General features: G+C 36.9%; 2 protein-coding genes across 9 annotated transcripts; one reads left to right on the top strand and one right to left on the bottom strand.

Moving 5' to 3' along the window:
• Nucleotides 1–6141: 6141 nt before the first annotated feature.
• Nucleotides 6142–37098, bottom strand: LOC110796339 (uncharacterized). 3 transcript variants are annotated; one of them, XR_008930418.1, is made up of 8 exons: nucleotides 36584–37098; nucleotides 20766–20825; nucleotides 20255–20503; nucleotides 18611–18687; nucleotides 11970–12046; nucleotides 7044–7176; nucleotides 6752–6957; nucleotides 6142–6633 (listed from the first exon to the last, which is right to left on the bottom strand). XR_008930418.1 is itself a non-coding variant. In XM_056840248.1 (7 exons), the coding sequence occupies exons 1-7, from the start codon at nucleotides 37029–37031 to the stop codon at nucleotides 6802–6804; spliced, it is 1200 nt and encodes a 399-aa protein (XP_056696226.1). In that variant the 5' UTR covers nucleotides 37032–37098; the 3' UTR covers nucleotides 6142–6801. The 3 variants fall into 3 exon arrangements, 1 of the variants encoding a protein (XP_056696226.1); XR_008930417.1 differs by having other exon boundaries at nucleotides 6142–6641; nucleotides 36584–37097; XM_056840248.1 differs by having other exon boundaries at nucleotides 6142–6957.
• A 17029-nt stretch (nucleotides 37099–54127) lies between these two features.
• LOC130470312 (uncharacterized) lies at nucleotides 54128–58984 on the top strand. 6 transcript variants are annotated; one of them, XR_008930415.1, is made up of 5 exons: nucleotides 54129–54406; nucleotides 55568–55737; nucleotides 56232–56297; nucleotides 57178–57227; nucleotides 58235–58984. XR_008930415.1 is itself a non-coding variant. In XM_056840246.1 (3 exons), exons 1-3 carry the CDS (start codon nucleotides 54384–54386, stop codon nucleotides 58476–58478), a joined length of 333 nt encoding a protein of 110 aa, XP_056696224.1. In that variant the 5' UTR covers nucleotides 54140–54383; the 3' UTR covers nucleotides 58479–58984. The 6 variants fall into 6 exon arrangements, 2 of the variants coding, with proteins under 2 accessions (XP_056696225.1, XP_056696224.1); XR_008930414.1 differs by lacking the exon at nucleotides 57178–57227 and having other exon boundaries at nucleotides 54128–54406; nucleotides 55509–55737; XR_008930416.1 differs by lacking the exon at nucleotides 57178–57227 and having other exon boundaries at nucleotides 55573–55737.
• The last annotated feature ends 1964 nt before the right edge of the window (nucleotides 58985–60948 follow it).

Below are 60948 nucleotides of genomic sequence, written 5' to 3'. Positions count from 1 at the left end.
CATTTTTTAACAACTCATTTAAGTATACTTTAAGGGACTTAACTCTTCTGATTATGATGAGTAGTTTGGTTGTTAATGTTAATTCTAGAGCTGACAACATTGGCCCGGACCAAAAATTACCGGGTTTTGGGCAACATATTTCGACCCGAACTTTTTTCTAAAAAATACGGGCTTTGGGCAACGTAAAACTACAATTTTAGTTATAAATTTGGCCGGCCCGAAAAGCCCGATATTTTTGGCCCGCAACAGTGGGTTTTGGGCACAAAAAATTGGCCCGAAGTTTGGCCCGACCCGACATAATGGGCAGATTTTTATGTAATCGGCCCGGCCCGGCCCGCCTTTTGATCTGGTCTAGTTAATTCCCCTTGCTTAAAAGGGTTACAAACACTTCATTATCAAAGATTAACTCTATTGATGATAGTCATTGAACTCCTTTGAGCCTCTTGGCTTCCTTCGGTTGTTTACTCCACTAAATTCTATATATATGTACTCTTCCGGCTTTGCACGACCCACCATTGTTATCTCTTCCTCTCATTTTCTATTCTCTTTTGGGCATAAGTTCTAGTGACTCTATCTTACACCACATAGTGTCATTGTGTGGTGAGAGTTGTGTTAACCTTAGGGAACAAATCGGTAAAGAAAAGAAAAATATATCATAATGTTTCTGGTAATGAAATCTTATCTCAAATTTTATGTTTTTGTTTGTAAATTTGCATTTTCTCCCAATATCAGTCCCCAAATATAAATGATGCTAAAGAAAATTTATGAAGAAAAAAATATACTTCCTCCATTTTTTTTTATTGCACCATCTCAGATTTCATGCTTTCCAATGCACTATTATCTCTCGTTATACATTTAAAAAAATATAAAAGTTTAATAATTTGAAAGTCGAGATGAATCTAACAAGATCACAATGAATATATTTTTCCTTACATATAAAACACAAAAAATAACTATATAAGAATATGACAGCTAAAACCCAGATGGTGTAATTATTAAAAAATAGAGGAAGTATAATTTTGGTTGAACTACCGATATGATGGCAATATATTGATTTTTCTACAAACATACATATTCATTCTCATTGACACCAATTATAAACGCCTACCAAACCTGTCAATAGAGTCATACGAAAGTATAGTTATCAAACAGTCAAACAATTAACTTGCATTTCTTGAAATTGATCAACCATTCATCCTTACCTCAATGTTTAGAACCGGGTTTTCTAAGACTTTTCGCTAGTCACATGATTCACCTCTCACACCCTAACACCACTTTATTCCAAACCCACCCTCCCCAACTACTCTTGATTCTATCTTCTAACCCCCTCCCCTCACCCCCTAGACAACCTGGTTCACCCTCAGTCCCTCACCCACCGAAATCCATCTCTGCCACCCACTTTCTACAATAATTACAGATGCTAGTGTCATTGTCTGGACCGATTTAAAAACAAATCTCGAGATTTGAATCATTGCCTGTATCGATTTAAAAATAAATCTCGAGATTGGAATCAGTGTAGTATGACACAATCAAGTTAAGAAAGAATAAGTGCAGATAAGTTAAAATAAATTGAAGCATGAATAAATAAGGGCCAAAGGCAATCATTTATGTTAAGGTCAATTAATGAGCAAATGAACAAAACGAGCATGTCAGTCAAAGTTTATTTTTTAATTTTAGCATAGAGCCTCTGTATATTTCAGGCCGGACTTGCTTACCATCCACAGTTTCATACAACTGATTTGATAAACCCTTTATAAGTCATTTGTTACAAAAGATTCATAACACTTGAAAATGTACAATAACCAAATTTAACCAAACATGTCACAACAAAGAAAACTTCTCTGATAGGATAATACATGTTGGTGAATCTAAAATAGAACATATTTCTTAGCTAATTATAAGCTAATACAAAGGTTTTCTAGTAGTCATACTTATAAATACATTCTTTAATAGAACATTCTCATGGGTACCCCTTGATTTATTATAATTATTTTTGGCCAGCCACAAAAGTTCTCATCATTGCTAGTAATGACCTAATATTATGTGACTTTAGAAACAAAATTCATTTAGAAAACAGTTAAGTTTTTATTATTAATAAAAATGAAAAATACAAATAGAACATTTTGATACGGAGTTTCAGGTGAGGGAAGGTAATAGAATCTCTTGATTTCCTTTCGTAGTGATAGTTGATATTTTTAATCTTCCTTTCTCATTTTCTCTCAAGTCTTCCACAATTTTAATAGTTGGAAGAGTGAAACCATGATTGTTAAGGCCATGCGTCAGTGCATTGCCTCTCCATCAATGTCATTAAGACAACAACTTCATCCAACACACCCCAATTAGCCTCCGCTAAAAATAAATTAAACACATGATCTAGAGGATAATCGGGGTTTCCTTTCTTTTGTTATCATGATACTAGTGCAAACTAAGGACATAACAAAATTAAATCATTAATGTCACACAATATAGATATACAACTACACAAGACCATTTATGATAAATAAAGGAATTCTTTTTGTTGGAAAAACAAAGGGTTGCTGTAGACACCTAAATCGTGTCTCCCCTATGGGATGATGACGATACTATTATCATTGTTAGGTGGTTGGTACAACTCCGTGCAGAAGTCCCGATTGCTAAAACACATTCCAAAGTCCAAGATCCAAAGTCCAATTCCCGAGACGATTCCCATTACGGAACTCAGTACAAAATTCAATTTCCAAAAATCAATTTCAAAATCCAAACACAATCTCACCCAATGGACCTCTCCATTGGCTTTACAAGGCCTTTTCCTATCAAAATGACACTAAGCAATCCGAATTCGGGCGCCGACCCACAAAACCGAGCAAGCCGGGCCTCGTCCCGTAAAACGGAATTTGAAAACCCAAAAACGGCTAGTTTTTAGTCGCAAAATCAAATCCTTAATCATTAAGCAAATGCTACGTGCCAAAGTTCGTACTTTTCGTACAAAGGTACATTCACATAAGACAAATGCAAGGACGGCGTCGTCGTCCTTGCGTTGGCGTTTCCTGTGCCACGTCAGCGGCGCCAGATGCAGGCCTCTGCGCTGGGCGCTGCTGGCATTTGGCGTTTAGCCATCTAATTTTCTATTTAAACCCTGATTTTCAAGCATTTTAGGGCACCAAATCAGAATCAGAACGTCGTAATTTCGAAATTCAATCTCAAAATCAAAATATAAAAATCAACTTTCAATCCTCAAATTCCTATACAATTTCAAGTGTTCAAGCAATTGGGAGCTCTAAAAGGAATTCCAACCTAACCCTAACTAGGTAATTTCGAATCCCTACTCAAATCTACAATGTTTTCTATTCTTCTACCTTTCTAATACAAAAATCCAATGATGTTACCATTTAGGGTTCATGCCTTTTGGTAACTAGGAAAATCATACAAAGGTGTCATCTTTGCGGAGGTTTCATACTTGAAACCCTCTCCAAATGATTGTCCAAAAACACCATTTCCATTATGCCATACAAGATTCAATTTTTCTTCCAAAACGATTAGTAAAGTTGACACTTTTGCTCTCAAAAGTGTCACTTACAATAATCACATATTTTTACAAAAATCAAGACTTTCTATGATTCAAGTACAAAGTTATGGATTCCATGATGTTTAAGGTTGTTTGTAATCACTTCATTTAACTAGAATCATTTTCAAGTTATGGAGCACATCAAAGGTGAAACCTTTTTAACATTAAAAGGTCTAATTTTTGAGATTCAAGACTCCTAAGTTCAATATTCAAGTTCAATATACAAGATTCAATATCTCAAGTTCAACTTCTATAACCCAAAATCTAAGACACTTTTGGATGAGCAACTTTTCCTAAAGTTGAGATTTTAGACTTGAATCCGTGTCGGACGCACTTATTATTAAGTAGTCGTTTGGCGTTCGGATCTCAAATACAATAGTACAGTTTCAATATCGCAATTTCAATATCGTCATTTCAATATCGCACCTTTCAATAACGCGTTTCAATATCACACCTAGAGCTGTCAAAAATCGACCCGACCCGAAAACCGACCCGAACCCGACCCGAAAATACTGGGTCCTGAACAAGATATTGTGACCCGTAACCCGATTTTATCCGAACCCGAGCAACCCGAAAAGGAATGGGTCAAAACCCGACCGAACCCGTTTTGGACCCGACCGATTGAAAATCTTTGTATTTATAGTAATAAATGAGATTATGAGAAAATTTAAGCATAAAAAACACGCTATTTTTACTATTGTTCTGTGTAATATGATTTTAATTTGAATTATACGCCATTTTATGGTTGAATTTGACAAAATATAAACTTTCGTAGGAAAATTTGTTAATTTGTGCCAATATTTTGTATATTTTTCACCTAAATTAATGAAAATATAATGCGCGTTCTAAAATCTCTTAACCCGTTGGGTCAACCCGAACCCGAAAGTTCTGGGTCTTGAACAAGCATTTGTAAACCCGAACCCGAAAGTGACCGACCCGATTCAACCCGAACCCGAAAGTAATTTTTCACAACCCGACCCGACCGACCCGTTTGACAGGTCTAATCACACCTTTCAATAACACATTTCAGTATCGCACCTTTCAATAACGTAGTTCAATATCGCACCTTTCAATAACGCATTTCAGTATCGCACCTTTCAATATCGCATTTCAATATTGCACCTTTATTCTTGCTATTCCAATTCCGCACTCTTTACTCACCTTTTTTCAAGGTGATGTGGTTTTGTACGCACTTTCAATAATTCATTTACTTATTGTGATGTTGCTTTACTTGTTTATTGCTTTCATCACCTCACATGCTAAATCCAACAAAATACAAAGTTATATCACGCTTAACAAAGATAATTTCTTGGACAAACCGGCCTTAGGTTCCCTCAAATTAACTTTAAAGCGAAGTGGTCACAATACAAGTAGAAATTCTATATGCTAAATTCAAAGTTCAAACCCACATAGTGTCATGACTAGGGTTATTCGAAAATGCTCTTTGCATGTACTCGAATACAATTTTTAAAGCTCGTGGAATAAGCATTTCGTTCCCTTGCTCGGATCTCACCCATCCGTTTCTAAGATTCAATGCCTTATCTACTAAAGAGTCAACTTTGGTCTTTCCAAACGGGACCCTTAAAATTGTTTGGTGGCGACTCCTTCGAAATCCAAAAACATACAAAGCCTTTCGTAGGGGAAAATATAAAAAGGAAAGTACGAAAAAACCCCCTACATTTACCGATGAGAATTTTTCTCATTTTGTTTGAAAATGGAGAGAAGAGATAAGGAATGTGTTAGAATTGTTCTACGAGAGAGAGGGAGGTGGACGAGTAGGTGAAAGGAGGTGAGATCTGGAAATGCATGAATAGTTGGGCAAGGGAGGGGACATGGTGGTGGGTTGCACATGAAAGTGGAAGAGGATTGGTTAGGTAGAGGAGAGGCAGAACTGCATAATATAGAGAGAGAGAGTAGCAAAATAAAACTTAGAGAGTGGTGCGTAAGAATTTTCATCTATTCAAGAAGGTTTCATCAAAGGAAATTACAATCAACTAACTTGATTCCCTTCCTAGTTGTTTGTTAAACCAATTAGTCATTCCTTTTAGCCCAAGGATTCTCTATCCCCCTCCGTAAGAAAAACTTCCTAACCCCAAACTCCTCTTCACCCAACCAACTCAATTACCAATTCAATCATCATTGACTGTCCCATTATACTACAAAATCACGCAACCAACAGCTACCCAACCACCATGGCGCCCCATCAAACCCCTCCAAAACCACCAACTACTACCAAAAAATGCCATCCTCCTTAAAGCCACCCAAGCACCGCTGGAATATTACCCAACCTCCTCAAATCACTCTTTCCTACTGTAAACCTACCCAAACCTCTTCAAAATCACCGTCCCACCACCAAAATTACTCTCCCAACCCCTCCTAGTTCCCTAACCACCTAAAAAACAAAGTTTAATCTCGTCAAAAAATCACACCACCACTACAAAACAACGCTAATCACTTAAAAATCACACTACCTACGCTAAAAACAATAACAACCACAAAAGGAAAATTTGGAAGAAAAAAAAAAAAAAATTTATGGATGAAAGATGGAGGTGACACTTGTCATATAATAATCAATAAGATGGAGGTGACACTTGTCATATAATAATCAGTGGTTATCCTTTTTAAATACTAGGTATAGATTTCTCCATGTTAATATCAAAATCGGCGGTTCACTCTAATTAGGAATACAATTTAGAACTATCCGTATACACTAGCAGACATGCTCTAAAGAAAATACTTCGTATATCTCAGATACATTAACCCCGTAGAGCAAGCAAAACATCGAAGCAAGTACATTGTCGGAGAAATGACCGATAAAATTCACGAAATCTACAAAAGTCCAACTATTGCGAAAATGGAGACGGTCAACACACACTTCTTTGTACTGTGTTGAGAGAGTGAAAACAATGATCATTCAGCCACAATTGAACCGAGAGAAAGCCAAATACAATAACTTGAATGAAAACTCGATCCCTGTGAAACCTGAAGGGAGGTTTCCGGTGGGCTTCCAGGAGAAAGCGCAAAAATCTTAATGTGAGGCTTACATATATTCGACACGATATCACGACAATAACTGGAATTCTCATTAACTGCACACCTAAAATTGCAAAGGAAGTATCTCTAAGAGGTGAACAAAAAATTGTATTGACTAGAAATGAGACATTTTAGGTTTGATTCTGAACATATAAATTAAAGATTTAAACACACCTTTCATCAGTAGACGATGAAAATGTCATACAACAACAAGAAGTCAACAATCATCCCTCTGAAGACAATGCATCCTCAATGCTCCTTATTACACTGCTAAGGCTGCCACCACTCTCAAGAGCTTTAACAGCTTCCTTGTGAGCCTCTTTATGCCATTTCAGCAAATTATAAGACTGCAAAACTGCCCATCTAGCTTGATTTGACATCTGCAGAAGATTAACGGCATGAGTAGTTAATTATATTTATTTGTTCATTTTCTCTGTGGTCTCAATGATTACTAATAAATTACAACCTGTGGAACACTTAAAGGAGGCTGCAGAAGTATACATATACTCCTGAACAGATTCTCATCATTTTCTCCACCCTCAGCTTCACCATAGACTAGAGCTTCTGCTGCAATACCAGCAAAAAGCACCATGCAGTACCTGAACATCGAAGTGTCAGAATCCAGTCACTAAAACTGACAGAACCATTAATAATTTTCTTTCACTTGAAGCATGTATTAGGTCTTCTTCACTAATCAGTTCATTTGATTATAGTATTTCAGTCAAGATTGCATCAAATTATAGTTGTCGATTGTTCTATCATAATTGTTTTTTTTAATTTTGGAAATTCTACACAGTTCAAGTTTTGAGAAGTCTAAATAAATGGCAGACTATTTTCAAAATTTATATGGGACCCCTTTAATTTTCGCCCATTTTATGCAGTAACATTTTAATAAATGTATGTTAATGGTTGTTTCTTTATTTATGTTAGAAGAACACTCAAAGACTTATAGTGAAGCTATAAAACCATAGATGTCGGTTTTTGGAAAGAGGCCATTAAAAGTGAATTAGATTCAATCATGTCTAATCATACTGGGGACTTATGAGATTTGCCTAAAGGGTCTATGCCCATAAGTTGTAAATGGATCTTTACTAAAAAGAAGAAACCCGATGGCTCTATTGATAAGTTTAAGGTTAGACTTGTTATTAGAGGTTTCACTTAAAAAGAGGGAATTGACTTTTTTGATACCTACCCACCCGTGACTAAGATTACTACCATTAAGACTTTGGTTGCTTTAGCAGAAATTCAAGACTTCGTAGTGTTAGATAATGCCTTGAATCGGCCAAGCCCCTTACTGCAACGCCCCAGCACGAGGATCTACTTTACGGTATCTGTTATTCTGGACTAGGGTTATCTGTTTTGGGCCTATTTTCTGGGCTTTTCCGCATCTGTCTAGGGAGTACTATATAAACTCTCTAGGTCATAACCTAGTTGTATTCTGTAATCTGTACTCTTCAAGATCAATAAAACTTTCCTCCCCTCTGCCTGTGGACGTAGCTAACACATTGTTAGTGAACCACGTTAAATTCTCTGCGTTCTTTATTACGTTATTTAATTTTTCTTTGCATCCGTTATAACACGTAGTTTAAAAAATAGATGTTAAAACGACTTTTCTTATTGGTGACCTTGATGAAGAAATTTACAAAACCTCAACTGGAAGGTTTTGTAGTTAAAGGTAAAAAACATAAGGTGCGTAGACTCAAAAAGTTTTTGTATAGTTTAAAGCAAGTTCCTAAGCAATGACATGAAAAATTTGATAGTACCCTTAAGGTGATGGCTTTGTGACTAATTCTTCGAACTCTTGTGTGTATTTACAAGTGTTTGATTCCTCTTTTGTTATTATTTGTCTCTACGTTGACGACATGCTTATTATTGATAGTAACCTTGAGCTTATGAATTACACAAAAGATTTTTGTCTAATAAGTTTGAAATGAAGTTCTTAGGTGAAGCTGACGTGATCCTTGGTATTCGATTGATCAAGTCCAAGGATGAGTTCTCCATGAGTCAAGCTCACTATGTGGAGAAAATCTTGAAGAAATTCGATGGTTATAATGTTGAGCCATGTAAGACCCCATATGATGCAAATATAAAACTTACAAAGAATAAAGGTCCAAGTGTATCTCAAGAGCAGTATACAAGGTAATAGGGAGTGTGATATTTTTGATGAATTTCACAGGACTCGATGCTGCCTATGCGGTAAGTATACTAAGTCGATATACTCAAAATCCTAGTCGTGAGAATTAGGAATGGCAACGGGTCGGACTCGGATCGGACCCTATAAAATCCATATCCGATCCGAATAATAAACGGACCCAAATATTAGGTACATATCCGAGTCCGACTCCGAATGGACATACTCCGAATCCGAGTCCGCGAGACTCTTTGGACATCCGGATCCGAGTCCGAATCCGATTTAAATCGGACCTCCGCATCGAAATTTCAGCCTCAACTTCAACAAGCAAATGGAAATGTAAAATAAACTACTGCAATCTTCTGTAGATCTCATACCCAAAAAATATACGAAGTGAAGTAAATCAAGTAATAAAAAGTAAAAGCTTTTATTAATGATAAAGAAACAAATCCTAATTTGGATGGAGCTTATTCAGTAATACAAATCACTGATTCTACTTGATTATTTGTATTGAGTTGAACAAGTATTGTAAAAACTATAATATTTTATTAAGTAATACAAAATTGTGAAGAGCTTTGAATCTGAAATCAAAACAGAACAACAAACCCTCCGGACCGATTAAATATGAACAACAAAACCACCGCCACCGCTTCTCATCTTGAATCGATCTGCACTTCTACATGTACAACTTATTTATATCATATTGTGATCTGGAAGGACGCGCGGGTCGGAGTCGGGTCGGATGTTCTCCAGGCTCCGAATCCGATTCGACTCCTATTCGGATTCAGAGTTTTTTAATCGGATTCGGACTCGGATTTTCTTTATTCGGACTTGGATCGGACTTGGATCGGATCGGACTCGGATCAGACTCGGATTGAATTGCCATCCCTAGTGAGAACTGGAATACATTTCATCCATTGCTTAAGTACCTAAGTGCTCCCATGAAAGTATGTTTGCATTTCAAAGTTATGTGTTTATGTTGGGTGGAAGTGTTATATTATTGAAGTCTTCAAAGCAACCATCTCTAGCTCGCTCCACCATGAAATCTAAATTTATTGCTCTTGAGTTGGCAGGTCAAGAAGCGGATTGACTAAAGAGTGTTCTTGCCAATACTCTATTTTAGGATCTTCCCCGGTGTCTTTGCATTGTGACTCACAAGTTGCGATTGTAGTGGCTAATAGAGGCAACTATAATAGCAAGAAGAGACACACACACCTTACAACTCAAGAATGGAGTGAGTGCATAGAACTTTATCAGATCCAAAGTAAATTTGGCGGATCCGTTGTCTAGATGATTGATAAGAGATCAGGTTCTTGACTCGTCGAGGGGGATGGGGCTTAAGCATGTGAAATGAATATGATGAGCATTACTAGTACTTCCATCCTTATGGTACTATGTGATTGTAATGCTTGATGTAGGTTGAATTCGTTTGAGTTCTTAATTGATTCATACTTACGTGGTAGGTACTCTAGCTTAGCATTTGTGAAAGTCACCGTTGTAATTTATTTGAATGTTTGAGTGTATTTTAACTCTTAATGAATCCTAAGTGTTGTTTTGTGCTATTGAAAAGCCAACGGATTCACCTATGCGGTTTCCTAGAGCTTCCATGAGAACTAAGTGTGATGCTTAGGTTTATAATTTGCGCACACTTTGCGGAGTTCACTTGATCGTTCGAGTAAGGATCAGATATGTATAGTGGGGGCTTGGCTTAAATCTTAGATTTTCTAGGTTAATCCACTCTTTCATCAAAGCTTGAGGGTTTCAGGATTTGTCCACCCTTGGGTTTGTAAGTCATAGTTCCACACTTCCACTTCACTAAACACTGTGATACCAATTGTTATGTATTAAGCTCCTCTTATGCCAAGAAATACCAATTGTTATGTATTAAGCTCCTCTTATGCCAGGATATTTCTCTCTCGTTTCTTTGTTCTCATCTTGAGTGGGGGGATTGTTGGAAGTAAAGCTGGAAAATGACTTCGTCAGATGGGACCCGACGGTGTCGGCCAATCGCACGCAACTTCAAAGTGAAAACTAGAAAGTGAATTCGCCCTACCGGGCAAATATAATTAGTGGTTTTATTGTTGCATTCGCGCCCGATGGGGCGAATTAAATGACCTTTTGGGTTGGTGGAATTCGCGCCGAACAGGGTAAGCTCCCCCCCAACCGGTGGAGAACCAAAAAAGTTGTCGGTTATCCGGTTTTGGTTTTGCTTTGCTTCCGTGTGATTCATTTTTTAACAACTCATTTAAGTATACTTTAAGGGACTTAACTCTTCTGATTATGATGAGTAGTTTGGTTGTTAATGTTAATTCTAGAGCTGACAACATTGGCCCGGACCAAAAATTACCGGGTTTTGGGCAACATATTTCGACCCGAACTTTTTTCTAAAAAATACGGGCTTTGGGCAACGTAAAACTACAATTTTAGTTATAAATTTGGCCGGCCCGAAAAGCCCGATATTTTTGGCCCGCAACAGTGGGTTTTGGGCACAAAAAATTGGCCCGAAGTTTGGCCCGACCCGACATAATGGGCAGATTTTTATGTAATCGGCCCGGCCCGGCCCGCCTTTTGATCTGGTCTAGTTAATTCCCCTTGCTTAAAAGGGTTACAAACACTTCATTATCAAAGATTAACTCTATTGATGATAGTCATTGAACTCCTTTGAGCCTCTTGGCTTCCTTCGGTTGTTTACTCCACTAAATTCTATATATATGTACTCTTCCGGCTTTGCACGACCCACCATTGTTATCTCTTCCTCTCATTTTCTATTCTCTTTTGGGCATAAGTTCTAGTGACTCTATCTTACACCACATAGTGTCATTGTGTGGTGAGAGTTGTGTTAACCTTAGGGAACAAATCGGTAAAGACAATTGAGCACTCCGTTTGTACTCAATCTCGTTTTCAAGGAATTGGTTTTATTACGACGACACGACAATGTTTTTAAGATCATTTAACTTCTTGTTCTGCATTTTAGCCTTGAAAACCTTTATTTACAACAACGCGTATTCCACATAAGCCATCCACTGAGAAATTAACAGGAATCTATGAGAAAGTTACGATGTTAAATGTATTAAATTAAAGGGTACCATATGAATTTAAATATTTTCAGTCCTCATATATGACTGAAAACTAGAAGAGTGCCGCGTAGAATTCCCCTTGTTTTTTTTAACTTTACCCTTTCAAGTCCCTTTCACGTTGTTACACTTATTGTTGTGCATTCAGAGACGGGAAAAATGACATAGCTGCAGTCTCAACTGTTACCTGTCAAAAGCTGTACTGCTAAGTCGTCCTCCAGCAAGCTCATTCTCCAATTTCTCATCCCAAAATTGGGTCCCTGCCTACAGTAGAAAAACAACTCTTCTCACATTTGGAACTCTTTAGAATTTGTTGTCAAATAAATGCAAATGCAGAGTGGAGAAAAAGGAAAACTATGATTAGACTACACAGTGAAATTGGATTCGAGGATAAATGTTATACCTTTAAAGTAGAAGGTGAGGGTTTAAAGGTGCAGCAGTAAATAATGGAAACAAAGAGTTGGGATATGTTTCAGAAACATAAATCCATGTAACCAGCTAGTGTCATCCACACCAGCAAAACTCTAGTGAGACAACACAGTAAAATTGATTGTATCTTCTTTTATAATTCACTGTATGAGTTATAATTTACGGATTTTTCATGAAATGACCCCGAGGTTTGCGTTAATACACCAAATACCCCTAATGTTTCCAGAATGCACCAAATACCCCCGAGGTTTAAAACAATAACACAAAATGCCCCTAATGAGCATTTTCCGTCTATTCCGTTAAGTCTCCGTTAGCGTGTTGCCCTTACACAACCATTTTCACTCCTAATCCTAATATTAACACTTAATTATATTAATTAAACCCCAAAAAAATAATTAACTATTATTATTTTTAAAAAAAACCCAAATTTTAACAACAAAAAAAAAAAAAAGCCAATCATTTTTCTTCTTCCTTATACTACGCTGCTTCTTCTTCTTCCTTATACTACCTCCTTCTTCTTCTTCACCATTAAAACTCAAACTTTCTCTCTCATCTTCCTCACCATCATATTAATATAATATAACATTTAATTATATTAATCAAACCCCCAAAAATTAATTGCCTCAATTTAAAAAAAAAACCCAAAACTTTTTTTTTTGGGATTTCTTCATAGATCTGAATTTTTAGGAGATGCGAAAATCGCAGGCTAAGACAAACACATTCGGAAGGGTTTTCCAATGGGTGGATCTCTCCCCAGAAAATGTGTTAACAGAAGTGGAATGCTTTCTTTAGTTGAGTACTGTTGCAGGAAGATCTGTGAACCTGAGATTTTTGGTTGCTGACTTCCATATGGTACTAGTTAGGAATGATTTCATACTTTGCTATTGCTGTGCCTGTATAAAATAATTTTGCTTCGGCGACAAAGAGATATTTGAGAGGAGGTGGTAGAGGAGAGAGAGGGAGGAGCCTGCGATGGTGGTGGTGGAGCCTGCTATGTAATTTCCTCAATTGCAGTGGTGGAGCTTGCGAAGGTGGTGGAGCAACTTCACCCTCGATCTTCGATTGAAAAGACCCACCATATCTGATTTATTGGATGCATTTTTTGGGTTAAAGAAAGAAAAGAAGAAGAAGAAGAGGTGGTTGCAGGTTTTTTTGTGGCGATTATTGCGACGAGCAGCTTCACCCATTATTGGTTGCAAATTGAAATCCCCCAATATTGCTGATTTGGGGATCAATTTTTTTGTTAAGGTTTGTGAATTTTGAGGAGATGCGAAAATCAAATGTGTTTTCCTTAGTTTGAGTTGATCTGAATCTTTGAAAGGGGAGGCATTGGGGGTGGGGATTTTCAAAAAGCTCAAGGAATGTGAAGGTGAAATAATGGGTTAACCATGGAGATTGAAAAAAGAAAGAGAAAGAGACAGAGAAAGATAAAGGAAAACAAACAAACAAACAAAAAAAATTAACGGAGACTTAACGGAATGGACGGAAAATGCTCATTATGGGCACTTTGTGTTATTGTTTTAAACCTCGGAGGTATTTGGTGCATTCTGGAAACATTAGGGGTATTTGGTGCATTAACGCAAACCTCGGGGTCATTTCATGAAAAATCCGTATAATTTACAATTGCTAAGTTAAGGATTATATTCAGGAGAAACATATACAGCAACCAGGGTGTAAAAATGAGGTCGCGGTTGCGGTCTCGGTTGCAGTATAGGATTGGTTTGTTTAAACATTAAATTGTAATCTACTCCCTGCATTCCTAAATGTTCTTCCCGTTTCTATTTCGGGCGTTCCTATATGTTCTTCCCGTTTCTATTTTTGGACATGACTTTTCACCATAAATTTCCCCACCATTCCTTATTTAATTCATTCACATTTCCCTATTCACCAACCCAACCCCACTTTTATGATTTTTTATTACTTTATCAAAAATATCTTCTCTCTCCTTCATTTCTTTATTACTTTCCTTTACTACTTTATTACTTTCTCTTACATTCAATCATTACTCTTACACCCAATCATTACAAGATTCCATTTTCTTAATTCCCACACCATTTCCCAACCGGGAAGAACAAAAAGGAACAGAGGGAGTAATTTTTATACTTAATTTTTAATTATAATTTTAAAAATTAAATTTAGATTTAACCTTCCTATTTTGTGTACTAAATGAGAAAATAAGAAAAGAAAAGAAAAGGGGCCACGTGGTACAATGATGGGTAAATAAAATATAAAAAAACAGAGAGAAAAAAGATGATTAGTAAAATAAGACTCACAACCAAACATAAATAATATAAAAATGGTGTATTGGAATGCAAGTGTACAGACAATCTGTCCAGTTAAAAATAAATCTATCTAATAAGTTCAATTTCCCTTTGATAGCAATACCCATCTGTCCAATTTTTAATTCAATATTGGTGCGCAAATTTTGAGGGATTGACAATGGGAGGGAAATTATGTTAGTCGAGGGGAAGTTGTAGCAGTTGGGTCCAATCTAATAAACGCACTTTTGTACCTCAGTGGTATGTTCCAGGGAAACCGCGAAACATGCAATTCACGCCATTTCGATTGAGCAATAATTCTTACACCTTTGACTTTAGGAAGAAGATTAATAACCTCTATATGCACAATATATCCTTCTACGTGGAGTTCCCGATACTAAGTATATTGCTTTTCATTCCCATACTTGAGAATAATTTGTATTTTTCCTTTACCTACAACTTGTAGTTTGGATATATCTCCTAAACTTACATTACCTTAGATATTATTCTCAAGATCGATAAAATTTTCTTTTCTGCCACACAAGTGGTTACTAGCTAAAGAATCCAAAAACCACGTAATCTTCTTGATTATTAGCTTCTTGATTTGCTAGCAACAATGTAGGTCTATCCTCATTATTTTATGATGATTTAACAACACTCAAAGGATTTCTTTGATCCTTTTGTTTGCTCCAACAATCTGATGCATAATGCCCATATTTTTTGGCATTAACATTGAACGTCTTTTGCCTTCCCACGTTCGTTGAATATCTTTTATCCTCTTCTTGATCCTCTTCCATGGTCAGTTTTTTATTCTCATTATTTTGGTTATTTTTTCTCATTGTTTTGGTTACAAAATTGGTAATTACCACAACCTCTACCACGTCCCAGAAAACTGCCTCTCCGGTGATTACCTCTTTTTTTCGTTTAGATCCAACTTTGATTCAAATGCCTTCTCTATCATAGCAAGTCATCATTCTTCCGAATCCTTTGTTCATGCACTTGAAGCGATCCAAGAAGCAGTTCTATTGATAATTTAACAATATCTTTGGATTCTTCAACTGCAGTTAATTCATGATTAAATTTCTTATTGCATGATCGAATTACTTTCAACGACCTTGTAATCTTCAATCCTTTAATCTTTTCTCCATTTTATTTCTGCTTGTTAACATTTACGGGTTTTTCCAGTTAATGCCCCCGAGATTTCACAAAATTCGCCAAACACCTGCACAGTTTCACAAATACACCAAATACCCCTATTTTTTCAAAATACAAAAAATTCCCTGCCTTCCAACGAAAATCTAACACCATTAGCAATTAGTCTTTAGTTAACCTAATTAACCACTAAACATTAACCCCTAACTAAATAATACAATTATAACCTAATTAACCCTTATTAATTAAGGAGAAACAAATACTCCCTCCTTTTTTGAATGTTAGTCCCTTTTGGAATGTAACGCAATCCAACATTAATACACTTGTCACATGAATCTCAATGATTTTAACCCATGGAAATAAAAAAAGTTACTTGAGAGTAAACAAGTGGGCCATTTGGATATTTATAAGGGTATAAATGGGATAAAATTGGACAAATAAGGAAAGATTCCAAAAGGGACTAATAAGAAAAAAACTCAATAAGGAAAGGGGACTAACATTCAAGAACGGACGGAGTATGGGTTACAACCAAAATCAAATGAATATAATTATCTCACCTACATCCCTCTTATGCTTTTCTTCTTATTTACACTGAAAGTAAAACTCCACAATTATAACTTTTGTTTTGCCAAACATGGAGGATGAAAGTCCTCATTTCCAACCACTCACTAATGTTTATCAAATGTTAATAAAAGTAAATTAATAATAGTATTCCTAAATTAAAGTTTGACTTGCAACAATTACTCCCAAAAAAACTGGGTTGAAAAGATCTTACTCGATGAAACCCAACCTATTTTCAGAAATCAGTAGTACCAACAGTTTATGCTTGCAATTAGTTGACTATTTCCTTCATTTGAAAACAAACAAATCTTGTTTTAGGATTAAGAAAAATAATTCAGAAATTATTACAAGGAATGGCCGGGACTACCTTGCTAGAATTTCGTTAGAAAAATATAAACTTAATAACTGATGTTGAGGAGTGGAATATAGTTAACAGGGATTAATTTGAATTTTTCCTTAAAAAAATTCAATATTCATTTTGAAAAGAGGAAAATATGTACAATCCAATATGTACAATCTGAAGAGAACATGGCCATCCAGAAGGTTGTTCAGGGCTTTTGTTGTAGAGGAAAAAAACGAACTGAATGCACTCTACAATTCTGGTTTTCGTTGAAATCAACTCTTGAGGATCAGCCATGTCTATGGCTTCTACGTTTCTTTCCTTCCCGTCATTTTTTTTTAATTTCTGTTGAGGGTGCCTTGGTAGGGTGCCTTGGTGGACTGGTGGGCCTTTTCATCTTTTGCATCTTTTTCTTTTCTTTTCTTTTTTGACCTTTTTAAATTAGGGTTGTGGGAAGTGGGGACAAACACACGTGCCTGAATAATATGTACCCTCCTCGATTCAATTTTTTAATATTTTTATGTTCTGTGACCTTTGAACATTTGAGTGGTTTTTTAATTTTTTATGTTTGAGAAATTTCTGCAGACTATCTATTTTATGTTTAAGTTGTTAAATTTTGCATTTGAATATGTTGAGTAACTTTTATAATATTTTAATCTTTTGTTTTTTAATTTAACAACTTTTATTTTTATTTTTATAAGAAGTGTCGTTTTATTATCGGACACTTTATATGGGAGCCGTGTCTAAAACACAAGTCAAGACACTCCTTTGACTGTCTCGGAGTGTCTCGGAGTGTCAGATAGTGTCTGAGTAACATAGCACTAGTCTACTCCAAAGATTTGTTGATGAACAGCAAATCAAAAAAACAAGAGGGGTAAAAGACAGTTTAATTTTGTATCGGCCTTATTCTCTTTATTCCCCTCTTTATTCCCCTCTTTCCTTTCCTAAAGAAGATATAAAAGCATTGCAAAGATACAAGTGAAGAAACAATCATCTTCTTGACTAAAATAATTCACCGGTCTTACAGAGTAGACCAGTTTGGAGCTTAGAAAAGAGTCTAAAGAATGGAACAAAATCAAAACACGTAAGTTCCATTCTCGGACCAAAAAGAATAGGAAAGTTTTTTACTAGACCTCACCTTGTATGTCTATGGATTACCAACTTTTGACACAAACCATGTAGGTAGAAATTGGGTGAATGTAAAAAATGAAGAAACTTGATTCCCTAACATCTTTGTTCTCTACTTGGTTACATAGCAAGTGTTCACTTTAGCAGATTTAACTTATCTTTTCTTGAACTTATCTAAACTTGTGAGCTCAGAACATAAACTAAACTTATTAGTCCCGTTCTCCTTCGACTTATTTTATCTAAATTTATTAGCCCTGAACTTATGATTTTGAAGTGAACTTATTGGCCCTAAATGTATTTAAAGTTACTAGTTCTGAACTTCCTTAAACTTGTTTGAACTTACTAGCTATGAACTTATCTTATCTGATGAACTTATATAAACTTACCAGCCGCGAACATATTTTATCTTATCTGAACTTATAAGACCTAAATAAGCAAAATAAGGTGGGAAGAACAAAGTCTTAACTATCTTACGGTTTGGTGATGCAAACCACCGACAAGGATAAATTTTGTTGTATTTCAAAGACTGGTTTGGATAATTTTACAAGTCTTTAGAACAACACGTTTTGCATGCATCAAAGATTACATCCTAACTAGCCCCATTGTATAGGAAACCCAACAATTGCTTCCAAAGAAAAACAGAATTAAGCGGAGACTCCTTTATGTACAATGTAAACTAATGATTAGCGAAGCTCCTTAATCGTAATAAATAGAGCTAAGTAAGAGTAGAACAACAAAGGATTTATTCTGACTTTTCCATGAGAACATTTTCCATCTCTATTCACAACAATATATGATACCAAAATTATTGCAAACATGTCAATTTTTATCAAACCTAAGCATGTTTATGAACAAGATATTTTCTTATATCATATACACATAGGAATGAGGATTGAAGGGTGAGGATCGGGTAGTAAGTCACATTCAAACAAGACTAGAAAATGGAGTATGGAAAGATACCTGCCCTTGAATGCCCATCTGCATTGCCACAATTGGGTCTAAAATGACTCCACGTATGGGGCAGCCCATAAGATACGCTGCAAATGCATCCAACAAAAACATAAGAATTTTGGCACAGAAGCATTGCAATTGTATCCAACACAGACTAATCTATTGTCGGACACACTCATGTTAATATAAAATGACAGTGACACAGATCCTGAAACAAATCTGGGTGTAACTCTTAAGTTAATGCTGCACAGGACAGTGAATTAGTGAGATAGAAGGAACGGAGTGGAAGTGCAATAAAGATGTGAAGTAGTTCAAAATAATACTCCCTCCTTTTCTTTTTGTTCTTTACGTTTGGCCTTTTGCACGTTTATTAACGACTAATTAATGTGCATTGAGATTCCTCTATTTTTTTTATTTAAACAAGGAAAACTACGTTTATTTATAATGTTTTCACTCTTATCAAAATTCTGATATTGGGAAAATGAGAAAAATTTAATGTCCCAATAGAAAAGTGTGAGAGATTAAATGACCCAATGAATTTAATTCGTTAAAATAATCATTAGACACAAATTTTGATAGAATATTAAACATTTATGAGATAATATAAAAGGAAATGTAAAGAACATTATGAAGCACCCAAAAAGGAAAACGTAAAGAACAAACATAGGGAGTATTTCTCTACCCCTAAAGACGTGAACAGAGTGGATGAAGAGTGAAGAAGTAATATAAAAATGTCCGGAAAATACCATTACAAAGATGATGGAAAATCGTTTAAGATGGTTTGGACATGTAAGCAGAAGATCAAGTGATGCCCCGGTTAGGAGAATAGAAGGGTGGCAAAGTGATAGAATTGCAAGGGGTAGGGGAAGACCTAAGAAAACTTGAAGGAAGGTGATTGAGCACGATATGAGCTTTCTTGGGTTTGAGGAAAATATGGCGTTGGATAGGACAGAGTGGAGGGAGAGAATATACATTGACGACTTCATTTGATTTATACAGCTTCCATGTTTCTGTTTCTTTCTATTTTTTATTTTGTTTTTAAAATTCTTTTAATTTTTTTTAATTTTACATGCTATTTTGAAATGTACTTATTTTACTTATTCATTTATTTATCTCTTACAATATTTCTTCTATAATATATATATATATATATATATATATATATATATATATATACATTTTTCTCTTATCTTACTGTCATTAATTCCACTTTCTCTTCCTTGTTTTTTCTTTTTTACTTCCTGCTCCTTTCTGGTTTGATTGGTGACAATGACGATCTCCTACGACGATTCATGTTAGCCGACCCCAAATCATTTTGGAACTAAGGCTTTGTTGTTGTTGTTGTTGTAAAGTACCATTACAAAGCAGCAGCATTAGCCGGATGTCTAGTTAATAGTTTGACCTAGGTCAGGTGGCAACTAAAACGAGAAAAGGTTCTCTAGATGCTAGGTAAAAGGAAGGGGTTGTGAATATTTGGTGGAAACCAAGGATCAGACACAGGTATTTGAGGTAAAATGAAGAGTTTGGGTAGCGTATGTTGCAATCTAACCCCACCATCAGTGCACAATCCTGAACAACTTGATAACTCAAAGTAGCTTTCTAGCATCAAATAGTTCAACACTTGTTATGATTCAAAGAACTACAACAACTTACCAGTCAACAAATGCCCTGCTTCATGAACAAGGATGCGACGCTTAAACGGAGGCCAATAACTTGAAATTTGAGCAAGACATGAACCACCAAGAAAAATAGAGTCTACTGCAGCTAATCCCAAAATAGCTGCTAAATTGGGCCTCAAGTCTATTCCGCGGGAGAGCAGAAAAGACACGCCACCAAGAAAGGAAAACAGAGCAGCACCGGAAGCTCCAGTGAGACCCCACTTTTTTGGAGAGAGTTTGGACACTGCAAGATAAACACAATGACGAGACATATATTAAACAAAAATATAGACATACAATTATTTGATGCTTGGAAATGTACTCATTTTTTAAAATATGCCACATAGAGCTAAATGATGTTTGTGAAATTCTAAATGAAGCATAGAGCCTCAGTTGCATTTCCTGGAAAGAAAACAAATAAAAGAGTAACTAATATCATAAGCAGATATTCTTTTATCATAGATCAAGTTTGTGCGAGGTAGGAAAGCTGAGTCTACAACACAAACCTTCTAAGCCAGTTGAAGACTTCATAATTGTTGGTGTTACGTCTCGTGGTCCGTCCAATACTGGATATATATATCAAGAAACAATGATGTTAAGTGATTTACAATTAGCAAATAAAATTAGCTAAATATTTTCTCATTAGAGTTTGAGAGACTATATTATGACGTGCAGAACAAGTAAGTTGAAAAAAATAAAATATGATACTTTCAAGCTTTTAGCAAAACCCTTTTTGATCAATGTTAACTCAGAACTCAGAAGAAATGGAAACTATATCCAGTCATCTTTTGACCAAGGAGAACAAGGCAAAATCAGCATGATTATAGCTCAAAAACCATATAACTTGGGACTAGTCAATAATCATAATTTAGATCAGCACCACACTTTGTAAACTATGACAAGATCAAACTACAGTCGTACCTTTTATCTAATTTCTCAGATTTAAGAAACAAAATAACATATTTGGGGAAGCTCCACATGTCTGTGTAATGTGATGAAAAGCACATTTGTTTCAGCTGCCCTAATTTCAGTTAGTTTTGGCACTCAAGTCAAAATGGCATTCCCTGTTTGATTACGAGGCAGACAAATGTCGTCAGAAAACTCTTCCAACCTCCAGCAGAAAAAATAATCAGCTAGATACATAGATTGAGCCCTAATTTGCTTCCCTAGCAGCTTCGGATCTTCCACCCATCGCAAGAACCAGTGAAACTCGGGAGCAACAATGTCAATTTTCTTAGACAAACTAATCATCATACTCCGTACCACTTATAAGTAAATACCCACATTACTTGCTTGGTTTATAGATATATTCCACATTGTATCAATAAAACACTAAGTTTAAAATAAATAAACACACACACACACACATATACAAGATAGTTACGTATTAAATATTTATAACACACAAACACTTGCTATGCTATTATACATGTGAGATAATCCGGATGAAACATGTCAAGATGGAAACTAGTCACATCAGGAGGAAAAAGCAACCAGGTTGCCTAAATACAGCCAAAAAAATTCTTCTCAATTAATAGATGTCCATAATTCTGGGCCAACAGTCAGTCTTCCGTACCTCAGAACTGTTCTCCAGCAGACAACATACTCGGCATATGAGTTAACAGCATGAATGTCAAGGACAGAGGAGAAGCAGTGGGATGTTCAGCCATACTTCATTTACCTCCCAGAAAAAATAAACATGAATTGCAATGTCCTTCAATCCCCAGCTTGTCCATTTAATGACACTTTTTGTTGAAGATTGTGGCTTAAAACAACAAAACCATATTCTGCACTTCTGCAGAATATACCAAACTCTGTAACGAACCCAAATCAGATGAGAATCAGGCCAGCTGTACGTTTCACATATTCCAGAAGAGGACAAAACAAGAAGGGGCAAAAGGAAACTTCTGCGCAGCAAGGGCAGGCACCACATCAGCAAGGATAAGTCAAGAGTAGTAACACGTAGGTGGGAACTATGAAGCCTAGGTACGCCTCTCAGGTGCCGTATCCCGTACCTGGTATGGGTACGGGTCGGGTACGGGATGGGTACGCCCCAAAAACGTCCCCAGGCCGAATCTAAATAGTGGGTACGCGGGTGGGATTTGAGTACGGATGGGTTCATTTTTGGGGACGGGTGGGTACGTATTTGGAGATGAAATCACGTACCCAGAGGTATTATTGTAGCTTTGAAGCCCAATTTCACAATTTAGGGTTTTATTTTTCAAAGTCACCAAATTCTCTCTCACCTGCGTCATTGGTGAGTGGCTGCTGGTCGTCGCCGCCGACCGTTTCGCCCCTCGCCGGTTGTCTCGACTCTCAACTCGCCGGTTCTTCTTCTACGGATCTCCTTCGAGCTTCAACTCGTCGGTTCTTCTTCTTTTACTCTCCACTCTCCAGCGAGGCAGCGAGTTTCTTCTACGGTCTTCGAGCTTCGACTCAGACGACTCTTCGAGGAAGCTGTCGCCGTCGTCTCAGTGTCTCACACTCTTTCTCCCTCTATTCTATGTTTTTTTTTCTATTGTTTTTTCTATTTTTTTTTTGTTCGATTTGTTTCTATTTTTTATTTTTGAATGAATGTGGCAACTGGTAAGCTGTTTTATTTTTGTTCGATTGTTTTTATTTTTTTAACTTTTATTTTCGTTTTATTTTATTTTCTTTGGTTTTTCATTTAGGCAGTAACTTAATGTCTTAATTAATTAGTTAATAGTTAACTTGAGTGTTGAATTGTTGAATGGTTGAATGGTTGAATGGTTGTGTTGAATGAATTTGTTTATTTTTCATTTGATTAGGACCAATATGGACTCATCCCAATCTCAACAACAAAGTACTAATGTTGGTAGTAGCACGAATAGTGGGTCAATTGGTGCGGAATCATTGCTTAGTGAGGATTCTCCTCCAATGTGGAGGTTTGTAACAAGAATTGAAAAACAAGGGGCGGTTGGTGGAACATGGAAATATCGATGTAATTTTTGTAATGAAACCCGAACATCTAGTTATTCAAGAGTTAGGGCCCATTTGCTTCAAATTAAGGGTCAAGGCATTGCATGTTGTAAGAAAGTGTCTCGTGTTGATAAACTCGAAATGCAAAAACTTGATGATGAATTTGAGAATAAGAAACTTGATTCGGGCCCTAGAGAAGTTCCTTTGCCTAGTGAATCTCTTTCTCATTTGGACTCCGATGCTACATTCAAGAAAATTAGAAAAGGAAGTCTGATAAATCACCAATTACTAGATGTTTTGGTATTGAAACTAGGGATCAATTGGATCAAGAAATTGCAAGGATGTTTTACACGGGAGGGTTACCATTTAATCTTGCTAGGAATCCACACTATATGAGGTCCTTTACTTTTGCCGCCACTCATAATATAGTAGGTTACAATCCTCCTGGTTACAATAAGCTTAGAACTATATTACTTGTGCAAGAAAAAGCTAATGTAAAGAGGCTAATGACACCACTAAAATCAACTTGGAGAGGAAAAGGGGTGACAATTGTGACTGATGGATGGAGTGATCCAACAAGAAAACCTCTCATTGATTTCATGGCTACTTCTAGTCTTGGTCCAATCTTTCTTAAAGCTGTGAATTGTTTTGGTGAAGTGAAAGATAAGTATTTCATTGTTAATCTCATGAAAGAAGTCATTCAAGAAGTAGGTCATCAAAATGTAGTGCAAATCATAACTGATAATGCAGCAAATTGCAAAGGGGCTGGGGAGCTCATTGAGAGTGAGTTTCCTCACATCTATTGGACACCATGTCTTGTTCATACCCTTAATCTTGCTTTGAAAAATATTTGTACAGCAAGGAATGTGAATAACAATCATGAAACTTATGAAGAATGTAGTTGGATCACTGATATCCATGGGGATGCCATTCAAGTTAAAAATTTCATCATGAACCACAACATGAGATTGGCTATCTACCAAAGGTTTTCTCCTCTTAAGTTGCTTTCCGTGGCCGATACTCGCTTTGCCTCCATTGTTGTGATGCTTAAGAGATTTAAGCTTATTAAACGAGGTCTTCAAGCCATGGTTATAAGGCCCTGTTCTTTAGAGATGAACTGAACTGAACTTAACTTAACTTAACTTAACAGAATATATTACCGAAATAAATAATAAATAATAAATAATAAATAATAAATAATAAATAATAAATAATAAATAATAAATAATAAATAATAAATAATAAATAATAAATAATAAATAATAAATAATAAATAATAAATAATAAATAATAAATAATAAATAATAAATAATAAATAATAAATAATAAATAATAAATAATAATAATAATAAATAATAAATAATAAATAATAAATAATAATAATAAATAATAATTAATAAATAATAAATAATAATTAATAATTAATAAATAATAAAAAATAAAGAATAAAAAATAAAAAATAATAAAAAAATGTTAACTAATAACTAAATAATAATTTATTAATTAATAACTAAATAACTATATAATAAATAATAATTATTATCTGTAATTGATTAATCAATAATTACAATAAATGATAAATATTAATAATAATAATAATTCATTTTTAATAACTAATAACTAAATAATTAATAACTAATAATCCGTAACTAATTAATAAATAATAATAAATAACATTAATTATTAATAAATAATTAGTTATAAATAATAATAATAAGTAATATAATAATATAAATATAAATAATAAGTAATATAACAATATAATAATATAAATATAAATAATAATATAAGTAATATTAATAATAATAATAATATACTACCTCCGTTCCTAAATGATCTTTACGGTTACTATTTGCACGGTAATTAAGGAATTTTGGTGAACATGTGATGGTGGGGTAACAAATGGAAAATGAGTGGCTATAAATTGTCCAACAATGTGAGTGGGTGAAAACTAATATTAAAGTATTGTGAGTGGGTAAGTTATGGTGGGCCAAATAAGAGTAAAAATGGAATAAAGTAGGAGTGTAAAGAACTTTCAGGAACAGACTAAAACGGAAAGCGTAAAGAACTTTTAGGAACGGAGGTAGTAATAATTATTATTATTATTATTATTATTATTATTATTATTATTATTATTATTGTTAATATTATTAAATTAAATTGAATTGAATTAAACTAAACTGAACTTAATGCTCCTGAACTGAACTGAATGCTCCTGAACTGAACTGAACTGAATGCTCCTAAACTGAACTGAACTGTCAAATAAGTCCTGAAGCTGAAATTAAGCCAAAAAGAACAGGGCCTAAGTGATGCGTGAACTTCTTATAGAGAAGAAGACATGGGGAAGGCAAACTCTGTGAAAGAGAAGATTGTGAATGATGATTGGTGGGACAAACTAGCTTACATTGTTGATTTCACAAGGCATATCTATGACATGATTAGGCTTTTTGACACCGATAAACTATGCCTTCACTTAGTGTATGAGATGTGGGATTCTATGCTTGAACAAGTGAAGTTTGAGATTTACAAGGAAGAATGTCTTCCTCATTCGGAGTTTAGTTCCTTTTATCATGCGGTTTGTGAAATCTTGGTAGCTCGTTGGGCAAAAAGCAACACTCCTCTCCATTGTCTAGCTCACTCCTTGAACCCAATGTATATATTCTATTATTCTTTGACATTTTCTTTATCTTATTATATTTATACACAAATCTATAACATTTTTTAAAAAAATATTGAAGGTTCTATAGTGATGAATGGCTACTTAGTGATCCATCTAGAGTTGCTCCTCATAGAGATGGTGAAGTATCTAGAGAGAGAATGAAGTGCTTTCGTAGATTATTTGCACTTAATGATGATGTTGGTAAAGTGATGGATGAATATGCTCTATTCTCTATGAAGAGTGGACCTTTTGAGGATTTAACTTGTATCTCAAGGATGCATTCTATGGATCCTAAGAGTTGGTGGGCAAACTTTGGAGCTCAAACTCCTCTCCTCCAATCTTTGGCATTTAAAGTGCTTGGGCAACCTACTTCATCATCTTATAGTGAACGAAATTGGAGTACATATGCCTTCATTCACTCACTTAGGAGGAACAAGCTAAATCCAAGTCGTGCCCAAGATTTGGTTTTCATCCACAACAATCTTCGCCTTTTGTCAAGGAATTCCGAAAAATATTGGGAGCTTTATACAAAGATGTGGGATGTTGGTGGAGATGCATTTGATTCCTTGGAGGATGTTGGGTTTCTAGAGTTTGCGGAACTCTCACTAGATGAGCCGGATTTAGAAAATGAGTTGCTCCTTGAAGATTGATGTGCTTTGTGTAAGCTTTATCTACTATAAGACATTAAATTTAGTTGTTGTGCTTTTGGTATTTTGAACTTTGAACTATTTATGTATGGATGTTTAATTTAGGTAAATTCTTGTTTTTTTTTTCTTTTTTCTTTTTGCCGAATCCATGCCGTACCCGTTTTTTGCAATTTTGATTTTGCCATTTTCCGTCCCCGTACCCGTTTCCGTGCAACATAGGGTGGGAAAAGGGTGTAAATAAAAGGGAAAGAATGAATGAGAATAGGCAGACATTTTGTGAGTAATATTCCTTGGAGATTAACAGCCTGAAGGTGTCATTTTGAGAGTAGTGACCTAAAGTCACCCCCCTTTTTGTAAGCCGACATTTCTGAGTAATAGAAAAGTAATCCCACAATTCCCTAAAGTTATTCTGTTTTGCTTGTGTATTTGTGTGATTTGCAGTGAGACCATTCCAAACTCTTTCAGCTAAAACCTTAAATATTTTTCAGTCAATTCACTCAATTGATACTGGCAGCAAAACTATTTCAAACTGCTAGCTTCTGTCACCAGAGGTTAAAAGGTTCGTTAATCACAAAAACCGTGTACTTCTAAGGCGCTCCCATATCTTTAATGCTAAATAACCCCTTCCCCATAATTGTAAAGAACAATTTAAGACTCTGCTGCCCCACCATGGCTATCCAAACATACCTAGGCTATCCAAACATACCTGGAAGATGTAATCTAGATTTTCCAAGAAATAGAACAAGGAGAGAGCAATTCTCATGTCTTACTGTCTCAGCATTACTAAGATGAGCAATGGCTGTGAATAGTGAATAGTGAATAGTGAATAGTGACATCAGTTTAAAGAAATGTTTAAGGTAGATTTTGCCTTACATATGAAATTTTCAAGAAAGAAGAGGGAAGAATATAGACATATGGTAAAGGAAGGGAAAAATAAGGAAAGAGTTACACAAAAGGATGTTGGTATGATTCTCAAACCAAATCAACATGCCTAACCCATAAGGAAAATCTTTCTAGAAAATCTAGATTCTAGACAGAGGAAGCAATGTCTGATACATTTTGTCTGTAATGTGTAGTTTCTAGATGCAACCCTAAGTCACATAAAACAAGGATAAACCCATCCAAATAGACATATGGTGCTAAATAAGTACCAAACTTGAAATCAGATATCAAACTCCACACTGAGTTAAACTGATGCTCCCGCATAAATTTTCCTTACGCATAAAGTAATTTGAATCAAAATATATCACTTCACTCCCCCACCTCCCAAGAAAACACTGTAATTCGGCCACAGGATTGTCAAGACATTGACTTTTCTTAAATATAAGCCTATAAAGATTCCTATATGTAGCACTGTAGCTACATATTTTCTACGCCTATCCCCAAACCATGGTTGATAGAAAGAAGATTTAGGTGTGTCTGATAGGAATGCAAAAGGGGAATATATGGATTGTGGACTATACTTAGCATTTTAGGACATTTGAGATTCTAATGAAGAGAAAACTACACCGACAATTTTGGAAAATGACTATCCTTCAAACTAAAAAATGAGACAAACATAAGCTAATCATGCTGTACATAACTTTAAGCTTTAAGCTGTAGTAGCATATCTGAAGAGGAAGGCTAGACTCTAGATATATTATATCATCCATCAAAATATAAAAGCACTAGCTCAGTGCCAGAATATTTTGCCAATTCAGCCGCCACACCAAAGAACCTTATTCTTATATCTTCCGAAGACAATACATACTCTTATGTTTAAATGGTCGGAAAAAGGTGCTGATGAATGAGCTATGTTCCGAAACGAAGAATTGGCTATGGATTGAAATCACTACTTTATCTTTTTAACTAGTATATAGAGGTAGGTTAAAATTAAAATGGCACTCCGTCAAACATGCTAGAAATTCATTTGGTTTCTTTTATTTATCAGGTAGTCATAGAGCATGAAATAATTAAAATTACACTTTCCTTACCAAGTATTCCGCCTGTATTAACACTTCAACTTAGCTTACACTCCAGTGTTACACTAGAGTTAAACTTTTGCAGCTTTTCTATCCATGAGCGCACTGCTGAAGTTTTCCTGCATAAGTGCTAATCTCAGATAAATACTCTGATACAATTGCTTGATCCAATGCATAACTCGAGTACGTAGATAAATAAAAGAAAACTAGTTAGTGATCCAAAGAAAATTGGGATGCCGATTCTGGTCTCTCAATTTTTGGGATAAGGGTGATGAATGTACAGTTAGTTTCGGAAAGAAGGTGGCCTCCTCCTAAAAAGCTCTAAGCCATCCCACAAACATCCTCACCCAATTTGTCCCACGATTTTTGGAAGAAAGCATGTAGAATACCATCTGGCCCCGGCTTTTAGGGCATAACTGCTTTTTTTTATCGGCATTGAAATAGGGAAATGATAGGTGTTGTGTTTGGGAGTTGCTAAGGATAATGGAGAGCCATTCCGAGGTCAAAGTTCTATGCTTTCTATTTGAGAGGGAGCGACAGTACTATCACCCTCCATTTTCAGGGGGCACGTAAATATTGTGGAAGAAAGAGTAAAACTCCTCCTTTATTTCCTTTTCATTAAAGCTCTATCCCCCACTCGCTATCTTGATGGCATCGATTCCTTGAGGGTTTTCCGTTCCTTCACGATTTTGAAGAAGAATCTCGTGTGGTGATGACCTAGTCGCTCTCATTTTGTTTTAGAGCGCTGCCTCCAATACGCACACTGTATCGCCCTTTCCTCCTTTAGCCTCTTCCTCTCGGTCGACCCTCGACTCTTGTAGAGCCCCTTTGATGCTTGTGACCCCTCTTGTACCTGCTGCAGTTGAGAATTAAAATTATCCCATTGGACACCTATCCCTTTCTTGTAGTTTAAGCACCATTGCATCAACGAATATTCTAAAGTTTTCTATGGAAGATTTACAACCTAGAGCCATTTGTATGTTTATTCCATTCTTATTCAATAATCTTGATTGTGTCCATGACTAGAGCACAAGTTTCGAGCTTGTACAGTCTACACGCTACTCTAGCTTGCGTGCAGTATTGAGGAGAATAAGGCCAAGTTCCGATATAAAATATTTAAAATTTCCAGATGATGTAACTCATGTCCCTATTCATCATAGCAGTTTCCTCTATCAAGATGTTCTAAAATAACACCCTCATCGTCTCTGTTGTTAGACCAAGTGAAGTTCACTCCCTTGGCGGGGATGTCCATTGGACGTTCTCATTTCTCCATCTCGTGAAATTGTTTGCTACACGAAAATATCTATTACCCCCCAATTTTCACTCCCTTGGCGGGGATGTCCATTGGACGTTCTCAATTCTCCATCTCGTGAAATTGTTTGCTGCACGAATATATCTATTACCCCCAATTTTTTTACAAGAGTACTCCAGTTGATTAAAGTCACCAATTAGTACGTGTTTTCCTAACTGTGTTTGAATCAGGCCTCCAAAAAAGTCCCAGATTTTTTATCTATCTTCTAAGTACGGGAAGCCATAAACAAAGGTACATATATTAAATTAGTAGAGCACAAGTTTCGAGCTTGTATAGTCTACAAGCTTCGAGAATTGAAAATTGAGAACGTCTAATGATTGTGTCCATAACTAGAGCACAAGTTTCGAGCTTGTAAAGTCTATAAGTTCCACTAGCTTATCGAGGAGAATAAGGCCATGATCCGATACAAAAAATTTAAAAATTCCAGATAACATCTGGAAACTCATGTCTCTATTCATCATAAACAAAAGTACATATAAGTACGGGAATCATAAACAAAGGTACATATTATTCGAGTTGGGGTCCAAATAAAATTTCTTCGAGTTGTGACGCTCGATATTTTCTCACTATTGTTGACGATTACTCTCGTGCCACATGGATTTATTTAATGGTTGGAAAATATGAAGTTGGACAATTGTTACGGGATTTTTATGCCATGGTTAAAACTCAATATCAACGTAAAATAAAAGTCATACGGAGTGATAATGGTCAAGAATTTTTGAGTTTAAAATCTTTCTATGCTCATAAGGGGATATTGCATCAAACGTCCTGTGTTGATACGGCACAACAAAATGGTAGAGTTGAGAGGAAGCATCGTCATATTCTAAATGTTGCCCGAGCATTGAGATTTCAGGCTAAGCTGCCAAAGTTCTTTTGGGGTGAATGTGTCCTAACTGCGGTTCATCTCATTAACAGGACCCCTACTCCCGTGTTGAATGGTAAGACACCTCATGAATGTTTGTTTGGACAAAAACCTTCTAATGATGATATCCGTGTGTTTGGGTGTTTGTGTTATGCGGCTAATAGACCTCGTGTTAAAGACAAGTTTGATTCTAGGTCTAGAAAGTGCATTTTTGTTGGTTACCCCTTCGGTAAAAAGGGTTGGCGTCTTTATGATTTGGAGACAAATGAATTTTTTATAAGTCGTGATGTACAATTTATTGAAGATAAGTTTCCTTGGCTTGAGTCACTTCCCGATGCTAAGAGAGTATTATGGGATAAATATTATAGTCAATCGAAGCTGTGGGACGATGACGATTATGATAATATAGTACTTGAAGCTCCGACATATTTTGGTGATAATGAGTGTAATTTGCCACCTGCAAATAATATTCCCAACAATGATGATTTTGCTAATTTGCCACCTGCAAATAATATTCCCACCAATGATGATAATGCCAATAATGTAGGATGTACACCTACTATACCACTTCAAGTATATGCACGCAAAGCAAAGTGTCCAAAGCAGGTGGTCAATGTACAAGAAACATCTCCTGCCACTAGAGTTACTACACCGAGTGATGCGCCCAAGCTTGCTTCTCCTACTCCGTCCATACGTATTGGTGAGTACGATTGTGACGCGACAACGCCATTTAATTTAGAGGGGAGTACAACAGATAATATTGGGTCTAATGTGGATGAGTCGCTTGGTCGTGGTCATCGTACAAAAATCCCGTCGACTAAGCTCCGTGGCTTTGTTACTAATACTGTTATTGTAGAAAATATAGACCCTACTACATCACTTGTTCCTCCTCCGTCGCGTTCCTCAGGTACTCCCTTTCCTATAGCTTGTTATGTTGATTATGATAAATTTTCTGAAAAACATAAATGTTTTCTAACAACTATTACAAAAGGGAAGGAACCACCTTCTTTTAAAGAAGCAATGAAGCATCTAGGTTGGCGTCAGGCAATGCAAGAGGAGATTGATGCTCTTGAGCGTAGTGGTACATGGACAGTAGAGGACCTTCCTCCTGGAAAAAAAGCTATTGGTAGCGGTTGGGTGTATAAAATAAAATACACCGACAAGTTAAAGGTGGAACGTCTTAAAGGACGTTTGGTGGTCTTTGGTAATCGGCAAGTTGAAGGGATTGACTATACTGAAACTTTTGCTCCTGTGGCAAAAATGGGTACAGTTCGTTTATTTCTTGTTGTTGCTGTGTCACTAAATTGGGAATTACATCAAATGGATGTTCATAATGCCTTCCTACACGGTGATTTGGAGGAAAAAGTTTATATGCAATTTCCACCAGGATATAGTCATCCGATTCCCGGGAAGTTATGCAGGTTGCGTAAGTCACTATATGGCTTAAAACAGGCCCCTAGACAGTGGTTTGCGAAGTTGTCTACTGCATTACGGGCATTTGGTTTCAAACCTTCATATGCAGATTATTCGTTGTTCAGTTATATTCAGGGTAGTATCTCCCTGTATGTTCTTGTTTATGTTGACGATTTAATCATTGCAGGCAATTCTCACGATGATATAGTCCGTTTCAAAGAATATTTGAGCACCTGTTTTTACATGAAAGATCTTGGTACTCTTAAATATTTTTTAGGCATTGAGGTTGCTCGTGGCCCTGAAGGGGTATTTTTATGTCAACGAAAATACTCCCTAGATATTTTGACAGAAGCTGGAATGTTGGGTTGTAAGCCTATTGACACCCCGATGGAACAAAATTATCGCCTTGCTTATGCTACTGGTGATCCCTTTTCACATCCGGATCAATATCGTCGGTTGGTAGGACGTCTTGTGTATTTGTCTGTCACTCGTCCCGAGTTGAGTTATTCAGTGCATACTCTTGCACAGTTTTTGAGTGAACCACAGATGCAACATTGGGATGCCGCGTTACGTGTGTTACGATACTTGAAAGGTAGTCCAGGACAGGGTATTTTGTTACGTCCTATGACAGACATGTGTTTAACCGCTTTTTGCGATAGTGATTGGGCTGCTTGTCCTCTTACTAGACGGTCATTATCTGGTTATTTGGTGTTTTTAGGGGGGTCTCCAGTTTCTTGGAAAACAAAGAAGCAACCTGAGTATCGTGCCATGGCCGTTGCCACCTGTGAGTTAAAATGGTTGAAGTCTTTGTTATCCTCCCTTGGTGTTTTTCATTCCACGCCTATGACGTTGTTTTGTGATAGTCAATCTGCTCTCCACATTGCTAAGAACCCCGTATTTCATGATCGTACTAAGCATATTGAGGTTGATTGCCATTTTATTCGGGATGAGCTATTGAAGGGAAATCTTTGTACTTCATATGTTCCTACGGGTCATCAATTAGCAGACATTTTGACTAAGGCACTTGGGAGACAACAATTTAGTTTTCTTTTACGCAAGTTGGGCATTCGTGACTTACATGCTCCAACTTGAGGGGGAGTATTAGGAATTATTGTGTAGATATAATTCCGGTATTTGTATTATGTAAAGTTTCCTAAAGTTATTAGGTTTAGGAGTTTATGTGGTATTAGGGTTGTGTACATTGTAGTATAAATATCTTATATCAATATACGAAAAGGCTAAGCCGTTTACTCCTAAACTTGTATCTCTTTAACACATATATAAAATCAGTAGAGGTCTCTTCCACCTTAAATTACAGGATTGGTGTAAGAGAAGACAACCTTAAGACTATTTTGTTTGACCAACACAAGAAGAGACCACCTGCCGAGTTAACTGTATCTACTCCCGACAAGTTAACATAACTTAGTTTAGTGAACGATGCTTCCAAGTCTGCCCTAAAGGCCTAGACACTTTATTTCAGGAAAAAAAATGTATATATTACATCAACAAAAAGAGACTTAGCTACGCTACTTAGGAAGTGTAAGGGTTACATCTGATTTTACTCCCTACAATTCCAACATCATTTTTTCATTGGACACCTCGTGGCTTGTTATGGCCAGCCACATAGCCATTGAAGCACGCAGAGAAACAGTTTGGCGACTTTATAGTGCCCTCATAATCCGAGTCATCATCAGATAGCCCAAGAAGAGCTTCTTGCTCCCGCACACATTGTAGACCTTTGATTTTGTCTTCTTTTCCTACCTTCCTCCTCCACCAACACTGAATCTTGTAACACTTTTGGCTCTGAGTCATCGATATCTATTGCCAAATTAAGGTCCTATGTCACCGTTTTTTCACCGCTACATCGCCCTCATCTGCTATAATCATCCTATCATCATCCTATCGGCTAGCATACCATTCGGTTTCCATTCACGACGCTTAATACACACCCTTTTCTTTCTAGAGACAGATTTCTTGACATAGGCTCTTTTCTTTGTCTCACTGAGAAGCTTGTTGTCCAAATCCGAGTCCTCCTCTTCTCATAGTCTGAGTCGACTGAACGACATTCAAATCTATGAGACGCTAATCTCAGCTTCAAGGCTTAGGAAATTGTTTGGTAGGAGGATTGAACACGGGGAAAAGAAGGATTCTCGGGATTCTGGCGAGTTTGGTGGATTTTGAGAGGTTGGGAGTTGTCTTTAAGTTAATGGCAGTGGAAAATGCAAGGTAGGGTAATCTGTGGGCACAAGAGTGTTTGGGTTCATAGGATTTGAGTTGTCTCAGGTGCTTCCCAAGCCATCAACATTGTTGGCCAAGATTGGGAAGGAGAAGCTAGGCTTAGCCGAGTGGGCCTTGGCGGTGGTGAGTGTTTTAACTGCTAGGAGTTAGAAACAGAATGGACATGGGCCAATATCTTGGTTGCCCGCTTGACATCGACAGACAATCTTCGTCCAAATTTGAGTTTCTATACAAAAAGATCCTGAAGAAATTAATGGCTTGGAAATTCAACAACCTCTCTAATTAGGTAAATTGATAATAATCAACAACATTGTCGTCTGTATTGAAACTCACATCCTCTCTATCTACTTGGTGCCAAAACTGATTTTGAAAAAGATCACTAGCCTCTTCTTGAAATTTTGGTGGAGTTCATCCTAAGAAAAAATCTCCATCTATTGGAGAAGTAGGGCCCTTCTCGAGAATCACAAGCGTCGAAGTGGCCTAGGGCATAAAAATCAAGACACCTTCGATTCCTCCCTCATCTATAACAAGCATGGAGAGTTCACTCACACCCCGAACTGCTCATTAGCTAACTACTGACGTGAAAAAATAATGCCTCCTCAATCGATAAGGCAAGAATGGGTGGTTACTGCATCAAGCTTCTTGGAGCTATAGAAGCATGTGGAGACATCTCAAACCTGAAGGAAGGGACTAGAATGGTAATAGGGAATGGCAAGAAAACAAACATAGAAAGCGACATTTGGGTTGCAAAGGGTCGCGTCGAGCGGAGGACGGGAAGAGGTCATGAACCGATCAAGGTGGCGGAAATCATGAATCCCGATAGCACATGGACAGTAAACACATTGGAACTTGTTTGATCGAAACATAGCGCGGGAAGCATTCATTTGAGCAATGAAGGAGGGGAAGATGGCATTGCTTGGAATCACACCAAGAATGGTGAATATACAACAAAGAGAAGTCAGCATCACCAAACCTCCAAACCATTTTGGAAGAAATTTTGGAAGATGGACCACATTCCATCAAACCTATCAACAAGGCTTTGCCTTCGTGTACCAACATCAAAAGAAGAAGAGTGGATGTGGAAGTGCCGGAGGAATCTCTAAAACATTTGTTTAAAGATTGTCCGATCATTCAACATGTGTGGAGAGCGAGCACACTTAGTATTATATCGGGTAGTAACAATGTGTCCATTGGTGACTGGGTTTCGAATTTCTTAGAGCTATTTTTGGAAGCATGACAAACAAGGTGAAGACCGGAGCTTCATGTTTGTAGCCACACTGTGGAGCATTTGGACTCATAGGAATGTATTGATATTATTATAAATATGGAAGAATTCATGTTACGAGGGCTAGCAGTTAAAAATCAAGCCATCGACGTGCCCAACCACGCATCAGATAATGGGCCAGCAGTGCATCTTCGCGAGGGGTAATGTGGAGGGCTCATCGCCCATTGTACTACTATAAACTGATGGTGCTCGGAAGATAGGGAAGAGGAACACTCAAGGCTGGGTGGCAGGGGGGTTGGTTCGCCTCAAATAGCTTAGGCACAATAGCAGAGGGAGGACAACGGATTTTTGCGTCCACCCTGTTCCACATGGAGCTGGCAGTGGTTTGGTGGGGTTTTAAGGCAATTCATCCCGAACACAATAGAATCAAAATACATACTGACTCGTTGGAGATTGTCAAAGCCTTCTGCAACAACGAAACAGTTAGCTTGGAAGCCTGTACTATGTTAGAGGACATCCTGGCCATCACCGGTCACTTAGAGTGTTTTTGCATTTCGTAGGTCCCTAGGATAATTGTAACTAAGGCCGATTATCTAACCCAAAAAGCTAGAAGCCTAGAAGAGGGGATTAGTTGTTTTGTTTTTGTTATCCTCTTGCAAAAAAAAAAGTCTACCCTCATAAATTCATATCATTACCACCGTTTATTACCACAAACTGACTTTAAGAAGTATTCAAGCAATACCATAGATAGCCTTCTTAATCACAACACAAAGTACAGAAAATTGATTCATAGAAACCCCCTTCTTATCAGCGATTTGCAACCTATCCCCTAATCACTAAAGAATCAAGACTGTCTTAGCCCTATAATAGTCATTTATGGCACAACTTATAAACTCAGCAACATCATTTATCATTCAATTGAATTGGGCCGTTAATAATGATTCAAAAGAGGCAAAAAACTTACCAAAAAAAAAGAGGCAAAAACTAACACCATTGTTGTATAATAAGATTTGCACATTACATGACACCCACAAATAAAATTTTAAAAAATCAGAATTTTGACTTACCAAGATTTCTACATTTCCCAAAATTGAGTAGCAGACCTCTGTCTTGGAGAAAGGCATAAGCACTACTCACAAGCCTCATATCACTCGCATTCAAGCAAGTATCCAGAACCTCCCAATCTCTGTCCACAACAGGAAAACCCAACTCGGAACGAGTCCGAATAGAAGACCCATACCCACTTGACTCAACGTGTTGAATTTGGATGCCACCATCAACGGACTTCAAAAACTTGAGTGCTCTAGCAAGGTCCTTATCTTTCACTGCTTCCTCGTACTCTTTCCACTCTCGAAAAGCTCGAACCGTGGATAATGGTGCGGTTATACTCTTGAATTGAGAATCCCCATTTGTGTGAATTGGAGAATGGGGTGATTGCGGATGAATGGAGTGCTTTGAGGAGAGAGGGAAAGGGGAGATTGGAAAGTTTGGAGGAAAGAAGGATAAAGAAGCCATGAGCGGACTAATAAAACCAGGGAAACGGGTGTCATTTGTGCTCGCGCTCTGCTGTTGGATGATGCAAGTCGTGTAATGTAACGATGTTTTGACCTCATATGACCCCGTAGTGTATTAAAGATGGGATTCGAGATACCTTCATAGCATTTACACCCTTTAATAATATAACATCATAATGGAAAATGAATTTTGATACCATAAAAGAAAATTTTAGGAAAAGAGAAAATTTGATGTGGCTCGACTTGATTGGTTGCATGGTATTTTGTAAGATTGTCATGACTTATGGGAAGGGTTAATTTTGCTGGATTCTTTATCTTTTTAGGAGCTTTTTATGACAGATATTTTATCATATAGGTCGTGGCTTTGGCCAAACACAAAAATCACATACTTTTCCTCCTTGAAATTCAAGAATTTTGAGTGCATTTTGAGTGTTCTTTCTTTTTCTTCTCTTTGTTAAATACGGGTCTGGGCCGCGCCCGTCACCAAGAGAGAGAGAGAGTCCACTTAACAAGTCCAAATGAGGTTCCACCTTAAAACCATATGGTTATAAGGGGAGAAGCCCCTTGGCCTTATTAAGTGAGTAAGTCTCTCCTCTTTTATCAATGTGGGACTCTCACACGTGATGTTTCATGGGTCAGATCTTAACACTTTCCCTCACGTGTGAGGACCCTTTTCAATATGGGTCACATGTGATGTTTCATGGGCCAGAGTGTCTTTATCACTCTCCCTCACATGGATCCCGTTCAGTTGGCCCAGAATACAGTACAGTAAGGTCCCAGCTGTGGGCCTGGCTCTGATACCATGTTAAATACGGGCCTGGGCCCCGCCCGTCACCAAGAGAGATAGTCCACTTAACAAGTCCAAAGGAGGTTCCACCTTAAAACCATATGGCTGTAAGGGGAGAAGCCCCTTGGCTTTATTAAGTGAGTAAGTCTCTCCTCTTTTATCAATGTGGGACTCTCACACGTGATGTTTCATAGGTCAGATCTTAACACTCCCAATTTACTAACTATAAATAAATAAGAAACATAAAAGACTTTATAAAAAAATTGCGGAAGCTTACACCTAAATCAGAGGTATCACCGCTACACTTGACTACATCGTCAAGTGCTAAGGCTTACAAAACTCAAACTATTACAACTCGATTACTAGGTGATCTATTTACTGAAGGAAATAATGCCCTTGGTCCAAGTATGCATTCAATGTTAAGTCTAATAAATGCGGTTCAGTATTAATTAACAAGTTAATAATTCAGTGAGATCAAGTGAGCTGAATGCCTAGCTAGAGGCCGCTTCAGTTCAAGTGGAATTAATGATATTAATCCACAGCTTACTCTTGACTGAACCCGTAGGGTCACACAAATAGTACGTAAACGGATCAAGTATTTAATGGCATTAAATACTCCATCTATGGATATTCGGAATCGACGAATCTTGGTTTCAGTGGGAGCTGAGATCGTCACAGGCAAGAAATGAATACTCCGGAAACGATGATATTGCCGGAAACGGAAATATGGATCGTATCGGAAATATAAATATTATCCAAGTCGTAGATGTTGCCGGAAACGGAAACATGGTACGTATCGGAAAATATTATCGGAAATGGAAATATTGCCGGAATCGGAAATATTGCCGGAAACGGAAATATTGTCAGAATCGGAAATATTATCGGAATCGGAAAATAATTCCGGAAACGGAAATATTAAATATTGTTCGTATCGGAAATAAATTCCGGAATCGGGAATTTAATCGGAAGCGCGTCGTACGAATTAGCATCGGACGAGACTTGCTAGACGAAGGCCCAGCACGAAGCCAGGCCTACGCTCAGCAAGCCCAAGCGCCCAAAAACACGCTGCCAAGCCACGCCCAGTCCAGCGCAAGGCCAGGCCCAGCAATGGCCTTGGCGCGCGCGCGGGGCTGCGACGAGTGGGCTGGCGCTGTGCGTGGGCCGCAAGGCCTGCGTGCGGTGCTAGCGTATTACTCGAAGTGTGTTACTCGAATCCTAAGGCTACCGGGATTTTTCATATGATTAAATCTAATCCTAAAAGATTTAGTTTATTTAATTAGAGTCCTAGTAGGATTATAATTAAATAAATTAGTATCCTAATAGGATTCCAAATCCTTTTCCATAACTCTATAAATAGGTGCCTAGGGTCACATATTTACGACGAGTATTCAAGTATTCAAAGTGAGTTTTTGAGAGAAAAATCCAGTCACACATTTGCCTATAAAGTGCCGAAAATAATAGTACCTTAAGGGCGATTCTAGTTGGTCAATCTCAAGGCGGATCCGGACGTGTTGTGGACTATCTACGGAGGGACGACACTTGGAGTCCTAAAGACTTGTTCTTGTTCGGTTCGGGCGCAGCTAGGGAAGGCACGCAACAAAGAATATGCATCTAAACTATGCTAAATGATTATGTGTAAATAATATGTTTTCCTGGCTTTATGGTTTTTCCGCATGATTTATGAATTGTCATATGTATCATAACCTGACAGTGGTATCACGAGCCTCTTATTATTTTCATAATCTAAATTGCATGAACATGGTTAAATATTACAAATTTGCAAGAATTAAAAGGGGTGATTAATTTTCGTAATTGTTAATTAATTGCAAATTGCGTTTATTTAATTATACGTACGCAGTTTTTCGGCAGTTTCTTCGTTACTCATCCAAATCGAGTGATTTTTGTGTCAATTCCGCATGTAAAAGGCATTCTAAAATTTTGACAAAACTAGTATTTTTCTGCCGAACCCAGAATTCTCAAATTCGAAGCCTAACTATGACTTTTCGGAGGTTTTAGTTTTTCGAATGCAAAATTTCGTAAATTTAAGATGTTAAATTAAATATTTGCGATTCTTGTTGATAAATCTTGAATTTTTGATTGACCTACTGTATATGTTTAACAAGTTTGAATGCCTAGCCTTGTTAATTATGCAATCTAATTTGTAATTATGATTAATTTGTTGAAAATTAGAATAATTTAGAATTAATTTGATTTTCATAATTAATTATAATTTAATTAGATACCTATGATTAAAAACCACCATAAAAATTGTAAATTTATGATAAATTTTAAATTTTTATGACCTAGGCTTGAATCCATGTTAATCGGAAATCAATTGAATAATAAATTTTCGATTTTTCGCCCTAAAATTATGAAATTAATATTATTTATTAATTTGTCATTAATTTTAAATATAAATTTTTTAAATTTTATGCGATTCGCTCATATAACTTGCACGCACAAAGCAATGGACGCTACGTGTTACCCTTAAGGGGTGTTGTATAGTGCGGGCATGTGACGACGAGCAAGGGAGCTCGTCGCCCATGCGGCACGAATGCAATGAGCAAGGCCATGTGCACGAGCACAAGGCAGCAGCCCTGCCTTGTGTCGTGGACTATGAGCAATGGACGAATGGGCAAGGGCGAAAGCAAGGCACAGCAGTCGCGTGTGGGCAGCAAGCGAGCTGCGCCACAGCACGCACTGCCTCGCGCAGGCTCGCACAAAGCGAGCGCTGGCAAGCGCGCGCAGCGAGCGCTGGCTCGCATAAAGCGAGCGCTGGGGAGCGCGCGCAGCGAGCGCTGGCTCGCGAGAAGCGAGCGATGGCGAGCGAACGCAGCGAGCGATGGCTCGCGTGCATCGACCGCTGGCGCGCGCGCAGCGAGCACCAACTCGCGTGGAGCCTTGCGAAGGATAGCAGCAGCAGCGATGCGACGCAGCGCATGGGCTGCGCGCACATGGCCAGCGATGGCTGTGTGCGTGTGGCCCATGGGCGTACGTTGCGTGGGGTTGTTGCGTTGCGATTAGATCGTTTTGAAATTTTAATTTGAAATTTCCAGTTTACGTAATTTTAATTAATTTTAAAATTAATAATTTAAATTATTTTCTTGGATTTTAATTTTGAATATTGTAATTATAATAAATTTTATTTATTCTAATTATTTTACTAAAATTAAAATCATGAATTAATTTAAATACGACTGAAATTAAATTAAACTTTTTGGATTCAATTATAAATTTATATGATCTTTAAATTTTAATTAAATTTGTATGTTTCCGGTTAGACTAGAAATACATTTTTATGTTTAAAATTAGTAAAGCATATGAATTTATTGGTTTAAGTGGGAGCCCTTTTTAGTCATAAACTCTTGATTAGGTCTACAAATCCTTAAGGTTAAAACAACTTGATTAGAATTAATAAGGACTGAATAATTGGTAGATTATTGGTGCCCTTGATTAATTGCTGCAAATGTTTACGTGATGCATAATGTGTTTTACTAACCAGCTATGTGGGCCATTCATGATAATGAATGGGTGAATGGTATATATTGTATATGTACTGTTTTGCAGGTTATGAAGTGACTAGTATGGCCCAAATAGGATAGAAAATATGGTCTGCGTACCATTAATTTGAATGTAATTGGTCTAAAGTACCAAAGTTGTTTTTCAATTCAAATATGGTCTGCGTACCATCAAATAGTTGTAATTAGTTTTAATTATAGCTTATCCTATTTGAAGAAAATGGTGCCTCCCACGGAGATTTTCAAGACGGACTTTGAAGTTAAAGCTTCAAGATGAAGTCGGGCCAAACTAGATCACATTTATCTTATGCATGTTTTAAGTTATTTATTGCTTTTAAATATGTCTTAAAATGCATGAGATCAAAAGCTTGATTATGTTGCATGATTAAGGATTTTAGTTCACTTAAAATCTAACCAACATAGTAAGAGCCTTAAAGTTCCAAACTTAAAAATTGAGTTAAAAGGTGCCATGCCAAAATATACACTTGCTTGGATATCCTTTACATCAATCTAGTAATAGTTTTCGCTCAGCGAGGTGTTACTTATTGGTCCTAAAGGGGCAAGGTACACAAATAATTGTGAGTACATGTTAGTTTTGGTGAAACTCAACGATATAAGTAAGGAGTCCTTTTATGTCGTGGCAAAATCGATAGGTTTACCTAATAAGTTCTTAGACGTACCTATCAACCAAGAATAGTTTCTAGACTATTAGCAAAAGGCTTTTGCTTACCTAAGATGTTTTAGGATTAAGTCGACAAACTGTGCTTAGTTCTTCAATGATTTTAGGATCTTGGAATCATTTTATTCACACCTGCCGGAACACATAACTTGAATAAAATGCTTAATAAACATTGAATTATGCATGTATGCTAGAATTTAAGTTTATTAAGAGAAACTGTGAATGGTTATTTATTTGTTTATTCTTTTCAATTGTAGTTTTAAATATGGCAAACAACAATTCATTCAACATTCGATCAATTCTCGAAAAGGAGAAGTTGAACGGAAAGAACTTCCTTGACTGGCAAAGGAACTTGCAAATAGTTCTTATGCAGGAAGAAAAGGAGTATGTCCTAGAAGAGGCGATGCCCGAAGCCGCAGGCGACGGGGTCACTCAAGCAGCCCTCAATCGTTGGATTGATGCCAACAAGGATGTGAAATGTCTAATGCTCGCCACCATGAGTGCAGATCTGCAGAAAACGTTCATCAACTCAGATGCTTTCACAATCATCAGTGAGTTGAAGAACATGTTCCAAGATCTGGATCGAGTCGAAAGATTCGAGACTCATAGGCAAATTCTTGAGACCAAGCTTAAGAAAGGCGAGCCCGTAAGTCCACATGTTCTCAAAATGATTGGACTCATTGAGAATATGAGTCGACTGGATCAGCAATTTTCTCAGGAAATGGCTATAGACACCATCCTCCATTCTCTTCATAGCGGGTATGATCAGTTCAAACTGAACTACAGTATGAATAGTCTGGACAAAACGCTCACTGAGCTTCACGGTATGCTGAAGACCGCTGAAAAGACGCTCAAAAGTGATAAGCAGGATGTGCTTATGGTGCGTGGGGGCAAGTTCAAGAAATCTGGAAAGAAGAGGAATGCTAAGAAAGGTGGCAACAAGGCCAGCCCAACTAAGCAAACTGGCGCCAAATCTGTAAAGAGGAAGGCCAGTCAACCCACTTCTGAATCCGAATGCTTCTACTGCAAGAAGAAGGGGCATTGGAAGAGAGATTGCTTGAAGCTAAAGGAAGATCAGAAGAACGGAACAGTCGTTCCATCTTCAGGTATTTTCGTTATAGACTGTATACTTGCTAATTCAACTTCTTGGGTATTAGATACAGGTTGTGGCTCACACTTATGTTCCAATCCACAGGGACTAAGAAGAAGTAGAAAGTTAAGCAAGGGTGAAGTCGACCTACGAGTGGGAAATGGAGCACGGATTGCTGCATTAGCTGTAGGAACTTACTATTTGTCGTTGCCCTCCGGGCTAGTTTTGGAACTGGAAGAATGTTTCCATGTTCCAAGTCTTACTAAAAACATCATTTCAGTTTCTTGCTTAGATGCTAAGGGATTTTCCTTTTTAATAAAAGACAATAGTTGTTCGTTTTATTTTAAAGAGATGTTTTATGGATCTGCTAGATTAGTCAATGGACTTTATTTATTAGATCACGACAAACAAGTATATAACATAAATACCAAAAAGGCCAAAAAGGATGATTCAAATCTCACCTATATGTGGCATTGTCGATTAGGCCATATAAACTTGAAACGCTTAGAAAGACTTCAAAAGGAAGGAATTCTAGAACCATTTGACTTAGAGGATTATGGTAAATGCGAATCATGTTTACTTGGCAAAATGACAAAGCAACCTTTCTCTAAAGTTGGAGAAAGAGCAAATGAACTATTGGGTTTAATCCATACAGATGTATGTGGACCAATGAGTACAAATGCTAGAGGTGGTTTCAGCTACTTTATCACTTTCACTGATGACTTCAGTAGATATGGTTATGTCTACCTAATGAAGCATAAGTCTGAATCATTTGACAAATTCAAGGAATTTCAGAGTGAAGTAGAGAATCAATTAGGCAAGAAGATTAAGGCACTGCGGTCTGATAGAGGCGGTGAATATCTGAGCTATGAATTTGATGACCATCTGAAAGAATGTGGAATTCTATCAGAATTGACTCCTCCTGGAACACCACAATGGAACGGTGTGTCGGAACGGAGGAACAGAACCTTGCTAGACATGGTCAGGTCAATGATGGGTCAGGCCAAACTTCCATTAGAATTTTGGGGACATGCACTAAATACAGCTGCACTCACTATAAATAGAGCTCCGTCTAAAGCTGTCGAAAAGACTCCATATGAATTATGGTTTGGAAAGCCTCCAAATGTGTCTTTTCTTAAGATTTGGGGATGTGAAGTATACGTCAAACGATTAATTTCAGACAAACTTCATCCAAAATCTGACAAATGTATCCTTGTGGGCTATCCAAAGGAAACAAAGGGGTATTACTTCTACAATACATCTGAGAACAAGGTGTTTGTTGCTCGAGATGGTGTCTTTTTGGAGAAAGATCACATTTCCAAAATGACAAGTGGGAGAAAAGTAGACCTCGAAGAAATTCGAGTCGAACAACAAACTCTAGAGAATGCTCAAGATGACATTCAGGATGAAACTCAGAGATCTTTAGAAGAATCTGGTGAGAATCATGGTCAATCTAGAAATGTTACCCCGCGTAGATCGCAAGGATATAGATCTCAACCGGAAAGGTACTTAGGTATTTTGACGAACGAGAGCTATGACGTTCTATTACTTGAAAGTGATGAACCTGCGACTTACAAACAAGCTATGACGAGCCCTAGATCCAAGCAATGGCAAGAAGCCATGCAATCTGAATTAGACTCCATGTCTGAAAACCAAGTATGGGATTTGGTCGATTTGCCAGATGGCTACCAAGCCATTGGAAGCAAATGGGTTTTCAAACTGAAAAAGGACAAGGATGGGAAACTTGAAGTTTTCAAAGCTAGATTGGTTGCAAAAGGTTACAGGCAAGTCCACGGTGTGGATTACGATGAAACCTTTTCACCAGTTGCAATGCTAAAGTCTATTCGGATAATGTTAGCAATCGCTGCATATTACGATTACGAAATATGGCAGATGGATGTCAAAACTGCTTTCTTAAACGGCGTTTTAACAGAAACAGTGTTTATGACACAGCCTGAAGGTTTTGAGGATCCAAAGAATGCTAAAAAGGTATGCAAGCTAAAGAAGTCAATCTACGGATTGAAGCAGGCATCCAGGAGCTGGAATATACGTTTTGATGAAGCAGTCAGTGACTTTGGTTTCATCAAGAACGCAGACGAATCTTGTGTATACAAGAAGGTCAGTGGGAGCAAAATTGCTTTCCTAGTATTATATGTCGACGACATATTACTTATCGGAAATGACATTCCTATGTTGAATTCTGTCAAGATTTGGCTTGGGAAATGTTTTTCGATGAAAGATCTAGGAGAAGCACAGTACATATTGGGCATCAAGATTTACAGAGATAGATCTAAAAGGATGATTGGGCTTAGTCAAAGCACTTATATCAATAAGGTGCTTGATAGGTTCAAGATGGCGGACTCCAAGCGAGGCTACCTACCCATGTCTCATGGAATGACTCTAAGCAAGAATCAGTGCCCAAAAACACTTGATGAGCGTAGACGAATGAATGGGATTCCATATGCATCATTGATTGGTTCAATAATGTATGCTATGATATGTACACGCCCGGATGTTGCGTACGCACTCAGTGCTACGAGTAGATACCAGTCAGACCCAGGAGAGGCGCATTGGACTGCTGCCAAGAATATTCTGAAGTACCTGAAAAGGCACAAAGATGACTTCCTGGTCTATGGTGGAGATGATGAATTAATTGTTAAAGGCTATACGGACGCAAGTTTCCAAACCGACAAAGATGATTTCAGATCACAGTCTGGGTTTGTCTTCTGCCTCAACGGAGGAGCAGTAACCTGGAAAAGTGTTAAGCAAAGCACCATTGCGGATTCTACAACTGAAGCGGAGTACATTGCTGCACATGAAGCAGCAAAGGAAGCTATATGGCTAAGGAAGTTCATAGGTGAACTTGGTGTAGTCCCCTCCATTAAAGGACCAATAGCCCTGTATTGTGATAATAACGGAGCTATTGCACAGGCAAAGGAGCCTAGACACCACCAGAGAGTCAATCATGTACTTCGTAGATTTCACCTTCTACGAGAGTTCGTTGAAAGAAAAGAAGTCGAGATAAACAAGATTGGAACTGATGACAACATATCAGATCCATTGACTAAACCTCTGCCGCAGGCGAAGCACAACTCGCACACTGCAGCTATGGGAATCAAGCATATTGGAGAATGGCTTTGATGTCTCTGTTTAATGTTTTAAAGTTTTAGAGTTTAAATCTTTGTAAAACATTATTGGTTAATCATTCACAATAAACGAAAAGAATTCATTTTTTCATTTAATTTGTGGTTTATTAAATGATGAGTCCCTTCAATTTGACGATATATTCAAGATAGACTGTCAGGACCAGTCCTGTGACTAAGAAATATCTATCAAGTGAACTTGAATGTCAAAGGTTGAAAATGGTCCCTAGTCGGAGTTTTCTATAAAATTGGACGCATAGAAAACGTTAGACGACTAGAATGCAAGATGACTAGTAGTTATGTTTCTTGAACTATGTGGACATGGCAATGTCATAATCATTTGCATAGATACTTACTTTGGGAAGACTAGTATCGGACAAGACCTATGAAACTTTACTGTAAGAGATGAAAATCTGTCATAAGTAAATTTCATTAAAATTATTAGACACTAAATCCTCAATACCTGAGTGATTTGAGATTACTTGTTTGAGAACTGGTTACTTTGACGTTGACCAACCGTCGCACCGTAAAAGGAGGCTATAAAGGCAACGCTCAGGTAATCACCTATCAAACGAAGTCTAATCTCAAGATCGCAAGATTGGGATTGTCCTCCCATAAATCGGGATGAGATGCTTAAAAGTTGTACAAGGCCACTCGGAGAGCTAGAAACTGTGAAATGCATGGCCGTGCTCGGATGAATCATAGGCTATGGTTATCTGTTTATTTGATCAGTTGAACTCTGAAACCGAGGAACACCTCTGGACATAATAAGGATGACAACTCTTACCTTATGTTCAAGAGCAAGCATCGAGCGACAAAGGAATTAGGAAATGCACACTTGTCCCTAAGGACAAGTGGGAGACTGAAGGAAATAATGCCCTTGGTCCAAGTATGCATTCAATGTTAAGTCTAATAAATGCGGTTCAGTATTAATTAACAAGTTAATAATTCAGTGAGATCAAGTGAGCTGAATGCCTAGCTAGAGGCCGCTTCAGTTCAAGTGGAATTAATGACATTAATCCACAGCTTACTCTTGACTGAACCCGTAGGGTCACACAAATAGTACGTAAACGGATCAAGTATTTAATGGCATTAAATACTCCATCTATGGATATTCGGAATCGACGGATCTTGGTTTCAGTGGGAGCTGAGATCGTCACAGGTAAGAAATGAATACTCCGGAAACGATGATATTGCCGGAAACGGAAATATGGATCGTATCGGAAATATAAATATTATCCAAGTCGTAGATGTTGCCGGAAACGGAAACATGGTACGTATCGGAAAATATTATCGGAAATGGAAATATTGCCGGAATCGGAAATATTGCCGGAAACGGAAATATTGTCAGAATCGGAAATATTATCGGAATCGGAAAATAATTCCGGAAACGGAAATATTAAATATTGTTCGTATCGGAAATAAATTCCGGAATCGGGAATTTAATCGGAAGCGCGTCGTACGAATTAGCATCGGACGAGACTTGCTAGACGAAGGCCCAGCACGAAGCCAGGCCTACGCTCAGCAAGCCCAAGCGCCCAAAAACACGCTGCCAAGCCACGCCCAGTCCAGCGCAAGGCCAGGCCCAGCAATGGCCTTGGCGCGCGCGCGGGGCTGCGACGAGTGGGCTGGCGCTGTGCGTGGGCCGCAAGGCCTGCGTGCGGTGCTAGCGTATTACTCGAAGTGTGTTACTCGAATCCTAAGGCTACCGGGATTTTTCATATGATTAAATCTAATCCTAAAAGATTTAGTTTATTTAATTAGAGTCCTAGTAGGATTATAATTAAATAAATTAGTATCCTAATAGGATTCTAAATCCTTTTCCATAACTCTATAAATAGGTGCCTAGGGTCACATATTTACGACGAGTATTCAAGTATTCAAAGTGAGTTTTTGAGAGAAAAATCCAGTCACACATTTGCCTATAAAGTGCCGAAAATAATAGTACCTTAAGGGCGATTCTAGTTGGTCAATCTCAAGGCGGATCCGGACGTGTTGTGGACTATCTACGGAGGGACGACACTTGGAGTCCTAAAGACTTGTTCTTGTTCGGTTCGGGCGCAGCTAGGGAAGGCACGCAACAAAGAGTATGCATCTAAACTATGCTAAATGATTATGTGTAAATAATATGTTTTCCTGGCTTTATGGTTTTTCCGCATGATTTATGAATTGTCATATGTATCATAACCTGACATTTACAACTGTACAATTAGAAATTATTAAACTGTCATAAAAGACTAAACGATAATACTTGAGCTCCTCCAACTTGTAACTGCATCCTTCACGATCAATCTGTTCCAGTCAATGTTGACTGTTCACCATAGAGGACAAATTCCAAAAGGACCGTCGCAGGGCTACCATAAGAAAAAGACATGGCCGCAAACACACATAGCAATAAACACACACGTCAGCAAAAAGCTGAGTAATCACCTGTTACAAACATAAACATAGTAATATAGAACAATAAAGGTTCGGGAAAACAATGTAGTATGAAACTACATTTCAAGTACGATCCCAAAATTAAAACTAACTCCGTACTCTAGAGAAACTATAAATCTTCTCTTCATATGAACCTCAAATATATTGATATGATCCTTTCCTTTACTAAACGTACTCAAACCAATAGGTTCCATGTTTGCTCTTTGTTTTACACATAGCCTTGGACATGGGTAATTTGAATAAATAAACCAACAAGTATAAAAACTTGAAACTCTCAATAGCTACTAGAAAGACTCTCTGAGTCAAGGCCACTTTTGGACCAAATCCCACTTTGGAGATATTAAGAAAATAATAAAGATTGTATCTTGCTCCTCTACTAATGGTTATCATCTGCTTACCAACATGCCAAGGGCCAAGGTTTATAACGTTGAGCCTCAAACCAAGAATATGATAATTCAACCTTTCCTCATGATTACGTAATCCTAACACTTCTAAAAGAGCAAACTTGAAGTTACTATTCCTACAATAGTGTTGTGACCGTATTACCCCCATCCCTCACTCCTTACTACTGGTTTGCCCTTGGAGAACATGACACGTTCCGTCATCCCTGCTTCAGTACTTCCCTTCTTCTTTCTTTCACAGTTTCACCCCCACTCATCCGCCCCCATTTTCTCTCTCCTCCCCGTTCTTCTTTCTCTTTCCTTCATTTTTATGCCCTGCTATATCAATCTTCTCACCAATAAATGAACCTGGCTGTTGATATTCCTACCAATATGTTTTCTCTCACCTTCTCTCTGCTTCTCTGCTACTTTCAGAACGTTTCAAGATTATGTTGGTTATGGCGATCGAAGGTTCAAATTCAAGGATTATGAGAAGGAGCCTGAGTATGGAACTGTGGATACAATCGCAAGGTGAAAATTTACTCTTCGTTTATCTGATTTGATCATGCTAATTCAGCCTAATTGGTTCATTTTCGTTGGTTTTGTTCTTGATTTTTCTGTTTAGGCCAGTTTTTAGCGTTTGCTTGTTAGTAGATTTGTGGTACTTTGGTTGCTTGATTGTTAATTCGAATTCTTTCAATTAATGGTTAGTATTGACGAGTGGAATCAAGCAAACACGATGATGAAAGTAATTCAAATCAAATCGAAACCCTAATTTCTATAATTGTGCTCAAAATTCGTAACTTCATTTTTTTTAGTGAATTGGCAGCAGATGTCGATGGTGTTTCCTCATACCATCTGCTCGTCCCCACCGACGTTGGCGAGGTTAGATTTCGATTAGATCAGTATTAAAGTCTTGTGGATTATCATTTTCCAGTTTTCTTCTTCTTCTTCTTCTTCTTCTTCTTCTTCTATTTCTATTCCACTGCATCTGATGCAACTTCCTGCCTGAATATTGATATATGTATTCTTCGATTTCATGCAGATTTCTCTTTCCGAACGCACACAAGAAAATAAAGTAATCAGGTTGGTATGTATGACTATTTATAAATCGAGGAGATATTCTTATGACTTAATTATATATTTACTAAACTAATATGATCTTAGGGCTTAATTTGTATAGCACCGGAATAACCACAGTATAATTAGTCCTTAATGTGGTAAATGCTCTTAGACTCTATTGTATGGATTACTGTGTGTTATCTTTGAGAAATAACTCCAGGTTCATCTCCTTTTCCTTCTTTCGTTTTGCAGGTTCATGTTGGCTTTTATATTTTGCTGTCGTCTTCAAAGGTAAATCTCCATTGGTGTGTTTTTTTGGATTTTAATAGATTGGTTGTTGTGTTTGGTGAGTTATTTTAATTGGGTTACATTTAATTTGTTTGTTATTGAAGATAGTATTTAAGTGATATTAGATGCTTAATTCAGGGTGTTGTATTGTGATTTGGTTTCTTATCTTGCATGATTCTGCTGGAACTTTGATTTACGAATTATGATTCAATTTGGCTTTGGTGTTTAAGAGAAGATGAAAGGGTAATGGTGTTGGGGCTTCATGATTTTGTTTGGAATCCATGGCTGAAGAAGTTCTCGCTAATTTGCAGAGATATTTAGAATTTCAACAGCCTGCTTATGTGGTAATGCTTTTCTAGTATAATTGGTGTGACTGTGTATGCTATGTGATGATACCTTTATAGTCTATTAAGAAGGATTCATTTATTCTATTTATAACAATTAATATGGCGATCATTATCTCACCCTATTTCTGGTAGATTAGACAAATGGGGTTCCTGCATTTAGAATAGGGTTGAGAATCTCGAGATAAGGTTTCCTGAAATCAGTTAGAATAGGATATCATTGGTTTATGGCGATCGAGATCTCACCCTATTTCTGGTAGATTATACAAACGGGTTGTGGGAAATTGGAGAAATCGAACAGAAAATTAACCCAAATGGATTGAGTGAAAGAACTGACTATTCTGCCGATCAACAACCGGTGCTTCTACTGATGTAGTTCCAGAGTAAGTGGGCTTTGCCATATTCTTGCTTTGTTGGTTTCATATTGTAATTATCATTTATGCTTAAAATAGAGAATGATACCGATTATTAGAGGTCATAAAGATTTACTAATAATCTGAATAGCTGGGTGAAAAAAGATTATTAGAGGTCAAAACCAACAGAAAGAGAAATACCAAGTTGGATGCTACTCACTTAAAATCATCCCTCGAGATCTTCAATCCTATGATTCAATCATGCATGCTCTTACATTAGAGTCGCATGTAAATGGAACATGGTGTCAGGTATAATATCCTCTGAGGAAAATATGGTTAAACCAACCAGAATTAAATTAGATGAAAACAATGATGAGGAAGTCAAATGTTTAAGAAAGTACGCCTTTTGATACCTTTGGTTTGTGCTGCTTTCAGAGAATTTGATTTCACTTTTATCATTTATGTAGAATCATTTCTCTCGCATTTGATTTGTGATTGTCAAGAAAAGGCCAAATATTTCCTCACTTTCCTTCACTGATGTTTAAAATCTTTCTCATAACGTTTTTTGAGTGCGTGTCGTTTCAGTTTTCATATTGATTGTTAGGTTTGCCATGGTTAGCCCTCTTCTTTTCACACGTTGTTTATATATTTGAAGATATCAGTGCCTGGTCTTTCAGGCTTGATATCTCTTGTATTACATTCTAGAAGCTTTATATCCTCTCAATTTGTTTCTTTGGGCTGCTAAAGTTTGGTTCTTTGACTTTATTTTGTGTTTTTTGAAATCATATCCAGTGCGCATGAGCTCAATAGGGAGAAGAACATGTTTATTCCTCAATTTGAACCGTGCAGATGCACGACGATGTTTTCTATGCTGGGATGAACCAACTTCTAAAAGGGAAGAAGGCATTTAATAATTGATTTACTTCAATTGACTTAGAAAAAATAATTGATTGGAATCTCGCCACTGCAGCAAAATATGTAAGTTTCTTTGTCGGTCTTAATTTTCTTGTTTTTAATAAAGTAGGATACTTTTGGTAGATTAATCATTGAACTACTATTTTGTGTATTGCAATCAAGAGTCACAACCAATATCCTGAATTTTGGGTATTGCAACCAGGAGACTTTTGGTGGGGTAGTCAATTTTCTTTAATGTTTGACTTGACCATATCCTAAATTCGGGGGCGATGTGCTGAATTTCCCTCAATATCATCAACTGTATGGGTAATCTCACCATCTTTAATCAGAGGATTTTGGGTGGAGTAAGATGTTTTTAGAAAATGAGGTGAAATAAAAAGAGGGTCAATGTTGACAGCTATTGGTTGGATTTTCAAAGAGAGGTTGCTTCTGACATGGCTGAATTTAGTACCTGATTCAATAATTTTTGAAGTTTTAATTGTTGACGATGTCTTGGTGTTGACCGTGTCCTTCTTAGACTGTATTTCTGCAATACGCCTGCTCTTTCCAACAACAACCAGCAAATAACAGAGAAAATAGAGCAAATAGCAAAGCAAACGAAAGAGAATAATTATAGATTTCTGAATTACTCAAGTGTAAGGTTATAAAAGTAATAGCTTTAGGCTATCAATCTCTTAATTCAGTGACTTTAGGTAAAAAACTCTCAATACTCAATACAATACACCCTTTTCTCTTTCCTCTCTCTACTATTTATATTACTAAGTGCATTAATGTTACTCTGCTACTGTTGCTCCGCTTATCAGGTAGTGATAACGACCTTATGCCCCTTATGTGCCAACTCCTGCTACTTTTGTGTTGTTGCCCTCCTTTTTTGTTGCTCCTCCCTTTTTGTTGCGTTTGCTATAAACCAATTAAAACAGGTGGGTCAGTGCTTTGTTGGTCTATTACTTTTTCCTTCTTTGTGCTTGTTTTAAATGAGTAAGTTACAATTTGATGTCTATCTCTCCCCAAATCAAAGCCATTGTGCAAGATACTAATTTTTTTAAAAAAAATATTTTTCCTTCTTTCTAATTGTGAGATTAGAATTGCTGTTTTGGTTTTTCTAGGGCTTCTTCATTCTTAGTGATTTTTTTTTGTAGTTTTTTTTCCTCGTAATAATATATTTTCGTGATTCACCTTTCTCTTTCAGTTCTTCTGAAAATTATGGTTTTGAATTCATTTCATTTAATTTTTAAATTGATGAGAGACAAATTGGAGAAAATGACAAAAAATGATAGAGAGACACAGCAGCAGAGAGGCATAGAGAAAAGAAGACGAGAAATAGATGAGGAGAACGAAAAAATTGAGGACATAGAAAGATAAGAGCTAGAGTTACTAAAATAATAAACATAAAAATTCTGGTTGTTGGTAAAGGGACCGACATTTTCTTCCGAGGTTCTGAAATCCACGGGTTTAACAGAACAATGCGTGTTTGGAAGTTGAGAAGATCGTTGGAAGGAGGTGGTAAAGTTTTCCTCGTTGAATTTAGTCCTCACGCTAAGCATGTTTAGGAGCTGCCACTAGAAGAGGCACGTAAACTTGGTAAGATTTTGTTATGGAACTTCTGTCAATTGAAGTTGTAGTACCTAGGAGAAAAATGAAACCTTTACTTCAGTCTGTTATTATGGTATCCCATGATTTGCATCATGCATACACTTATTAATATCTTCCGTAGGGGTTAAGCACGGAACTACTTAGACCCTGTATCCGAGATTAACAATTGGTTATTTTGGCAAACGTTTGGTTCATAAAGGAGCTCTTTCTAGCTCCCTCAGACGCATTAAATTTTGATGACCTACTTGATAAATTGGAGAACAGGCTTTGTTATGTTTAAATGCAATTTACCTATTCAGATTTTGGGTGCTTACTTTATCATTATTTAGAAAGGAACTTTTAAGTGTATCCGTGCTATACGAAAGGAGGTCTATCCTGACCCTTTAAAGAGCAAGAAAGCCTGTCAAATTTTCTTAACAATAGTGAAATGACAATCATGCCCTTAAATCCTTCCTTGGAAAAAATGAGTTTTCTCATAAGAACAGTAAATTGACAACATCACCCTTCCACCTTTTGTCTTTCCTAACAGAGGTCTTCTTCATCTTCCTTCGGTCCCCTATCTCTCTTCAGTCCCCCTTCTCCCAAATCTCTCTCTTGATAGAATTTCTTCGTTGATGCATCAGTTATTCTGTCAGGTCTGCTTATCTCTCACCAGCTTCTGAACCTTCAAATCGACGAAGGTCTCATTAAATTCTACTATGCCGTTCTTCCTCACATTATTGGCGCTGGTTATGGTGATTCTTAGATCATTCCGCCTCTTCCATGACGATGTTCAAATTCCGAAGGTAAATTTCAACACTCCTAACCATTTTCACTCTTTCTATTCATTTTGTGTGTGCGCGTGATTTTTAGGGTTTTAGTTTTTTTGTATATCTCGATTTTGCTAGAGCTCAAAATAACTGACGAACACGGGATTGTAGGATCAAAATTTATCTGGTTTGATTATTTATTTGGTATGTTACACATGAACTCTAGGGTTTTTTGATTTTTTTGTATTTTATTGAATTGTTTTTGAGCTTAGAACAACTGATAATGTGAGCTTGTACAATATGCTTTCTTTTAGGGAGGTTGTTTTGATTTACCAGAAGTTTTGAGCTTTATTTTGTGAATTTTAAGGTTTTGAGGGCTTTGTTTTTTTTTGATAGAATTGATTGTGTAGCTGAAAACGACAAGGTTCAGTAATAGTGATAAATATGTTCCTCGAGATTAGAATTAGGTGACTTTCAAATTCTAATGATCATTTAGAAGGAGGGAAGATCTAATATTGGTACCCAATATTTATCTTAGTTTTTTTTGGTGGTTGATTGTTCAAGAGGGTAAAGATTAGGAGTTAAGTTAATAGATACTTAGTATATATCGAGACATTTGCCTAGGCTCGATGCATATATGGACAATTAATAGCAAAAACTATTTACATCCGACATTAAGTAACATGATTATAGTTGAACTGCGATTGATGTGTGCCTTTATACTTGATGTTATTGAGTTGTCTCAGTTATAGTTGACCTAATGGCTCGATGAATATATATATATATATATATATATATATATATATATATGAACAAACAAATAAAATTTATCTCGGTTTTCTCTGAGGGTTGGATTTATCTCGGTTTTCTCTGAGGGTTGGTATTGATTACCAACTTGGTGGATTCTTCCTATACGAAGTATATATGTGTCTTTTGGCGTGGTTCATACGTTCAAATTTTCGATGGTCTTTTTTTTTCAGATTACATTCTAGATTACCCTTTTTTTTCTTGAAGATTGTCTTGTTGATTTATTTCTATTAATGTTCTAAGTGTAATGTCTTTCGTATGGCATTGTCATGAGTGTCCTCTGACTTTATTTTCCATCCTTATATTTGGGTAATTCAATGATGTAATGTAGCCCGTGGCTACTTTTATCATCCTGATCGATTGTGTTGCTGATAAACTTCATCACTGTAGCGAAGTTGTTGCGACAATGCCTAAGGAGAATATTCGTGCAAGAGAGCCATTTACTTCCCCGCTTTATTTGTGATTTGTATGTAAACAACCACTGGATAAGACTGATCACAACTTGCAGATGGTTGTGTTAGACGTTGTCCAAAAGCATACCACCGAAGATTTTTACCTTGGTAACTTTTATGCTAAATAAATTTCGTTATCTTTAAGGGTTTTCCTTCTGCTGATTCATTGCTAACTAAGTGTACATGTTTAGACTATTTCCTCAAATAATGAGCAATTAACAACTTGCTACTTTCTCAAATGATAAAGTTCATTTTGTGGCCAATATTGAGTTTTACGTTGACCAATATATCTTATTGTGTTGAATTGAACTATTTGCGGTGGGATGTATATTTTATATTATGCAAAATCATTTAGGGCTACAAATAAGTACTTCATATTCCAATTTGGATTTTTCTGAATAAATCTGATGAGAAATAGAATAATTTGCTTCTTTTTTGGATTTTTCTGAATAGATATATTTGCACCAGAACTTTTCTTCTTTTTTTAACTTAGTTTGTTCATTAAAATTTATAAATTCAAGTACTACAATTTTTGAATAATCATACTGCAAATTTTCTTTACAATTCTATTTGGGTTTCTCCACCACAATGTTCACTTGCAGATCTACAAAAGTTATCAATGGAGCTTCAAAAGAAGAAATCTGCATGTTTAAAGCGCCTTCAACATGGTAAATTTATTTTCTATTGTTTAATTCTGAACTAATCACTTGTAGTTCCCTAATCAGTTCCCTAATAAGTGATTAATTAATATATAAACAACATAACTATTGCGCCTTCAAAATGGTAAAGCTATCTTCTATTGTTTAAATCCGAACCTACAAAATGTTCAGAACTGCAAGTCTTTATGCTCATGAAAAACAAGACGCGTATACAGAGAGCAGACGTTTCTTGTTTTTTTCTACAGTAATCCATGAATATGAATTGTACTATGGGGTGAGAAAAATATATGCAACCTTAAAAAAGGAATGTGGAAGGAATTACTGTGACATTAAGTTCTCTTATTTTCTAGAAAAGATTTTGAATATCATCATAGACTTTTCTGCTACAAAGAATCCTATCATACATCAGTTTATAGAACACCTTATGCTTCTTACAACGGTTAGTTTTCCCCCTGTCCCCTCAGTCCCATCTCAGTTGACGTTTAGTTGCTCCTTTAGTTTTGTTAGTTCTGCATACTCAACCAAAATAAATTGTTCGGAATCCTGCTTATATTGCATCGCGAACTTGAGTAATATCTCTTTAATTCTTGTCTATTTAACTTTTTCGATATCTCTTATTAAGTTACCCCTTTGTCACTTGGCATGTTCTCCATATCATCTGCTTACTAAAAGTCTTGGCACAAGAATTGTATGCTCTTCACATAATTTAAACGGGTTCCCATATTTTTCTTTGAGTAATTCTCGACATGTGTTTGTAAAATGTCTAAGCAGATCAGTGAAACCAAAATCAACACTCCCTACATCTTTAAATTGCATATTTATTGTGGATGTCCCTTTGAAGTTTGAACCCTCCCTGATTAAGAACCACTGTTGACTTGTTGTTTTTCAGGTTTAGTTTGAGTAGCATGTTGGGTTTATCCCCCTTTTTGCTAAATTAAGGTATGGTTGAGTTTGGGAAGAATGAATCTAATGTCCTGTTTGTAGGTGGTAATAAGTGGTAGTAATGGTAATGATTTTGTATGTAACTTTGTAAGAAAATCTCATATCAATACCCATGCTACTGCTTTTCCATCCCAAATACCTCATTTACTTCATAAATTTTCATTGCCATACTTTACCACTTTAGGGGCACCCTTTTGACGACAGAGTTCCAATAACATAGAAATGAACACGAACTCGGTGTAAGAAGTTACTTTGGTATGGTTAATGAGTTATTGACCTTGTGTAGTCTTTTGGAGTGTAGCATATCTCAACTGAGTTAGTATCCTGTATGATCCCTAACACCTCCTCCTTGGTGTCACACTACTCTATCAATTTTCTAGTCGGCCACCTCTTCGAAACACTATAGTTATACTTGGTTCTGAATTTCCAATTGTTATTTCACGTAGATTTTTAGTAGAAATGTCAACCCAGATATCTCTAGAATTGAAGTTTTAGTAGTTGATGATCTCTGTATTGGAAATTATGTCAGAATAAGGCTTTTTTAGTTCACTCTTTACCTTGAAACCCACCAAAGCTTTAAACTTCACTTGTGGTAAATAGATATTTGTAATATTAAATATTAGTCTAAAAAGAAGAGAGAAGATGTTGATATACCTGTAAAAAGAAATCTAGAAAAGTGATTGTTTTCAAGTGTTATGGATAAGTTATGATTTTAGCATCGTAGTTATTACGTATATATTAACCTTCAAGCTGTAATTTTGTTAGTTATGAAATGAAAATTTCACCGCTTATCTGTATTCTAATTATATGTGTGGATCTGATGTGAGCATTATGCATCTTTTATTGAATGACATGAAAAGAACATCAGCACTTCAATGTAGTCTTTAGAAACTAAATGTTTTATTGCTAGCTACTTTTCCTGTAGTAGCCCCAAATGACATCCTTTTCTCTCAAATTTCTTAGATAATGTTTGTTAAGTCTTATAATTGACTTACATTCTGCAGGCTGCTATTGTACCATGTTATGGTGGATTGTGAAGTAGAAGAAGATGACAGACTTCTTGATTCTAATACTATAGGGAAAATGTTCTCACGCTCCCAGCAGGATCAGAATATCGCTGCTAAAGTAGTCGAGTTCACATCAAATTTTCAGACACAGGCACTGGCCTTCAATATAATAAATCGAAAGCGAGCCTTGGGGGAATTTCTCTATGAGGAGAGTTCACGAAGAAAAACGAGAAATTATTGAAGTACCGGCGGAAATTGTGTCAAGGGCTGGCAAGGAGGTTCGCGAGGCTAAGATGCGGATGTCAGCCATGCAGGCTGAGAAACCCCGAGCTGTATCGCAGGCACGAGTTGATGGCTCGAGCTTCAATTAGAGTCAATTCTCTTGGATCAGATGGAAATGATGCTTCAATAAATCATCAGCTAACCTGACCAGGAGCAAGGGGTTTTTGAATGATGAGGAGGCAGAAAATGGAGACACGGGAATGCAAGAAGACATTGCCTAAAAGTGGGGAATTTGATCAGGATTCTAGATGATCTGTAGGCTGTAGGCAGTGGTAGTTCTGGGAGCTGAAATATATATGGAGTATACTTTGTCTAGTGATATTTGGAATTCTTTGTTTCCGGTTCTGGCTATATGATAATTTAGAATACTTTTATTTGTTAAACTGGTTTATGTTAGCTTGCTTTGTAGTATGATTTATTGGTTCAAATTTATAATTGGAATTCCAAACTGATTGCAGCGGCCTATATTCTTATTTTAGGGTGAACGGCATGTGCTAATTGGCTAATTTCTATGGTGTAAAAAAAATTCTTTTGGTTTTGGGCCATTGACAAGAGCAACCAATGTTTGAAGTATGATGATTTTGAGGAATGAATGAATAAACTGCGACAATTGCTTCTACAAGTGTAACATCATTTTGATTTCGCTACATTCTTTGCGGACCCGACTTCGTGTAAGATATCAAATCAGCTTTATTATTCTTATTTCTTATCTATGTAGTGCGACAATAGAACAAGTGTAATTTGAAACTCCAGTGTATTAGGTTATAAAGCTCTCTCACTTTTCCTCTCGATGATTACAAGGTAATCTTTTGATAAAATAATTTGGGTGTTTTTTTTGTAAATGTTGCGGAAAATTACTATGAAAGTGCAGTGGTACCATAATGAAAATCTGTAAATGCGTACACCGACAAATTTAAAATTAAAATTTGTAAATTAAAGTGTTTTTTCCTATTTCATAAGAATTTTTTTTACGATTGCAAACATAAAATTTAACAAATTATAATTTCGCAAATTATACCAATAATAATTTTTTATTTATTTTTATTTCTTGGGGGACGGTGCGCGTTAGCGCGCCGTCCAACAACCAGTGTGATCAAAATCAACCTTATTGTTAAAATATACGAAAGAGTATTTCTCAATAATAGCACCATGATCCCAAAATCATATACGAATTGAATTAACTCATTCTATAATAATCTCACTCCTCCACTGCAAACAAAACTAATTCCCAAAAATAATATTTGATCAATTCCAACAATTTATTTTGACTAAACCCAATATAAATAATCTAAGTCTATCACTGACCATAATAACAATAACACACCTACATCGCCATACTTGCATTCAACTACTAAACCAAAAAAAAGCATACATACCAACACTTCGTATGATACTTTTCTACAGCATCAAATCTATGAACTCATACAAAGATAAGTCATACACTTTACACACCAAAAATCGAAATAAACAATATGATAACATATAATTAAGGAATAGATACGAACATCTCCAAAAACACTAGCTAAGTGCGTGATTACCTTCCGAGATGAATAATATATAATTGAACACCAAAACTAGAATGGAAGTTTATGCATACACGTGCGGCTCATTCGGTCAGCCATAGCTTAATTCATTTGATTAACGAAAAATATAAGCTGATGCGGATAATATGATATAAGGGAAATAGAGATTAGAGAAGATTGTGATCGATCGTACAAAGGTATTTGATTGGATGATAATCAAAATATCATGAATGATGAGAAAGGTAGGCGAAAAGAATTGTGTCGAGGGTTTTCACTTCTCACGCAAGCAGAACAAACAAAAACAACGGCTCACGTTCAATTGGCCCAGAATACAGTACAGTAAGGTCCCAGCTGTGGGCCTGGCTCTGATACCATGATAAATACGGGCCTGGGCCGCGCCCGTCACCAAGAGAGAGAGAGTCCACTTAACAAGTCCAAGGAGGTTCCACCTTAAAACCATATGGCAATAAGGGGAGAAGCCCCTTGGCCTTATTAAGTGAGTAAGTCTCTCCTTTTTTTTTATCAATGTGGGACTCTCACACGTGATGTTTCATGGGTCAGATCTTAAAACTTCCCCTCACGTGTGAGGTCCCTTTTCAATATGGGTCACATGTGATGTTTCATGGGGCCAGAGTGTCTTTATCACTCTCCCTCACATGGATCCCGTTCAATTGGCCCAGAATACAGTACAGTAAGGTCTCAGCTGTGGGCCTGGCTCTGATACCAGTTAAATACGGGCCTGGGCCACGCCCGTCACCAAGAGAGAGAGTCCACTTAACAAGTCCAAAGGAGGTTCCACCTTAAAACCATATGGCTGTAAGGGGAGAAGCCCATTGGCCTTATTAAGTGAGTAAGTCTCTCCTCTTTTATCAATGTGGGACTCTCACACGTGATGTTTCATGGGTC

The sequence above is a fragment of the Spinacia oleracea genome, chromosome 3 (assembly GCF_020520425.1).
Source record: "Spinacia oleracea cultivar Varoflay chromosome 3, BTI_SOV_V1, whole genome shotgun sequence".
NCBI lineage: Eukaryota > Viridiplantae > Streptophyta > Magnoliopsida > Caryophyllales > Amaranthaceae > Spinacia > Spinacia oleracea.
The sequence above is the reverse complement of the archived record's forward strand: the minus strand, read 5'-3'. Positions and strand labels throughout refer to the sequence as shown.

What these genes read in the sequence shown, in the direction of transcription:
- LOC110796339 (XM_056840248.1), bottom strand. Translation starts at nt 37,031, where the DNA reads ATGGCTTCTTTATCCTTCTTTCCTCCAAACTTTCCAATCTCCCCTTTC. An exon ending in TGGGAAATGTAGAAATCTTG is followed by an intron (nt 20,826 to 36,583) that starts GTAAGTCAAAAT and finishes ATATATATCCAG; the next exon opens with TATTGGACGGACCACGAGAC. An exon ending in GTCTTCAACTGGCTTAGAAG is followed by an intron (nt 20,504 to 20,765) that starts GTTTGTGTTGTA and finishes TTTATCTTGCAG; the next exon opens with TGTCCAAACTCTCTCCAAAA.
- LOC130470312 (XM_056840246.1), top strand. Translation starts at nt 54,384, where the DNA reads ATGACGATGTTCAAATTCCGAAG. An exon ending in ACGATGTTCAAATTCCGAAG is followed by an intron (nt 54,407 to 56,231) that starts GTAAATTTCAAC and finishes GTTCACTTGCAG; the next exon opens with ATCTACAAAAGTTATCAATG. An exon ending in TTTAAAGCGCCTTCAACATG is followed by an intron (nt 56,298 to 58,234) that starts GTAAATTTATTT and finishes TACATTCTGCAG; the next exon opens with GCTGCTATTGTACCATGTTA.